Source organism: Amborella trichopoda, chromosome 7, assembly GCF_054954075.1.
Source record: "Amborella trichopoda isolate Santa Cruz 75 chromosome 7, AtrichopodaSantaCruz75HAP2 v2.0, whole genome shotgun sequence".
In the NCBI taxonomy this organism is placed as follows: domain Eukaryota; kingdom Viridiplantae; phylum Streptophyta; class Magnoliopsida; order Amborellales; family Amborellaceae; genus Amborella; species Amborella trichopoda.
Genome location: NC_142342.1, coordinates 39,962,665 through 40,034,753, shown reverse-complemented (window position 1 = coordinate 40,034,753; position 72,089 = coordinate 39,962,665). Strand labels below are relative to the sequence as shown.

The window sequence follows — 72,089 nt, the reverse complement described above, 5'->3', positions numbered from 1 at the left end:
TAGCTAGAAGACACATGCATGAAACCCAATGAATCTATGCAAGTTATTCATCTTATTCATCTTAGGAAGTGAACAGAAAGAAAGCACCAAAACTGGAGGAGCTCATCACTACAATAAAAGCAGAAGAGGAGAGGAAAAATTCAAGGCAACTACTGACAACAACTCCAAGAGAAGTCATGCATATGGTAAAATATCCACATTCTTTTAAATTTAAGAAAGGAAATGGAAGAAATAATTTTGAGAAAAAAAAAAATTTCAAAATGAGAGATTTTAGAAATAAAGGAGCAAGGAGCGAGACTCGAACTTGCTTTATTTGCAAGAAGGTGGGCCGCATAGCTAATAGTTGTCGGTTCAACAAATCTGGAGGGACCAACAAGGAATTGGCATGTGTGGCTTTTGAGTCTATGCTGGCTGACCCAAGAGAACTTCTTGGTGTTTTGACTTGGGGGCTATGGCCCATATCACAAACACCAAGAATGGTTTCCGTTCTTCGATTCCTATGGGGCCAGGACAGCAACATAACATATTTACTTGAGAGGAAATCATAAGACTGATGTACTTGGAGTTGGAGATTTCGAGCTGAAAATGAAGAGTGGGAGCACCTTGATCATAACGCAAGCACTTTATGCTCCTGATATGAGGAAGTGTTTGGTTTTGGTTCCTAAGATGTCTGTGGCTAGATTTATAACCACTTTCATTAGGGAGAAAGTGGTGGTTAAGAAGGGAAAAGATGTGATCATGACTGGACGACTTATAAATGGGCTATTTACTATTGAAATAAAAGAGGACATTGCTTATGTCTCGTCCCCTAATGAATTAGATGCTACCCTGTGGTATATGAGGTTAAGACACATTAATGTCAAATGAATGGAAAGATTGAAAAAGGACGGGATTCTTCAAAATTGTAAGAGAGATTTATCGAAAGTGTGCGAGTCATGTGTGCAAGGAAAATTAATAAGAAAAAATACCACCAGGGCAAAAAGAGCTATTAGCGTATTAAAAATAATTCATAGTGACATATGGACCTATGAATGTGACCACAAAAAGTGAAAAAAGATATTTTATCTCTTTTATAGATGACTACTCGTGATTTGGCCATGTGTATACAAAATCAGAAGCCTTAAAAAAATTCAAAGAATATAAGGCCAACGTAGAGAATCAAACCAACCTGAAAATCAAAGTTCCAACCTGAAAATCAAAGTTCATCTGACATTTTCAAAGAACTTTATGTTGAAAATGGAATTATCCATCAATATACTATCAATATACTATGCCTTATACTCCCAAACAAAATGGTGTAGCTGAGAGACGGAATAGGACCTTAGTTGAAATAGTAAGAAGTATGACGGGGCATGCAATTCTTTCTTTAGACTGTTGGGAAGAAGCCGTGTTGACGGCATGCTACATCCTTAATCGGACTCCCACAAAAGCTGCCCCACTTACTTCTCACAAAATTTTCACAGGTCGTACTCCCTCCCTTGAACACTTGAGAGTTTAGGGTTGCTCAGCCCATGTCCTTTTCCCATATCAAAATAGAACCAAATTGCAACACAAAACTATCAAAACCATTTTCATTGGTTACTCAGTTCATGGTAAGGGGTATCGATTCTACAACCTTGAAACTGGAGCGGTTAATGAAAACCGCGATGCTCACTTATTCGAAGAAGAGTTCCTTGAAGTAAGGGTGAGTAGAAAACAAGCTGATTTTTATGAGGATGCCAAAAATAAGGATGTGATTCGAGACCCTGAACCTAAAACTTTTAAACCAACCCTACCTTAACCTGAAGTCCCTAAAGAAAGTGAACTTTTACTTGAACCAAGACGAAGTAACCGAGTCTATAGAACACCCCTATACCTAAAACGATTTGTCTACTTTGGGGAACATTTTGATAGGGTTGGGGAAGATCCAAATTCAGAACCTAAAACTTACCGTGAAGCCTGGACCTGTCCTGAAAGGGAATACTGAGTAGAAGCCATGAAAGATGAGTATGCTTCCATTAACCAAAACCATGTATGGGAATTAGTACCTCTACCTCAAAAGCGTAAGGTCATTGGTTGTAAGTGGATTTTCAAGAAAAAGTAGAACTTTGAAGGGAAAATAGAAAAAATACAAAGCTAGGTTGGTTGCAAAGGGCTTCACCTAGAAAAAAAAGATAGATTATGAGAAAATCTTTTTCCCTGTTGCCAAATTTCCATCCATCCGAATCTTTATAGCTATAGCAACCCATTTTGACTTTGAGGTTCATCAAATGGATGTCAAAACAACATTTCTAAATAGGGATTTAAAATAAGAAATTTACATGACCGAACCTGAGGGATTTGAGGAGAAAGGGAAAGAGAACCTAGTATGCAAACTTAATAAATCTCCTTAATGACCTGAAACAAGCATCGCAACAATGGTACATAATATTCCAATAGACCCTCGCTCTTGCTGGGTTCTCTACAAATAATGATGATTATTGCATATATCAAAAGGCCAGTGGAAGTGATGTGATATTTATATCGTTATATGTGGATGATATGTTAATAGTTAGTAGCTCAATTGCTCTAGTAGTATAAACGAAAATTTCCCTTGCACAACACTTCGATATAAGGGATTTTGGAGAAGCTTCATATGTGTTGGGCATCAAGATAATAAGAAACATGAGAGAGAAGACTATCCAACTTTCCCAGACAACCTACTATAAGAGAATACTAAAATTTTTTGATATGAGTATGTGTAAGCCCATGTCGACCCCAATTGGCAAAAATGTGAAGCTTAGTAATATAATGTATCCTACCAAAGACATGGATATAAGAGGTATGGAGAGAATGTCATACAGGAGCGCAGTTGGGTCCCTTAAGTACACGATGACGGGAACAAGGCCTGACTTATCGTTCGTCATGAGTCTGGTGAACCGTTTCCAAAGCAATCTAAGAGATGAGCATTGGAAAGCAGTTAAAAGAATTCTCAGATATTTAAAGGGGGTCATGAACTTTACACTCACATATAAACGAGGAACTAAAATAGCAATAGAGAGATATTCAGATGCAAGATATTTCGCGGATCCAGATGATGCGAAGTCTACATCTGGGTATGTGTTTATGCTTGAAGGGGGTACAGTTTCTTGGAAGTCCAAGAAATAAGATATTGCGGCTTTGTCCACCATGGAATCCGAGTATGTAGCATGCTGTCTAGCAGCCAAGGAGGCCGTGTGGATTAAAAAGTTTTTTAATCAACTTAATTTTCATCATGTACGTTGTGAAGCAGTACAAATTTTCTACGACAACACGGCGGCTATTTGTATTTCTAAGGAGCCTCGGTTTCACGAGAATTCCAAGCATATCAAGCTATACTTCTATCACCAAAAAAATAAGGTGAGATTGAAAGAGATCGAGATCAGCTACATATCTACATATTTGATGATTGCAGACTCTCTGACTAAGGAAGTTGTCCCTAATGTTTTTGTAAGACATGTGAGAGAAATGGGGATGAGAGAAAGTGAGGAAGAGAGAATGCAAAGCCTTCAAAGGCCAAGTGGGAGATATTGGGTTTATGTGGCCTTTAAAGGCCTTATGAGTATGTAATGAAAAACATTTATTATAGTAGAACATAAACTCAATGGGAGTGTAGACCATCGTGGACCATACTAAGCAAATGATGTTTGTTGATACTAGACTGTGCCTGACGATCTAAGCCAGTCGGTTGGAAAATCCAAAGTACCTGGGCATAAAGAATAAATCAAGAAAGGTTTTGGCTTAGCCCTTAACGAGGTCGAAGCTTATACTTGGATGAGTGAGCCGATAGACTGTGTGACTCTTGTGTGTGATGGTAGGCCTACAGAGACGGGGGTCAAATACTCATCCATATTCCATCACATGGCATGCATATCGATAGATCGTTCGGGAAAGCTAGTTATCCACCTTTGGGTGAGGCGTATGCATGTGCGAGAGAGATACCCCTATGTACCACAGAGCTGTGGTCGCATCAGGTCGTGGTGACCTTGACTCGTCTCTAGGGGAAGACTTGTAATCCACAGACTGGGATTGCGACCCCTCGGCTCATTGGCCAGGCTTTGGTGACCTGCTAATGAGCCTTGCTTGGACTGTAGGTCATGGAGAACACTGGGTCGGTTTGATAAAGCAAGTGTGGCATGTAGTCCACAGTTGAAGGTGGAGTACCCTGTAATCGTTGATAGAATTCCTGAACCATGTGGATCCACTTCCCATCATATTAATTTAATTGTATTCATTTTATTATATAAATTAATTTAGATTTATTATTTGAATTTTTATGAATCTTTTAATATTTTATTTATGATTTTTGGAATTATAAAAATGAAGTTATTGATTTTACAAATGATATAAAATTCAAATAATGTTTAAATACTATTTTAAAATATTTATAAAATTTTCATGATGGCCCATAGTGTACATGGGCCCATCATGTGGCAAATGGGTGGAGGCCCACATATGCCACATATGGGTGGCACGCCCCACCCATTGCTTCCTTTGTTATTACTTTGATATCAAGTTTTGTAATTTTTAGAAAGTCCATCTTATAAGCATACGGTCAAATATTGTTTGCGAAATATTGACCATATCTTATATTGATTATTGATAGAATATCTTGACTTGATATTTCTTGGTATATTCTTATGGAATATATGAGATGGATAATGCAATTTTATGGAATGTATGATATTTTTAATAGATTTAATTTATTTAAATATATTGATGAGAAAATGTTTTAAGGAAAGGGGGATAATGGTTCATACACATTCTATAATGTGTATGACCCATTTATAGAATGGATGGCTCAGATCTCTCACCCCACAAGTCACCTTAATCAGCGGTCCATATTCAATTTCAAAAAGAGGCAAACTATGGGAGACCCTAAAAAAACCCTAGACTTAAATTTCATTATAAATAGGGGTGCTCTCCCCCATCTCAACACACCTCTCTCTCTCCCATAAACTCTCTCTCTCTCCTCCTTAGGGGCCACGCCCCTCTCTCTCCTCTCAAGTTTTCTCTATCTAACCCTTTCTCTCTCCTAAGACCCATAGGGGGCATGCCCCAACCCTAGGTCTCCTTCTGTCTTTCTCGTGACCTAAAAATACTAAGGGTTGGGAAAATTAGAGTTTGAGCCTAATTATTTTAGAGTTAGGGTTTTGTAAAGATTTAAGAGTGGTTACCTAGTTTGGCCGAAATTAGCTTTTCCGGTTTGAGATTGAAGCTAGACTGCTGATCCCACACCATTGGATGTGGTGAGCCGGTATGGGGTGTAATAAGCCCAATTGAAGGAATATCCGGCATCTTCTCTTTTATTTACTTTGCTCTTTTATTTTATATTCTCAAGTATAATATTGAGTTATAAAAATGACATCAAGTGGTTGAGCTTTGTCTTTATTGTTGTCCTGTTTTATTTTGATATATTTATTTATTGTTAAATATCATCTCTAAGAGATTTTTTTGCCAAAATAAAAAAGGGTGATTATTATCATTTAAAAAAAAAAAAAAATTTGTATTCCCCTAGGAAATATCACATAAATCTTTCTTTCAAATAAATCTTGCTCAGAAGAGTATAAAATTTTTCGTTGAATCATAAAATGGGTTCAAATAGCTCTACATAATCGAAACCAACAACTTCGAATGACAAACATAACAAGTTCTGATTTCACTGCAATTTTCAATGGTGCAACAATCCTCAGAAACTGCAGCGAAAATTCAAACGCTATTGAAGGGCAGTTCAATGACAGAGGGGAACTTCGAAGGTCAATGGATCATATGGAAATATCAATCTCTGAGATTTGAGTTTAAATATGTGTAATTTCTCAAAACAATTATTCACTGCGGGTATTCGAAAATTCATGTCTTTGTCCTCCAAACCATCAAGGTCTGGGGATAAACTTAGGTAATTCAGAGGTTATCAACTCAGCACAGGTCATGTGACCCATGAACAAATTGCAATGATCATGGAATCAAGTTCAGTAACTTAAGTGTTTCATGTAGAGTGACTTAGAATGTGTTTCATACCCTGACTTCACTTTAAGAATAATTTTTTGAAGGCGGCTGCATTTGAATAAGACATTATTTAAACTTTTTCCATTATTTTCGATGACCCTACCATAATAATGGTTTTGTAAAGCGCGGGCTTTTGGTGCAACACACACCTAATCAAATGCGGTCTCCATAAAAAATGCTTCGCAGATATGAGTTCTGGATCTAAACTTCATAGGTGGATAATCTTGATCAACATTTAAAAAGCCAGTTCAGATTGCCGAATTGGGCACAAGACGAATTTGAGTCAGCCAAGCCGACTTCGGCAGCGTCAAAAATAAAAAATAAAAAATAAAAAAGGAAAAGGATAAAAGCTATAGAAAAGTCATAAAATGATAAAACAAAAACTAATATTTGATTTGAAACAATAGAAGATGTAAATCAAAATCAAATATCAAAATAAATAAAAAAATTATTTTGAGAAGAAAATGGCAAAAAAAAGCACGAGCATGAATATTTGTGTTTTTTATTTGAAAATGTCGTTGGGATTTTGTAATAGAAATTTTTTGGAACAAACTTTAATGAATTTGGTGAAACAAAAAGGCGAGAAACCAAATATTTTTTTATTTTGGGTTAAAATAATGCTCGAGATTTTGACAGTAGATCTCTTCCAACAAGGGCTTTGATGTATTAGGTTTTATAAAGTTTTACTGACACCCTATTCCCAGAAAGTTGGCAGCTCCTTCCCTTATCCGGGATTAATGTCAGAAGAAAAATACCAAAATACTTCTAATACCAGTTGAATTCCCGTAAGAATTAGAACATGTTTTGGAGGTTATATCTAAAATAAAAACACCCCTAGTACTAGTCAAATTCTCGTAGGAGTTGGAAAATATTTCAGAAGTTAAACATAATGACAATGGATGTCCGAGATCTCGAGGCACGAGTGGAGCTCGCTTCCTTCGAAGTGTTGATTATCCTTACCCAAAATAATTCCGAGATGCAATAGAGTTTCTGGTGAACACGCCCTCAGAATACAGCCAAATCGGAAAAGTCTTTCTAAGAAATTGAGTTGCATTCGCTTAAAATCACAAGAAGAACTTACTGATACAAGAGCTAAATTTGACAGCAAAAATAGAGTTGAAAGCGCAAGTCGCTCTCCTAGTTTCGAATTCTTGTTTCTCTTTAGTGCCTCACCTCAAAACACTACCAAGTCCTTGATTTTCTTCTATGAGTTCGTTATCTCTCTTAATGCATCACCTCAATCACTACGAACATCCTGATTTTATTGTGAGTTCACTGTTTTTCTTAAAGCCTCACTGACCTTTTTGGTACCTGTATTTTTCTCTCTTGATTCATGTTACAAAGCCCTTTTATACGAGTTAAATAATATTTTAAAGCCACGATATGTAGTAAGTTGAGAGGGTGTAAGAGTTAGAGGGTGTAAGAGAAAAGCATGCAGAGAGAGAGAGTTGCCGAGTGTGAAGAAGGGCGTGAAAAGAGAGTTTTTCACGAGTTAATGTTAAATAATAATAATAAAGTTAAAAAAAAAAGAGTAATAATTTCATAAAATCCTTATATAGTAATATGATGCAACAATCTTAAAAAACCATCTTATAGTGATTCAAATTGAGAAAGAATTGTCAAGTTACATAGGACCACCGTCGGGAAGAGAAAGGTAATGCAAGCATGAGGCTTGCAACTTGCAACATTCAATACTGTATGAATAGACTGAAAAAGAAACAAGGTTAGAAGGTGGTGATCCAATGGCATTACATAATCATAGTGGATCAGCAAGAAAATAAAACAAAAAATGGTTTTGAAACTCATGCTTTTAAAATAAATTAACATGATCAAATAAAAATCACAATATGCTCTGCTAGAGGGGTCAAACACGAACAGCTTAGAATGAATTTTAAGTTGATTCATTGCGATTTGAGAGAGAAATTCAAAGAAAGCATAGCTAAAATTCATGAGATTTCCATGAAAAATCTAGCAAAAACTGATATTTGATGAGCATAAATTTTTTTTGGAACAAAAATGGATCAATTTATGTTTAAATGGAACAAGTTGTGGGATTCAAATATATTTGGATCAAAATATTTGATCTCAAAAATGACAAAAAAAATGGTTGCAATGCAAATTTTCAAGTTTTTTTATTTTTAATGAAAAACGATACAATGAGACCATTACTTTTGGTATAAAGTGGTCACAATTAATCTTTACTATTAGATGTGAAATTAAATGGTTATATTTATTCCATTGACCATTCACAAATTTGAAAAGAAATTTTTTCAAATTTTGAAACACACCAAAGCTATCAAATGTCAGATAAGAGGGTTATAAAAAATTGTGACCTTCTTATATCCTTTAGGTAATATAGGGTACTGGCAGACCCACCCGATTCTACACGAAATTAATTCGGCACCCAACCCCTGCCCTCTACAATCCCAAGAGAACCGTTCATGTCGGGCGAGTTTAAGAGAAACTTTTAGTTTTCAAAATACTGATATCGATGGATACAATCATGAATCTAAAAAATATTATTATAAATTTTAAAAATAATTTATTTTAAACTTGATTTCTATATCATTTTTTTTTAAAATAATTTATTTTAAACTTGATTTCTATATCATTTTTTTAAACTTGATTTCTTTCTTTTTTTTTATGAGCTTCAAATTCATGGATCTCGAGCACTGACTCCAAATATGTTTTTTAGATCCAAAATTTTATAAGCAAACGCTTTGGAGTGACTCCATTGATCTTTTATCTTTTTAAAATTCCACACTCAATTAGACCAAGGGCCACGTCATCATACAAATTGATGTACGAAATGACGTTACATTCAACATCGCTGTTCAACCGTCTATTTGACGGCCACGATGCTTGTGACTACTGTTTTCCTATAATCATGACCATTATTTCGTGCTTTATTCCATTTTAGTGAGACAAGCTAGGAAATGAAAGTGGAAGACGTTTTGATAGGGTTTCAGCGATATCAAACTAAACTAAGTAAAGCCTCACTTCAAAACTCACAAAAAAAATTGGAGTTTTTTTTTTTTGGGTAAATTAGTGGGGGAGAAAGTCCCTACCCAATTTTCATCAATAGATAAGAAATCGAAAGTTTACAACTCATTACCGTAAAACCCTAGAACAGAGCAGCTGTACCAATCATGAGTTAAAGCAAGGCAAATGAAATCCATCGGATGAGAATACCAAATAGTAGCTTTTTGATAAGATGTAGCCATCTTTGTAAAAATATCAGCCGCCATATTGGCTTCACGAAAGATGTGGGAAATGGACCACCACACTTAAAGAGACATTGTCGACAATTTACCGTCACCGTTCGTAACTTTCATGGAGGTCACTAGCAGTCATGAATAACATTAACGAGCAATGTTGAGTTGCTTTCAATCTAAATAGGGTAGCACTGTAGCTGATTAACAAGGATTAATCCTTCTTTCAAAGTACAAAATTCTACATAATTATTAGAGGCGATTCCAACTACAAGAAAGCACCATTAGAATTCCTAATAACACCACCCACTTGCTTGGCCTGGGTTATGCATGGAAGCCCCATCAATGTTTATCTTGAAGTGATCAGGGCTAAGAAATGACCATGCTACCGAAAATTGTAGTTGAAACATCAAATTGATCATCTTGGGCTAGAGCATTATAGTACTGAAAAAAAACTAGGACGTCAACTCTTAAATTTAGTGTATTTTGTAACTCATTATCTAGACTATTTATTTTTAAAAATAAGTGTTCACAGATCCAAAAGATTTGCCATTTTTTGAACTTCCAATCTCATAGTCGGTATTGGAATTTAATTTTAGAGACATCATGAAGATTTTTTATGCCTAAAGTTCTTTTCATATGGAGATGCGAGTTGATACTCTTCATGGTTTTCATTAAACCTAGGCCCTATAGAAACTGCTTCTAATAAAAATAGAAAAAAATAGAAATAGAAAAAAAAAGATGAAGTTTCTATAAGGCCTACTCTTTATGAAAACAAAATAAAGTTTCGTCTCAAATCCACATCTGAAAAGCATTTTGCTTATTGAAAATCTTCATCATAGTTCTAAAATCAATTTATAACACACAATAAAATTTGAAATTAAAAAAATGGTACAAATCTTGTGGATTTATTAATATTATTTTAGAAAGAAATAGATAGTCTAGATGATTTGTTGCAATATACATTATTTTTAATTTTTTTTTTTATTTTTTTATTTTTTTAAGACTATAATATTCAAGTTGAGATGATCAATTTAAAAGTTTTCAACACTTTAATCGTAATATTTGATGAATGATGAGGTCAGCCTTTACTTATTTTGGTAGGCTTGCAGCCCCATCCACCCATTTTAAAAAAAGAATACCTTCGAGAGAGGGCGGGGAAGGACCGGCCTCGGTAGCCGCTGTAAACCAGCTGGGAGCTACTTGGCATCAGTTGAGAGAGAGAGAGAGAGAGAGAGAGAGGAAGAAGAGAAGAGAGAGAGAGAGAAAGAGGAAGAAGAGAAGAGAGAGAGAGAGAGATATGGATTGGTTGCTTGGTAGGAAGGGGCCATCAGGCTTCTCTTATTCTTCAACAGCAGAGCAAGTAACAGAGGGCATCGATGCTACTGGTCTTACTGCCATTGTTACAGGTGGCCCTTTTACTTCTTTTTCTCTCATGGGTTCTTTACCTGCTTGTCTTTCTGAATTTTTTGGCTTTTCGCCTCTTCTGCTTATCTGCTTATCTGAGTATTAATTCCTCTGCAAATTTACATTTTTGTAGTTTTAAATTTCTTCTCTCTCTGTTGGTGGTTCTTGATTTCCTCTCTTTCTCTCCCTCTCTCTCCTTCTCTCCAATTTCTTGTGAAAAATCATAAAAAGCATTTGCATCCTACAAAAACTGAACCACAGTTATTGGGTTTCTCGCTTTTGTCGATATCCTAAGACCCATATTTTTCATTTTCTCTCTAAACTTCTGAAATGCATGGAGGTTTCCTGAATTCCATTGTATTATAATGAATTCTTGTTACAAACGAATCTCTTGCATAAATCCAGTATTGTTTAGTTTCACTCATCAATTTTGGAGGGAAAATTTGTGATTGATGCAGCTTAATATCTATGATTTTGTATATTTTAGTTGCCTAGATAATTATTCATGGCTCTAAAATCTTTCTCAATTGAACTATTTTTGTGTTCCTGTTAAATTGGTAGAGAAAAAAAAAAAGCAGCTATGTTTTCTTAATATTCTGCTTTTAAAAAATCCTCAAGTGCAGTTGGATTATTACATACATGACCCATCTAATATCCAGTCTCAGTGTACTGCATTACAAAGCACATGATAGCACTGCTGAATCATCACGGAAAGCGTCAACGACCGCCTTAACATTATAAACCTTGCATTGGTTCTTCACACAAAATTATTAGGATGGTTGTGAATTTATTTTGGGTGACATGTGTGTAAATACTGGCCTTGACCCTTATGAAGGAAGAATCATTAGTGCCCTAATTGTGGGGATTGAGATGCCGAAATTTAAAAATCTAGATCCCTTTCCAAGGCGCTGGGGCGAAATTCTGGAGCAGGATTGCCACCTATGTTGGGTGATCCCGGCAACTATGAAGCGATCCAAATGTCATGATCAAGGATTGTCTTGGGTGGGAGGCGTTGAAAGAATAGTGGGATTTCCTCATTTTGTAGGCTTCACTATCTATTCTTCATAAAAGTTGAGATTGGTAGGAAGATACAGAAGTAGGGTGGATTATGAATGATCTCTGTTAAATCACTCTTTTATTAATTTTTGGTTGGGTGCCTGAACATCTCCAAGACATCTGATTAGGGTGTTCTGATCCCTCATGGGATGCTAACCTTTCGCTAGATAGCAAAGATTGACAAGATGTTGACTGAAGGATCATTTTAGAATTGGGGTTAGCATTTTCCCAACTTAGTATTTTAACACACGAAACACCAAAGAAACTACGGATCATTTGTTTATACACTAGAAATTAACACAAAGGGATGTCATTTTTTATATCAATAAAAATGATCTAGAGCTTCTTTCTAGATATATTTGATGACTTACGTGTGATGCTGGCTGTGGTAGCAGCTTACTTAGTTACTTGCCTGTTTCCTTGCAAGAGGTATGTTCTTAGGAAAATGTGGCCTTCTGTAATATTTTAGGGAATATATCTAAGAGTAAGTCAAATTTTTGATAGAAAGAAACTATCTAAAACTAAAAAGAGCCAGTGAAGGGAAAAGGTACAAACCCAGTAGAATTTGTCTTATCCTTTGCCATCTCTTTTTTAACCTATTTCACGAATCATATTATTTAATTCTTATATTGATCTCTTTTCTACTTGTAGGTGCTTCAAGTGGTATAGGTATTGAGACTTCTCGTGTACTTGCTTTGAGAAGAGCAAATGTAATCTTGGCTGTCAGGAATGTGGCTGCTGGTCAGGAAGTTAAAGAAACAATAATTAAGCAGAATCCTTCAGCAAAACTTGATGTTATGGAGTTAAATCTTAGTTCTATGGCATCCGTGAGGAAGTTCGCATCTGAATTCAACTCCATGGATCTTCCTCTAAACATTCTAGTGTAAGGAAATGCAATACAAATGGGGCTATATTTTCCATGAACATATTTTATGACTATATCTTTCTGGTGGTTTTAACTGTTAAAAAAGTTGAACTTCAACTGAGACTCAATCTGAGCCAAAAGGTTAGTTGACTAGGCAGGTTTTTCATTTTTCGAAAAAAATAATGAAGATTCAGAACATTGGAAGAATAGCAGTTCCCCTCTCTCTCTCTCTCTCTCTCTCTCTCTCTCTCTCTCTCTCTCTCTACTCTGAGTGAGCAAGAGTTGGAGAAATGCTCCAGCTTAAAAGTAAAAAAAAGGCAAAACTCACATTTGTTAGTAAGACTGAGAGAGTCTGATTGTCAACTCATTGAGGTTATTTAAAACTTGGGAAAACCCAACGTCTACACTTTTACAACTCAAAAGACCACCATGTCGAGTAGAATCGGCTTCTAACCTGATTTTTTATTCATGCTTGTAAAATAAAATGGCTTTTTCAAACTAAATACCATTTCTTGTTTCATTAAATTGGAAGAATGGAATTGATCATCTCTTCTTCTTTACTGGAAGTAATAATGCAGGGGTTATGGGAACACCATTCCAGCTTTCTGAGGATGGAATAGAACTGCAATTCGCCACGAATCACATAGGTGTGAAGATCTTGGATTATCCTTCTGCATGCCTGTAGATGCTGCTGCCCTTTTAAGTTACTAATCCATCTCACTTATTGGACATGGTAGGGAAAGTGCACCATACCCCAACATGGTTGGACATATTGGAGTATGGTCCATATACGGACACTTGGTTGCGAGTTGATCCCCAACCATTCATTCGAGGGAATGGATGGTGAATATGGAGTATTGTATACAATAGGCATAATTTATTCGACCATGGTATACTTTCTCAATGTGATTACCCGATTCACTATGTTGTTTATATTGACAATTGACAACTCACTTTTTTTTTTTATGAAGTGTGATAATTTGAGCCAATCTCCAAGAGTATTTCATGACTCTATATTTGGTCTTTTATTCAGCCTTTGAAATCAATCTTTTCTGAAAAACGAAGTATGGATTTTAAAAATGTGACAAGCTTATCTTTTATTCTTCTTTCTTGCAATGATGATATAATGTGCTATTATACTTTGAGTAAGCATGTATTGTAATATTATATTAGGTAAAATGATGTAGGTAGGAGTGGGCTTGCTAACTATCATTTTCTTGTAGGTCATTTCCTCCTGACGAATCTTTTATTGGAGAACATGAAAACTACGGCAAGGAAATGCAAAACAGAAGGAAGAATAGTGAATGTTTCTTCTGATGGTCATAAATTGACATATCGGGAAGGAATCTGGTTTGATCAAATCAATGATAAGTCAGGGTATTATTTTGCAATTTTCTTGACCAAAGATGTTTAGATGAACATTTAGAAATTTGGCTTCGTTCTTCGGGTAGGGTTCAAACTAAAATATTGAGGTCAGATTTTTTTTCAAAACAGTTTTGTTGAAAAAATATTAATGATAAATGGGAAATGATTGAATCTTTGTTGGGTTTCTGTCTGGGTCTACTGTACCTCGTAAACAATTGTAATTTCAATTTTCAACCAATTTTGTTATGGAAAAGTATACAAAGAGACCATTTACTTGTAGCACGAGGGGATCACAATGTCCTTCAGATTTCAATATTGATTGGTTTTGAGCATGTCATTGACTAGACTCAGAGTTCAAAAATAAATTTGTGGAACTTCATGACACACCCCAAGCCATCCAATTTGATATCTATTGTCTAGAGGTAATTGCGACCTCTTTGTAAGAAAGATAAATGGTCTCGTAGTACTCAATCCCTTTTGTTATAGTTATCTCACGTTTGTTCAAGTGATCAATGAATTGTAACAGGTAAGTTAATCGTTTATTTTCCATCATCAGTGAATGATTCCTTTCACTTGGCCTGCTTTGCCTAGTGTATATCAATGAATTGTGAACTGTTAGAAAAAAATAAATCCAAACCTGGCATCTTAGTCCCATGCCCTAAGCCCCTAACTGATTTGGCCAAAGTAACAAGTTCATTAATTATGGATTTCTCTATTTGCCCACCCATTGCCATTTCTATCAGGCCCGAAATCTCTGTATAACTGAAATCTGCCAGAATACTTGCACTTGGATATCTGATGTTGTCAAATTAGATTGTTCTCCCCATCGTAAGCTCATTTCTCTCTCCTGTTATTGTACATCACGAGATCCTTTCTCAGAAACCTTTTATTGGGTATTCTAAAAGTGAGCTTTTTGCCACTTTTCTTATTTCCGTAATTATCTTTTTCTCAACCTGCAGGTATAGTTTTATTTTCGCGTATGGCCAGTCAAAGCTTGCTAACATACTGCATGCTAATGAGCTTGCAAGGAGATTAGTGGTATCTTCTTAACTCACACACAGAGGATTAGTCTGCAAAGTGTTTTTAGTTCAAATTTTCAAATTGTTTTCTAATTGTTAATTAACTTTCATCCATTAATCTTTAAATCTATCTGTCGACTAACTTTGGATGACTTGTTATGCAAATCTGACACAAATTTCATATTTACCAAAAAGAGGACCGCTTTCTAATTATTCTTAAATACAAAAATGCTTCTTTGACATCAGCTTCCTGTTTCTAGGATCCTGCTGACATAATTTGTACACTGATTTTTATTTATTTTTTTCTGTTTGAGCAGGAAGAAGGGATAGACTTAACTGCAAACTCAGTGCATCCAGGAGCCATAGTAACTAATCTTTTGCGCCATCACAGCTTTCTAAATGGTGAGGTATTCCTTAATAGGATCTAGTTTTATGTTGTCAATTGTTACATCCGAAGAAAACAATTTAAATTGGAATTTAGTTTCAATTTTTTTTACAAGATTGCATTTGCAGTCTCATTCAAGAGATAAGAGTATATCTTCACCTTATAGTTTTCTTTTTCACATTCATATATTTAGTGAAAAATTAACTTTTGGTAGGATTTTTGTCCTTGGATACTGAATAAGACAATGACATTGAATGGTGATAGATCAGAAAGGGTACCAGTGGATCATGGTTGAAGCTAGTAAGAGAAGTGGGCAAGAATGATATGTAAACGTTGCTAAAATGGTATTTGGGATTGATCTATATTATAATTGCTCAATTCTGAAGTGAATTCTTGATGATATACCTCATACAAGTATGGTAGGCTACATCATATAAAGAATGTCCCATTATGGTTAGCATCTGTTAGTTGTTGATCATTGGCGTATGGGTTTCCTTTTGGTTTCTCTATTCTCATGTTAACATAGAGATTGGCATGTGCCAGTTGAGCTTTTCAACATATATGTGCATAAACATATGCAAACATACAACATATATACATATGCATACGCATGCAAACTTCTTACACATACATCTGTGTATTGTTTATACATATGGATACATGGATATGTTTGTCTAAATAAGGATGCTGTGGTACATGCAAAGTCCACTCATGCATTCATTGTAGACCTGCATATATGTCAATGTAGAACTCCTTACACATACTGATATACATGCAATTGTATGCAAACATACATATGTATGTTTATGTGTTCATATTTTCATATTTTCATATTATATTATTATCTGTGTTTTTTACACATATATAAACGCAATAATAGGGGTATTTTTATCCAAAAATATGACAAATGCTCCCCTCAACTCATACTTCATAATATAGTTGAGCTATAGACTGTGAAAGCCACTATGAATCTGGGATTGGAAATCTCAATATTTATTTAAAATAGAATTTCTCAAATTGGAAATTGATGATACAACATGATGGTTGTTTCTCCAAGGTTAAGTTTTTAAATGGCTCGAGCCCAAAGTGATAAGAAACTGAAATTAGTTATTCAAATTCGCTTCCTTCTTCAACATGGGCCCTTAGATGAAAGAGAATATTAATAAATGGTGAAATTTTATTAAGATAGCACATAGTTTTTGTTTTTTGTTCGTATTTTGTTTGTTCGTTTTTTTTTTGGTTCTTTTTTTTTTTTTTCCTTTGGGTTAGCATTGCAGCATAGCAGTCCAATCTTTGTGTTACTTGGAAATGGAATTAATACATTCTAATCTACTTTTCAACAGAGATTTGTTTCTTCTTTTATGCATAAATCAATTCAATATAGATGTGCATCTTAGTCACTCTCTCATAGACACATAAGAGTATACATGGTATTGGAACTTAGATTGAAATAATGTATGCACTCAATATTAATCCTCGGAAATCCTACTTTTAATTCAATCCGTAGTCGTTGATATTGTGGGTTCATTCTGTAGGTATCGTGAATATGTTCGGCAAGTATGTTCTGAAAAATATACAGCAGGTAAGAGATAATACTGTTAATGACTTCTTTTCTTTTCAAGCTATACACATCCATATCTCATCGAATTCTCTCTCTCTCTCTCTCTCTCTCTCTCTCTCTCTCTCTTAGGGAGCAGCAACCACATGCTATGTTGCATTGCATCCGCAAGTCCAGGGTGTCACTGGAAAATATTTTGCAGACAGTAATTTGGCGAAACCAAGCTCACAAGCCATGAATCAGGAGTTGGCCAAGAAATTATGGGATTTCTCAATGGGCCTGATCTGTTGCTGCATCTCTTAATTCGTAAATGAATTGATGCTTTTCAAGGATGAGCTTGGGTACTACATCTTCCAGTTCAGGAATTTGCTGGCTTTCTGAAATATTTTGAAGCAATCAAATTGTGGAGTTCAATTAAGAACAGGGAAAATATGGGGGTGTACATAGGATTTCACAAAAGATATGGTTTTTTCATGTTATTTTTACTTAATTGCATAAAAGAAGAAATTCTATGATGTTCTGATAATCTCGATAGTTTTTTAAATGGCTATTCTAAACTAAGAGTTTTCAACCATTGAGAAAATAATCCAAGCATTCAGCCTTCAAGTCCTAGGTGAAATGTACATTTTTCCTTTCTCCCTGTTGTTAAGGAGGTCAATTTTTGTTTTCTATTTGATAAAAAGAAAAAATCCCAATTCAATTGCTCCTGGAGTTGGTTAAGTTATGCTTGTGGGTTATCTATAATATTCGAAGTGGAAAAGTATACAAAGAGACTATTTACTTTTGGTATAAAGAGATCACAATCGTTCTTGTCGGTTGGATTTCAAATTAGGTGGTTGTGTTGTTGACTAAACTCAAAATTTAAAAAGAAACTTCCTGAATTTTATGACAACACAACCATCTAATTTGACATTTGATTGATAGATGAACTTGTGACACAAAGATAAATGATCTCATAGTATATAATCCCATTTGAATTTGGCTGACAAGAAGCAAACTAGTATAGAGCTATCTAACTGCTTTAAAATTGGTTGCATTGCAAACAATTAAAATGTGATGTATTCCTACTAGACTAGTTCAACAAACAATTTCTAAAATTCTAAGTTGCATGATATGAGAACCCATGCCAAAAAGTCTTTGGTTCTCTTTTAACATGAGCAGCTTAGTGGGAAAGAGATATTTTCTAGCCATACAAGCTACTCGAGAATCACATGGTACAGCCCACAAGCTTGAACCACATTTTATATCAAAACATTAAAAAAATTAAAAAAAAATTGAATCAAACTTGACATAATCTTGTAACTTCACTTGGTTGGTTGTCAAATAAATAGTTCAGCAATTCACATGATTTTGTGATTGTGGTGTTTATACTTAAGGGAGTAATTTAATGTCACAATGTCATTGTAATATAATAAAACCACAATTCTATAAATTGTAGGGGTAGCAATAGACTTGGACCCAACTCGGGACCCGGCAAGTATACCTATTGGATTTGGTGCTATCCAAAATCACCCTCATAAGGAAATCTCATATTTTGTGGGATTAAGATTGATATTGATAAGTTTTCGAAAGAAAATAGAAATCCAAAAGGATTAGGACTCTTGGATATATTTTTTGGTTTTAATATTTGTAACATCGATAGGAAGTTTTTTATTTGGTGTGGATTCCTAACCTTATATATATGGGCTGAAATTGCAGAGGATAGGTGTGTCTTATTTGGGTCATTATATAAGAATGGTTGTTCCTTTAAAGAGAGAGGGAGACACAGTCTCCTGTGCATACGATGCAATTCCTCTTAGAGAATAAAACTTCCTATGAAGAAAAACATTTGATGGTGTCTCATGAATTTTTCAGAAGATTGAAAAGCTTGTTTGAGAAGTGGTTCTCATAGAGATTTTGGGTTGTTTTTTCTTTTAGTTAGAGAGAAACTTAGTTTTTCGTTGCTCTCGTGTGTTTATTTGGTGTTGTCAGTAATGGTTGTCAGAAGTAAAAAAAAGAAAATGATAATGGTTTAAAACGGTTTGCTCAACTTGGGTTTTTGTTAAGGTTTAGAGAGGTAACTCTATGTCCCAAAATCTTTGATGTAACTTTCATTGGTATATTTGATTTCTGTTTGCCGTGCTCGTGGATGTAGCCTTTCTAGGATAAACCACATAAATCTTTGTGTTCTTGTGGTATGTGTCATGTTTTGTTTCTTATACTTTATTTGTCAAAAATCAACCCATCGGGTTTAGAGCTTCCGCGCACAACAAGTGGTATCAGAGCTTGATTTAGGATTTTCGATATGGCAATAAAGATTTCGAATGCAAAGTTCAAGGAGGAGAAATTGATGGCAAACACTATTTTTCAACAATAATTTTGATTTGGGGTTTTCGGTATGACACTAAGGATTTCGAATGCAAGGTTTGAGGTGGAGAAATTGATGGCAAACACTATTTTTTAGCAAGAATGCTGATTTTGGGTTTTCGGTATGACAATAGAGATTTCGAATGCAAAGTTCGAAGTGGAGAAATTTTATGGCAAACATTATTTTTAGCAAGATGATGAAAAAATTTATTTGGCAAAAGATAAAGAATTTATGAAGTTATCCAATGGATGTTGGCATGGTAAGCAGATGATTTTGATATCAATGTGGAGATTATTGGATTTGGTGTTATCCAAAATTACCCACATAAGAAAATCCCATATTATGTGGGATTGAGATTGATATTGATAAGTTTCCTAAAGGAAATAGAAATCTCAAAAGATTAAGACTTTTGGATATATCTCTTGGTTTTGAGATTTATGATATCAATATGAAGTTTTCTATTTGGTATAGATTCCTCACCTTATATATATGGGATGAAAGTGCAGAGAATTTGGCGTCCCATTTGAGACATCATATGGGAATGGTGGTTCCTCTAAAGAGAGATGGGAGACATAGTCTCTTGTGCATAAGATGTAATTTCCACTTAGAGAAGAGAGATTTTTCTCCTGAAGATTGAGATATTTGTTTTTTGTATTCTCATAATTATTTTGGGTTGTTTTCTCTTTTAATATGAGATAGTTATTTTCTCATTGCCTTCATGTCTATATCTAGTGTTGTCGATAATGGTCGCCAGAAGTAAAGAGAAGGGAGAGTGATTTAAAAGAGTTTGCTCGACTGTGTTTTTTGTCGAGGTTTGTTCTAAAATCTTTGATGTAACTTTTATTGGTATAGTGGATTTCAGTTTGTCGTGTCCGTGAATATAGCCCTTCTGGGGTGAACCACGTAAATATTTGTGTTCTTGTATATGTGTGTCATGTTTTATTTCTTGTTACTTTATTTGCCAAAAAAATCAACCCTGTCAGGTTTAGAGCTTCCATGTACAACAATTCCTGACACGGGTCTGGGTATGGGTCCGGGTCCTGTTGGACGCATAAACTGTTGGAAATAAAATACTTCAAGCCCTATACGTTTGGGTGTATTAAGAATCATTTACAATAAATATTCGTAGTCAGCTTTATCTATTAAACAATAAATCAGATGGCTTGAAATCTAGTGGTTGTTGATTGTGACATTGTTGTCAATTATATGAATATATAATAGTAAAAAAGGACAAAAAAAAAAAAAACTCATAGTAATGGTGGCAATGGACCCAACTAGACCCGAGACTCGACGTTATAGACCTGAGACCCGACAAGTACGGGTATGGGTCCAACTTATGGAACTGACTGGTCGGGTCCGGGTCCAAAACCTAGACACGAATACATTTGGGTCCGAATGCGGGTCGAGTTGGACCCGACCCATATCCAACCCAATGCCACCCCTAGGCAATTGTAAGATCCCAAATTTTGCACACACACTATCTTTGTCCCAATAATTAGCCCCAAAAAAATAAAATTCAATTTGCACCCTATATGGTCAAAATGAGTGCTCTCCAATAATGAATCTCGACCATCCATTTGGTGAATTTAAATATTTAGACCATTATGAATTCAAAATATTTTTTTATCAAGGTCGTTAACCTAATAATAAACAAAGGAATCTAAAAAGTTTGGAAAGAAAAAAATCTTTCCAATGCCTAGATCTAAACATCTCACTAAAATGAATGGCCTATATTAATTGAGTTAAAAAGACACTTTTTATAGTGTGTTTTTTAATTATGTTTTTTATAAAATATTCATTGGAATGAGAATGTATATATTTAAAAAACGAGAAATGATCCTAGAGGACCCTCTTCCATCCATGTGTGTAGGACCCCAAAGGATCACCATTAAATTTGGCATGGATCTATAAAAAAGTCGAGTCCGACACCCATGTGATAACTTTTGTAGAAATCCTTGCCAACTTTAATAGTGATCCTTTAGAGTCCTACACATATGAGTAGGGGAGGGTCCTATAGGATCAGTACTCTTAAAAAATAGGGTTAAACAAATGCCTTAACATAGTTTTTTAATGTTGTTTCATTATATTATAAAACAATGGTTTCATTAATGTAATTTTTATATTTGTAAGGTCATTTTGTCGTAAAAAAAAAATTGGCGTATGAAATTCTAAGTTCACCATTTATCCTGATTTTCAATTTAGACCGATCCAAACCCAATTTGATTTGCTAATCTAGCAATGTGGCATGGATATGTGGGTAAACAATCCGCCTTACTAATCTGAGTTTTCAAACACTAGTAAGAAGTGAGATGTGAGAAAACAAAAACAAACTTTGAACGAAGTATATACGAAATAAATGAATTTTGAACTTACAACATGTTTGGTACGCGTGATCATACTTTTCAATAAATATTTTAATATGAAAAACTTTTTCATGTGATTAGGTATTAGACTTTTTCACATAAGTGATCTCAATGTATTTTGTCACAACAATTGACAATCAATTAATGTGAAAATACTTTCAAACCTAATCATATGATAAAATGCTTTCATGTAAAAAAAATATTTTTTGTGGAAATATTTTCACACGTATTAAACTGCCTAAAATTAGTAAAAAATGAAAAAACTTTGACGAGAGAGAGGATAGTTGGTTGCCCATGTTTACGTTAAACGTATTTCATAACTACTCAGCAAACTTTTGGCTATTTGAGAAATTTATAGAAGAATATTATTTTATTTTTTGATTGTTTAATGTATTTTATATTTTAAACTCAAGTTTGAGAGCTTTGAATTTTAATTTCACTAAACGAAGCTTAGGAAGTGCATCATTTTCACTACATGCACATGTAAAAAAATATAAAAAAATAATCTAAAAAGTTCAAGGAGCATCCCTTAATAGAGTATTTTGGTTATTTTTATTATTTAAAAATATCCCTTAATGGGGTATTTTTGTTTTTTTTTATTATAAAATTATTTTATGAGGGCGTGACAGTTAGAAATATGGACCCTCCAAATTTAAGGTTAATTAGACGTGTAGAGTCGATGTATAAAAAAAATATATATATATATAAAAGAAACAAGTTTATATAAGGTTGCAACTTTAAAATGTAGAATCAAAGATGCACCTCAAAAATTCATCAGAAAAGATTCGTTTTAATATTGAAAAACCCTCTAATTGATCATCTCTACATCAAGATGTATGAATATACAAAAGAAAGAAATATTTTGAGTCTTAAACATAGTGCCTCTTGGAACATATTATCTAGAATGTCCATTTTCAAGATTTTCATATGTTACTACTTGATTTTAACCAATTTTAAAGTTTAAAGTGTTATAATTAGATATGAAAATAGATTTTCAGATAATCCTAATAATTTTTTAAACCAAAATTACGGTAAGATTTGAAGGTGCACCTTGAATTGGAATATTTAAGGTTGCATCCCTAGAGAAACCGCACCCAATATAAAATATTATGCTCTTAAAAGTAAGACCTTGAGCATAAAATATGAAATATCAGAGTTTGTTTTTAAATTTCAAAATAAAATGAGTTTTGTTTTAAATATTTTTTTCCTAAAGTAAAACACACTTTCAAATAGTGTCAAGAAATGTGGTTTCAATACTATAAATTTGTGTGACATCCTTAAAATATATTTCCATCTTTCATTATAAAATTTAAAGCTTAAAAATAGTGTAGATCGATTGGATCTATGAAAACTTGAAAATATTAAAAATCGACTATCCAAATATAGGTTATAAGATGCACTATTTTCAAAACTTGACATCAATTTTTTTTTTTTTTTTTAATGTCCATATATCTTGATGTCAAGATAAACAAATTGAAAATATTTCAACATCAAAATAACGAGAGAAATTTTTGAGATGAGCTCTAATTTGATTATTTAGAGGCTCGGCTTTGTCCCTAATGTATACGTATGGAATCTTATGTGTATATATGCCATTATTGTTTTTCACGACATATGGTTTTAGAAAAGGGCTTGAAAGTGAAGGCTACTGCATATACTAGCATCATTGAGCATATCAAATTTCTTGAAATAATTTATGTTAGAGAGAGAAAGCCATCTATCAGAAATAGAGAGAGAGAGAGAGAGAGTTTTTAGCATGAATTTACGAGTAAGCCAAAAAAAGTGTACTGAAAGTTTGGTAATTTTAGAAATTCCGCGTCATTTGACAGTAACAGATTTGAATGGACTCCGAAAAATGAGAGAGAGAGAGAGAGGGAAGAGAGAGAAAGTTCTGAGACTGGGAAGAGAGAGAAAGACCAGGAATGCTGAATGCACGATGTTAGGTAGAGAGAGAAGCCAGGAAGATTTGTTTGTCGAGAGAGAGAAAGACAGAAACTGAATGCACGATGTTAGAGAGAGAAGCCAGGAAGATTGGTTTGTCACTTTGTCTTGTTTGTATCTATGAAGATTCGGAATGCATACTGAAGATTCCAAATGCATAAAACATTTAGAGAGAGAGAGAGAGAGAGAGAGAGCCGTTATAGCATTCGAAAGAAAACTTCCTGCGTACTTTTACAGAGAGAGAGAGATGGATTGGTTGCTTGGTAGGAAGGGGCCATCAGGTTTCTCATATTCTTCCACAGCAGAGCAAGTTACAGAGGGAATTGATGCTACTGGTCTCACTGCCATTGTTACAGGTGCCTTTTTACTTCTCTCTCTCTAGATACCTTAACTCCTTTACTTTTTGAGCAATTGGGGTTCTCTTCTGTTCATTGGAATTTTAATTCATCTGCAATAAATTACACATTATTTGTCCTTATTTTTGTCTTGTCACGATTTTGTGAAATCTCATAATGAAAAAGGGGTTCTGTATGTCTAATGCCTCTGTTTCCCATTTCCTCTATAAACTCAGAAACTAATTTTGACTTAGTGGAATTCTTCATTGGATCCCTGAAAAAATTAGGTCATTCCAGTGTGTCTGACTGTGGACCTATGCGGATGAATATCTATGAATTTTGTTACTTGAGTTACTTTTGATTCATAATTTTTTCATTCGGAGAATTTTTTTTTGGTAAATTGATTCAAAAGAAAAGAAGTTATTTTTCCTATTTCATCTTATGTATTTCTTTTCCGGAATCTGTTAGTCTCCGAAACTCATCATATATCTTCTGATTTTATCATTGAAAAAGTCATAGTTGCTTTGCTCAAATTTTGACACATCAATGATTCAAAACTCCTCTGAGACTCCCGAGTTACTCGGACTCATCTCCTTGCCGCGCCGTGTACTTGGTGCAACTCGGGCCGCTTAAAAAAATTTAAAAAACTGTAAAAAAATATATATAAATATGGATTCAACGTATAAAAATTATATATCTAATTTGAATGTTTTTTACAATGATTTGTTAATTTTTCTTGTCATATGCCCTATTTTTATATTTTTTTTATTTTTTGGATTTTTCTAAAATGCCTCCAACCATAAATCAATTTTTCTTAGTCGAAGTTTATATATTTTTGGGTAGTATACAAAATATTCGCTTTTTATAAAACATTTCAAAAATACCCAAATTATTTAATATCTACATCCATACCCTTTTTTGTCATGGTTTATTTTATTACTTTTTACCCAAAGTGCCTTTCATGGACTTGATAGGGCTGTGAAGAGTCCAAGGACCTTCCATGCTCGTGTAGGCTGGCCTCTTGAGCCACACAGTCCTAAAAGTACCATTACCATCCTAGTCCTAATAAGACCATGACAGTCCGTGATCCACATGGACAACTATCACTGTCCTAATAGGACCGTGATGGTCTTTTATGGAATTATGGGGTTAAATTGGAACTAAAGGATGGTCAGAGTCCTATTAGGACCATGATGGTCCATTCAATAAAGTCCTTGGACTATCATGTCATCATAGTCCTAATTGGATTGTGTCCTTTTAGCACCGTGGGGATCAAGTGTCCTAAAACATTATATTTAAAGAATTTGGGCATTTTTCGAATTTTTAGAAACAAGTCGGATATTTTTTATAATTACCCTATATTTTTGTGGCTTTTTGGACTTTTTATACGGCCGATATGCACACACATGTATACATGCATGTATATCTCATTTCCTTGCCGAACCGAGTGCTCAAGTGAAATTCGGGCCACTTAAAAATTTTAAAAAATGATAAAAACATATAAAAATGTGGATTCAATGTATAAAATTATATATGTATTCCAATTTCAGAAACCTTAAGATGGCTTGAAAATTGAAAATCCATGTTCAACCCTAATTATGGAATTTTAAAAAAATAATGGATTCAAGCTTATCTATAAATACCTAAAAATCTTGAAAATAGATGGTCTAAATAACTTGTTACAAGATGCACTATTTTTAGAACTTGAATTTTTTTCTTTTTATCGATATATCTCGAGGTTGAAAGGATCAATTGGAAGGTTTTCCAACTTCTTAACACTCTTTTCTACTGATTTTTGGTATAAACTTGATCACTATAGTATAACATTGCAACCTTATATAAAATTAGGAGGTGCGAGTTGATTCAAGTAGAAAGCTCAAAAAGGGTAAGGGGTAGGCCTAAAAAGACTTAGCTGGAAGTAGTGCGAAAATATATGAGGACTTATAGCCTTACTGAGGATGTGGCCCTTGATAGAGCATAATAGCGGACCAAGATTCTTGTAGTCGACCCCAAATAGTTGAGAAAATACTCTAATGATGTATAAAGTAGATGGGTGTATTTATTAAAAAAAATCATTTACTTCTTTCTTAAAAAAATATTTTAATAAATAACTCAATCATTAAGTAAGGGCAGTGTTTCAAAAAGTGCTAGGCGACACCTAGGCGGTCGGGGGGGGTCCAAGCAGCCCAGCGCTTAGGCGGGCGACCAGAACCTGGGTGGCCCAGTAAAATTTTTTTTTTTTGGGTTTTTCTCTCTCAAAAAAAAAAAGACTCAAAATGACCCAAAAATGGCCTCAACGAGCGGTATTTCTGCCCTTGGGGGGGGCGCAGGCCCTGGGCGGCTGCTCAAGGATAGCTGCCTAATTTAGGCTGGTGCCCGGGGATACCCGCCTAATTTGGCGGCCTAGGCCTGAGCGATGCGCCCAAGCCTTTTGGACCGCCTAGGCGGCCAGCCCAAGCACTGGGCGGTCCGCTTTTTGAAACACTAAAGGTAAATTTTAATTTTTATAAAAATACAATGATATTTTGAAAGCTAACTTCTTGGAGCTTTATTTGTATAATACCATTGTCATTTAATAAAAATTTTAACTTTACCTTTTATGAAAATGAAAAATATGCCATCTGCCTTTCAATAATATTTATACAAATACCCTTACTTGATGGCCATAATACCACAAAAATAACTTTTTAAAAAAACGAAACTACATAGTTAGTACATCCACCATTCACAACTCATTCTAACATTTGTATTTTGAAGATTTGTAAATTGTATATTATCTCCTCTCTCTCTCTCTCTATATATATATATATATATATATATATATAGCTTTTCTCGACTTTTTATGTTACCTTTGGTTTTGTTTCACTATTACATTGTTTATTTTATCTTTAAACAATTTTTTTGTAATTTTTAGGCCCATTGGGCCCTGTATACTACTCAGTTGAGTCCACTTGGACTCAGTCGAGTTACTTACCTTGGGTCAGGGCTGAGTCCGAGGCCTGAGGCAAGTTGAACATTGGGACAAAGTACCACTTTAACATCATAAACCATTGTTAGTAACTACTGGGTACAAAATTATTATCACAAATTTTGAATTATTTTGGTTGGGATTGGTATAGATACTGGTATCATAGTTGAGTGAGAGATTGTAATTCAATATAGAACAGTGTTTGGTGTTTAAACTTGCAATTAATGAAGGTAAAGTTTCTACAGTTTTTGGTGTTTAATCTTGGGTTCATGAATAATGTTTCTCATTATCGAATCTCACCATCTTATAGCCCATCTGAAGGTCTCTCCGTGAACCCACGTTTTAACTCCCTGCTTTTACCATTCCTATTCTAAATTCATTAAACTGCAGATGTTATTTCCAGAATAATGTGCTCATATTCAGTTCGGTGAACAGAATGGCGACTTTGAATGGGTCATATGAATATTAAATTGTTTATGTGGCTCTTAATTTTATTTAGTTTCTTTCTGAGGTCAGGTCATTGTTTCTCTAATGATTGTCAAGTAGAAGTAACAGATTGGTGAAATTTGAGGAGGTTCTCATTATTTCATGTGGTAGTCTTGCTATTGAGAAGCTCTTCCTTTTATACAAACGGTCTCTTCCCAACTATATTTGACTGCCTTGTAAATTAGTTGATTATCCTCCTGTGCTCTTTATCTTTTGCTAATACATCGAAGTTATCAAATATCTCTCCCAAGATACTACCCACCGATCATTGTTACCCCTCTCTATTGGAAGGGGACAATCACTCATTTCTGAAGGTCTAGTGAAATCCATTTCATTTCTGTAGATTGCTCCCCTAACACTATTATCACATCCGATCTTACTTGCAAATTAGCACAAAACTGTTCATGATCTCTGCCCTGAAAACCCCTCCCCCATCATACTATTCTTTATTGAACATACTGGAAGCTACAACCAGTAGGTTGAAACTTCTTGAAAACTTGAGGATCTATGTAAAAACCTACAAGACTCCACTATTTTCAGTCCATGGGAAACCGTAAATTACAGATGTTTAATACATAAGTAAAAACCTGCAAGACTTCACTATTTTCCGTCCATGGGAAACCATAAATTACAGATGTTTAATACATGAGTTTTGGATTCTTTATAATCACACGAATTGTCCACAAGGAATTATGAAGCTTTGCAATCCTAAAAGGTAACTGAAACCAAACTTTGCACAAACTAGAAATGAAGGATCCAGCCTTCTATAGCATGATTTCTTCATCTATGGAGATGATTCTCATATCCTTTCCAAGAATTTCCTTCCATATCGTCTTATTATAAGAAGTCCTCTAGTGGTATGCATAGCAAATAGGATTGAAGTAGAACTGATGCAAGTGGAATATGTCCTTACCAAATGGTATTGCCTACTATCCCTACATCATTTTGACAACCTCAAATGCCTGTCAAATTTCCATGATCCACACACTGCTTTGATCCATCTCAAATGGCTCTTGTGGCATTAGTCGTGGGAGCCATGAAATCCCCATGATGTTCGACTCTTAAAGGTTCTATAACAATATTGACTTGGAGCAATGTGTTCGCCTGGGTAAAGTTTTATAGTTAATCACATTTTTCAGCCAATATTTGAATTAAGGATGATTTACTCAGTGATAACAGTTTTGTTTATCAAATAATAATCTCAAATTACAAACTTGTTACATACTAGATGAACATCTTGTCCAACGTAACTAGGTGTGCTATGTGATTCAGATGCCAACACCTACTTATGGACTCATGCATGAATATGTGTACCACATTTATTATACCATAGAAATTTCATTATGGCTCACAACGGGTGACCTGAGTACCTTAGCTTGCAAGCTATGATGTAATGTCACTTGGATTGAAAAAGCATTAATTAATAGCATTGGCTCGTGAGTTTGAGAAACTTGCCCATGCCCTGCACAAACTGGCTAGAAAGAGATGGCTAGCATTTGGAAAATAGTTATCATCTTCTTATATGCTATACGTGAACTAGCATGACTCACACGTTTTATATCAGTAAGAATGATTTTGAGCTTTTCTAGTTCCATTTGGTGGTGTTGGTGATTGTGATGATGATGCCAGCTATTTTTTATAGTTGGCAATCAGAATTTTTTATTGAAGGGTTGCATATGCTTAGGACGACGTGCTTTTTAGTTCTTTTATGGAGTATTGACACAGAAATACTAGAATCTTCAGATGTGTGACTACTAACCAATGAGATGCGTCAGGATGGGATTAGGAGTTAAGGACAATTCAGGCTTCATCCAAGGAGCTCCATAGCATCAAAATGGAAGTCATAGAGAACAGCATCCTACTTCCATTCTTCTTCTTGTTCTGCACGTTTCTGCGTTGTAATTCCTAATGTTTGTACTACATGTGATGAATGCTATACTTTGCCATTGAGTAGTGATCCATAATAAAGGAAAGCTCATAATACTATTTTTTAAACATTACATTCCTCTTTCCTGTGTGTGCTTGTAATTATTCAATTTAGAGATCTAGTCATCTTCAAATATGCACGTTTGAAATCCTATTGTTTTAAGCAAGCCAAATAATCTGGTTTCACTAAATGGGAACAAACACAATAGAAAAAAAGGGAAATACTGGAACAAAGTACACAAACCCAATGAACTTTCGCTGATTATGTGATCAAATTTTCCTTTAACCCACCATGTTAATGATATGAAATTCTCATTTTGCTCGTTGTAGGTGCTTCAAGTGGTATAGGTATTGAGACTGCCCGTGTTCTTGCACTGAGAGGAGCACAAGTAATCATCGCAGTCAGGAATGTGGCTGCTGGTCAGGAGGTTAAAGAAGGGATAATTAAGGAAAACACTTCAGCAAAGCTTGATGTTATGGAGTTAGATCTTAGTTCCATGGCATCTGTAAGGAAGTTTGCATCGGAATTCATTTCGTTGGATCTTCCTCTTAATATTCTCATGTAAGAAAATAGAATGACTGGTAGGCATTATAAATTTCTATGCAAATATTCTCATGAGCTATGTTCTTGCAAGGACATTGCATAGTTCTAATACTTGAACTCAAACCAATCTAAAACTAAGTGGACTCAGAATATCTAATTTGAAAACATCAAATAACAAAGATATAAAAAATTCATAAAGTTTGGTGAAGTTTCTCTCTCTCTCTCTCTAGTGAAGAAGTCTCTCTCACACACATTCTTAGACCCATCTATTTTCTAGCCCCCACCGCTGTGTGTATATGTAAACCAGAGTTATAAATGGGCAGTAGCTGAGGAAATGAAAGAGAATTTAAGAATGGGTGCGGTTTGTATAGAGCCGAGGTGCTAAACAATCAAAGTAGAGCACACCTTCAAATAGTGTCGAGAAATGTGGTTTCAACACTGGAAATCTTTGTGATAGCCTTAAAATATATTTTCATCTCTAATTAGAAAAAGTTAAAGCTTCAAAAATAGTGTAGATCGAGCAGATCTATGAAAACTTGAAAAATCTTGAAAATTGACGGTCCAAAAATGCAATACAAGATGCACGATTTCCAGAACATGAAATTCACTTATTTTCTCATGTCCATGCATCTTGATGTCAAGATGATCAATTTGAAGATATTTGGGCCTCCAAACAACCTCTCTTCTAGTGAAATTTTTTAGGTGGGCTCTAATTTGATTGTTTAAGCCTTGGCTCTATATAAACTTAAACCTTTAAGAAATGGGCTAAACTCACCTTTCTCAGTAATTTTGGAAAATGAAATAAGGACTTATGTTATAATTTTCTATGAAAAATGATTTTAAGAAATGGGCTAAACTTACTTGCTTGGTAGGGGTGTTATAATTTCCTATGCAAATATTCTCATGAGCTATGTACTTTTAAGGACATTTCAAAGTTCTAATAGTTGAAGTCCAACCCATCTAAATCTTATTGGACTCAGAATTTTTAATTTGAAAGCATCAAATAACAAAGATATGAAAAAAACATAAAGTTTGGTGAACTCTCTCTCTCTCTCTCTCTCTCTCTCTCACACACATACATATACAGAGTTGGAGGTAGAAAATAGGGAGATCTAAAAATGTGTGTGTGTGAAAGAGAATTTAAGAATGGGTGGTAAATTTTAAAAAAATGAATCAAGGACTCTGGTGAGTTGAACTTAAAACTTCGGTAAACAAAGTTTTATATTTTTTCGACTTGCAAGGCCGTCGACACAGGGCCACTCGACTCATAATAAGGTTTGGTTCAATATTCATGGCTGCAGTACCTATTTATCACTGATTACCTATTCTCCTCAGTAGGTTAACATTCTTTAGGCAGTAACAATGCAGGGATTATGGCAACACCATTCATGCTTTCCCAGGATGGAATAGAACTGCAATTTGCCACCAATCACTTAGGTATGCCTCGCAGGTTAATTTAGTGATGTTTATTGATGCTACTGCTAGAGAAGGAATACAAGTTAATATATAAATCTAAATTTCTGGAACTTGATAGATCCTTATCCATTATGTTGTCTTTACTTCGCTTTGATATTTGCCAATTTCTTAATATAATTGGATATTTGGAGCCAATCCACAGGAGTTTTACATGTTGCTATCTTTGAGTCTTTTTAATTCATCACCATCATCATAACGTTTTCCCAAATATTTGGGGTCCTCAAATCTTTTTAATTGAGATTTTAAAATAATTTATTCTTGAACATTCTCATGAATAATGGAAATATACGAAAATGTTACATGTTTTTTGGTTGGCAACATATGAAAACTTGTCTTTTTATTTTTATTTCTTTTTGCTTTCTTAAGTAGCTCTCTCTCTCTCTCTCTCTCTCTCTCTCTCTCTCTCTCTCTCTCTCTCTCTCTCTCTCTCTCTCTCTCTCTCTCTCTCTCTCTCTCTCTCTCTCTCTCTCTCTCTCTCTCTCTCATTAAAAGTAATTTTTACTCCCATTGTAGGCCATTTCCTTTTGACAAACCTTCTGTTGGAGACCATGAAAAATACTGCTAGGAAATGCAAAACTGAAGGAAGAATTGTGAATGTTTCATCTTATGCTCACACATTTTCTTATCAAGAGGGAATCCGGTTTGAACATATCAATGACAGTTCAAGGTATTCTTTTGCATATCACGATTTTATTGACCTGAGAAGTACATATGACATTGAAAAGTTTTGGTTTTAAGTAAAATTTTGGGCTGGGATGAAACTTACTTTATTTGGTTTGACTTGATCCTTTTTCTTAGAAACCTTTTTACCTGGTTTTTGGAAAGTGAGCATGTTGCTAGCAGTAGAAGGAAGAGTGAGCTTTTTGCATATTCGTCTTTCTCTTCTTTTTTTTTTTTTTTTGCCTTACATTTTTTTTCATTTTCTCAACTTGCAGGTACACTCGTTGGGGAGCATATGGCCAATCAAAGCTTGCAAATATACTCCATGCAAATGAGCTGGCTAAGCATTTACAGGTTTAACTACCCTCCCTCCCTCTCTCTCTCTCTCTCTCTCTCTCTCTCTCTCTCTCTCTTGCCTGTATTTAGTCTGGAAGTCCTAAGTCGAGCACAATCTTTGAAATAACTTTTTGCTCAAGTTTTCTTCTACCATATTTTGCTTAAGAAGATTGACTTTCACCTGTAAGTGAAATAGTTCTCTTTGATTTTGTTGCACACATGTCCCTTCATGTTGATGTTATTTATTCAATTGAAACTTTCTGTTTTCTTTCTTATTATTAAAAGGAAGTTATTAGTTTATCAAAACTGCAAATAAAACAAACCCAAACCCAATATCTTGTTATGTCTTAATACACTAGCCTTTTTCCCCTGTTATGCTTTGTATGACCCACTTATATAACCATTCAGTCATCAGATTCTCTAATTTGCCTCTCTCTCTGTGAGCAGGAAGAAGGGGTGGAAGTAACTGCAAATTCGCTACATCCAGGATCCATTGTGACAAATCTTTTGCGCTATCACAGCTTTGTAAATGGTGAGTTGTTCTCCCATAGTATTTGTGACTAGGAAAGATATATTTTACCTTGTTTTGTCATTGATGAGTTAAAGTCAGTTACTGAATTGTTTGCTTGAGCATACTTTCGCTATCATTTAAAATAAGGGGAAGTTTACCATAATCCACTGTAGTTTTGTGTACGGTTCTCCAAATGGGCATCCTTTGACATTTATTGATGATGGACGGCATAGATCAACAATAATGGGCCCCTGAGGGATATTTCCCTTAATATAATTAATTGTTCGTCGTTCTTCATCTGGTTCTTCATCTGGCATTAATTGATGCTTCTTTGGAGTATAGTCTTTTATACTCCTTCGGGGAATTATATATTTTTCTTCACCTATGTTTGGAATATAAGAGATGACATTGTAATCTATGTTTCATAAATGTAGCTCATGATCAACCTTTGGTAGAATTATTGTTTTCTCATATAGTAAAAATTGTGGGTTTAATTTATCAATATTTAAGGGATAGGAATGGGTCATTGTTGGTGTTGTGCAGACCCAGTTCAACACTTGTTAAGAGGTGCGAGTTAGTTCAAATAGAAAGCTAAAAAAAGATAAGGGATAGGCTCAAAAGGACATGGTTAGAACTAGTGTAAAAAGATATGGGGACTTATGGCCTCACTGAGGGCATGACTCTTAATCATTGTCCAAAAAAGCGGACCGCCCAGCGCTTAGGTGGCCAAACTAGGTGGCAGTCCCTGGGCAGCCGCCTGGGCGGCCGCCCAACTCCCAGCCCTGGGTGGCCGCCCAAGGCCTGCGCCCTACCTAAGGGCAAAAATGAGTTTTTTTTTATTCTATCGAGTTTTTTTTAAAAAAATAAAAGCTTTTAAGGATGGGTTTTAGGTTCATTTGAAACTTAAACCCACAAGAACCATTTTAGAGAGAAAGAAACATCGATTTGGTGATTTTCATTGGATCGAAGTGTTTCTCAAAGTTACGAAAAATTGATTCAAACATCACCTAGGTAGATTAGATTTAGTTTTGGAGTGTTTTAATCCTATTAGAGAGTGTTTTGGATATTTTAGCATTAGAAAACATCTCAGAGGTGGGAATTTTGGAGTTCGAGCGATCATAGTAAGTGCAAAACTTCATTTTTTAGATTGCTTGTTTTATTTTGAAAGGTCTACTTCATGATCTAGTCGAAGTGGAGATTCGGGTTGGAAATATGGATATAACCCGAATCCAAATGACAAAAATTGCATTAGATGCAATTATTGTGAAAAAGATACAAAAAGGGATATAAACCTGTTTAAGAAACATCTTGTCGGTATTAAGGGGGATCTGGCCCTTTGTAAAAATGTTATTGAAGCTATCAGAGAGGAGATTAAGCAATATATGAGTTCTGTAAAACAAAAACATGAACAAAATCCTTGTCATTTGAATAGATCTATTCTTGGTTCTTCTAAGAGAAGTGATCCAGGTTAGAAGTATTGTCATAATCCGAAACCCAACGATAAAAATTATATAAGGTGTAAGTTTTGTGGAAAAGATACCAATGGGGGTATTAACCGATTCAAGAAACTTCTTGCCGGTGTTAAAGGGAATGTTGCTTATTGTAAAAAAGTTCTTGAAGCTATTGGGGATGAGATTTGACAATTGTAAATTTAAAAAAACCAGAAAGGATGAAAATGAGCCTTATTCTATGGAAATATTTTTTCTAGGTTCTTCTAGAAGTGGTGATCCGCATTGGAAGAATGGTTACAACTCGAATCCAAATGACAAAAATCATATTAAATGTAATTATTGTTGAAATGATACTAATAGGGGTATATATTGGTTCAAAAAACACCTTACCAGTATTAAGGGGGATGTTGCCTCATGTAAAAATGTTTCTGAGGCTACCAGAGAGGAGATTATACAATATTTGAATTCAGGGAAGCACAAAAAGATAGAAAAGGGTAGAGCAGCCAAGACTCCTAGGATCTCATCTGCATATAGTAAGAGGGAAGAAGAAGAAGAGGAGGAGGAAAGTACAGATTCAGAAGAAACAGAGGAGGATGATTGTTATATTGAAGAGAGAGATGACTCTGATGATGATGGTATCGAATTTGATGCATATGATGAGGCTTACCCTATTCCTTCTGATGATGATGATGATGACTAAAGAATAAGAGTTGAAGACGCTTGAGTGCTTGACTCTTGGTGTTGAGTGTTGACTATTGTGTCCTAGACTGTATGTTTTTGAGATCAAGGAAGCACAAAAAGCTAGAAAAGGGTGAGTAGCCAAGACTCTTAGGGCCTCATCTGCACATAGTAAGAGGGAGGAAGAAGAAGAGGAGGAGGAAGATGCAGATTCAGATTCAGAAGAAACAGAGGAGAACGATCGTTATATTAAAGAGAGAGATGACTCTGATGATGATGGCATCGAATCTCATATGATGCGGCTTACCCTATTCCTTCTGATGATGATGATGATGACTGAAGAATAAGAATTGAAGACGCTTGAGTGCTTGACTCTTGGTGTTGAGTGTTGACTGTTGACTGTTGTGTCCTAGACTGTATATTTTTTAGTTCAAAGAAGCACAAGGGTAGAACAGCCAAGACTCTTAGGGCCTCATCTGCCAATAGTAAGAGGGAGGAAGAAGAAGAGGAGGAAGATGCAGATTCAGAAGAAACAGAGGAGGACGATCGTTATATTGAAGAGAGAGATGACTCTGATGATGATGGCATCGAATTTGATGCATATGATAAGGCTTACCCTATTCCTTCTGATGATGATGATGATGATGATGACTGAAGAATAAGAGTTGACGCTTGAGTGTTGACTCTTGGTGTTGAGTGTTGACTATTGTGTCCTAAACTGTATATTTTTTTAATTTCTGTATATTTTTATTTTTCTTATTTTTAGTTTCTACTTTCTAGTTTTTACTAACTTTTGTGTGTGCTTGTATGGTTTTAACTGTTTTAGCATTATATGAAAGTATGGATTACGATCATCTCTTCTCAACTTCTATCTTCTTTTTTTCAACTGGGCCACCTATGTTTTGGGCACCTGCCTAGGCGCTGGGCGGCTTGGACCCCCCACAGATGCCTGGGTGCTGCCTAGCGTTTTTTGAAACACTGCTCTTAACAGAGCAGAATGGCGGACAAGGATTCGTGTAGCCGATCCTAATTAGTTGAGAAAAGACTCAGACGATGATGATGAGGAATGGGTCATTGAAAAAAGTGAAAAGGTTTGTTGCTTCTGCGAGAGCATACTATGCATTTGCTTGCTCAAGCTTGTAGCTCTTTTTGTCTTTTCGAGGAGTATTCGCCTAGAACCTCAAGAACATGGTTGGACAATTCCCGAGTTGTTATACAATATGCTCCATGGGAGCATGCTATACTCTCTCTGAAAATAATCTACAAAATAAGGGGCTAGCTAGATTGATTTGTAAATGTTTCAACTGATTCTTGTATGGATTCATCAGTATAATAATTTATGAAGCCTCTCAAGGTGTGACATTAAATGGCATTTGATGTAGGGATCAGCAAGGAACAAGCCAAAGACAAGCAAAATTCAACGAAACCTAGGGTTTCTTCCCCATACCCCAAACTAGGTTTCCAAATGCCTAAGCTTTTCTTTATTTTTCAATTTCTAAAAATCATGTGGAATGCCCCTTCACGGCTGCACACACCTCTTATATATTATAATTCAATGTTTCAAGTACAAAAAATGTCCAAATAAATAACATACTAACCCAAGTATCCTAACTTAAAATTCGTAATGATAATTTTACCCCTATCAACAATACCCTTGAACAATATTTGTGAACAGTAATTGTGAATAGTACTCATGAAGTAAATAAACAGAACAAAAACCCTAGAATCCCTAAAATCTAAAAAATCCCTAAAACTAAAACTATAATATACATCCCTTGAAATTGAATAAAAAATTAAAAATAAGAATAATATTGCCTTCCATCGGTATCTCCCATGCAAACAGTACTCGTGAGCAGTCATTGTGAATAGTATTGATGAAGTATATAAACAAAATAAAAACCCTAGAATCCCTTAAAACTAGAAAACCCTAAAACTAAAACTATAATATACATCCTTCGAAATCGAATAAATAATTAAAAATAAAAATAATTTTTCCCTCCATCAACATTTCCCATACAAATCGATCGAGATGAAAATCTCATTCATGGCTAGCACCCATTGATAGCCATTGTTACACAAGTTGTCCTTGGTGCACCTATGTTAGTGTTTGCACCCTTGGTGTACCTATGTTTGTGTTCACATATAGATTGGCATATGCCAGTGTAGATTTCCACAGTTTATATAGTTCTATATTATGCCGATACATGGGCACACACATTCCTTTGAGAATCTGGCTTGGGTGTAGATTTGTTAGTTAATGAGTTTTGATTACATCCCAAGTTCAGTTTCTAGATCTGAATTACACAAGAAACAGAGAAAAAGTTTATATAAATTTGCAACTTTGTACTATTGAAATAAGGTGCACCTCATAAATCTTATAGAAGAGAGTATTACGATGTTGAAGAACCCTCCAATTGAGCATCTTGACCTTGAGATATATGGACATAAAGAAAAAAAAAGAATTCTAAGTCCAAAAAATAGTGCATTTTGTAACAAGTTATGGACCGTTTGTTTTCAAGATTTTCAAGTGTTCATTGATCTACTCGATTTGTACCATTTTTTTAAGTTTTAAATTCTATAACTAGGTCAAAATAGATTTTCAAGCCATCATGAGGTTTCTGACACCATAACAACATCTCTAAACAACGTTTAGAGGTGCGCTTACTTCTACGGTGTAAGGAGGCAACCTTATACAAAACCTCACCCAAAAAAGAGATACTCATGTTTCTTTAGCAGGGAAGCTGGGTATAAAACCACATCCACAATGCTACAAAAGGAATTACCTTCAATTGAGTTGTTGACTCTTACCAAGTATATTATCAGGAAAAGTTGTTCATGAGTCAGTGGGTGCAAGAGCCGAGGACTCACCAACGTCCATCTTTAAGATGGATGTTTTAAAAAACTCACAGGGCATATACGGTATAGAATTGTTTTTTGAAAAAATCTCATTTTAAATATCAAAAACTTTATTTTTTTTAATGTTCGTGATTATCTTAACCTAGATCATGAATCCCTAAAATTTTAGATTAAAACTTAATTTTTAATATGGTTTAATGAGAGGGCCACATATATACAGTATGAGTCGAGTGACTCAGAGAAACCCGATCCATATTATAATCCAATTGACCAGGGGAGAGCAATAGTTGATTAGGTCATCACCCGTCCCTTGAAATGATTGACCTAATGGAGAGAGAGTGGGACCCATCAGCATAGTTTATGACCCAGTGGCAGGGCTTAATCTCATTTCATCACTCTTTATTTCATCAGATGATGATGAGTTTACGGACCATGGATTGTCTGTATTCTATTGGATTGTAGCATAATTTTATGTATACACACATACACGCATGCAAACATATGTAGTGACAAGTGTACATATTTATATGCCCCATGTGGATATATGCATATGCATACATTCGAATCTGTATTCTACTCATGCTTGTGTGCATATCTACACATGAATATGTAATGTGCACCTATATGCATATATGTAGTTGTACCAACATAATTAATGATCGAGGGCCCTTTATTTTTAATTATAATGGTACCTCTAAATTGTTTGACTTGATCTTTTGCACAGCATCGAGAATTTTTCCATACTAATGTGGGATGGTATAGCATCTACATGATGGGACTCTTGAAGAGTGCACAAGCACGCTTCGATGATTCAGATTGAATCTCGTATCATCCAATGGCTGAAAAGGAGTTTCGTATTTATTTATTTTTTAATTAAAAATGAGATTTATATGGAATTTAGGATATAGATGCATTTTATATGGCGCTTGAATTAAAAATAATAAAAAATATTTTGAATAAAATAAACCTAACCAAAATACCTATAAAACAATCTAATGATTTTTGGTCAATTTTTTTGTCAAAATATTTTTTTATTATCTGTATTTGATGCGCCATATAAAAATATATTTAGATTTCAAATTTCAAATAAATATTATTTTTAAATAAAAATAAAATTAAAATATGAAAATATTTTGTGGCCGTTGGATGTGGCCATGTTTAATGTGAACCATTGAAAGGGTGGTGCACTCTTCCACTGTCCACATCACGTTGGCAGGCGACTTTTCCTATTACTTTATCTCTCTTTGATTTATATTATGGGATCATGAATTGATCTTTTGCGTAAGAGAGAGCATACCTAGTAGGTTGCGTTATGACATTTTGGTTCTTCTGTGATGCAGCTATCGTTCTTAGATTTGGCAAACTCGTTTTGAAAAATGCACAACAGGTAAGAGATAGGCCCTGTAAATATCTGTTGCATTTCTTTTGAGCACGTATGTCCATCTCTCGCTCTCTCTGCAGGTAAACATCTATCCTCTTTCATGCAAACTCATGCATCTTTCTCATGACATCTCATACTCTCTCTCCTTTGTGTTTGTTGTAGGGAGCAGCAACAACATGTTATGTTGCATTGCATCCACAAGTTAAAGGGGTCACTGGAAAGTATTTTTCAGATAGTAATTTTGAAAAACCAAGCAACCTGGCCACAAACACAGAGTTGACCAAGAAATTGTGGGACTTCTCTATGGGCCTTATCAATTGATGCTTTCCGAAGCTGAATTTAAACATTTTAGATATTCTGCATCCGCAGTTGGCTAGATTTGTTTGGGTCATATGCAGTAAGCATTTGTTTGTTAAATACCAGTAGTTTGGTTCAATCAAGTACAGTGAGATCATAATTAACAAAAAAGAATATAATTGTGCAGTAAGCATGTAGTTTCTCTCTCTTGTGTGTGTGTTTGTTTTTTTGTTTTTCGATCAGTTATATATGTTTTATTTTTTTAGGATGCCTTGGTTACTACTATGACCAATACAATAGTTAACAAGTTTAATTTGAAGGGTATAGCTTCATTGCTAAACAAAGAGACTAGAAAAGCAGCTACACAAATTCTTGCAAAATTAAATCAAGCTTTGACATTAAGAAATAGAGGAAGAACACAACAAAGAAGCCAATTCTTAGAATTACAGTGGGCAAACCTCAAAATAGAGGGAGATCAATGTCACAAGGACATAAGGTTATTTACCAGTATTGCAAGAAACCTAATATATACAAAAGGATTGTCATGTTTTAAAAAATAAGCAAAAGACCAAGAGCAAATATAATCATGCCGAAGTAAGTCATATATCTAATGGCGAAGGTGTCACTTTTAGCGTTGTGCAGCATTGTCTACTGAATACACTTGGGTTTTGGACTCTTGCACTGCATTTCATATTTGCCTAGAAAGATTATGTTTTCATCATTGTGAATAATGGTTTAATATGTCTCAATGATGACCGTGCTTGCAAAAATTTGGTAATGTTGCTATTAAGCAATCAGATAGAAAGAAACATACATTGATAAATGCGCGACATGTGCCTCAATTAAAGAAATATCTCATTTCGACAGGTCCATCAATTAAAGAAAAATCTCATTTCGACATAATTAGATGACTCTAACTTCACAATGGTTTTTGAAAATGAATCATGGAAGATTTCAAGGGGTTTCATGACAATATTAAATAGGCAAAAGAATGGGAGTTTTTACATTCTTCGTGCCACGACTCAAAGGACTGACTCTCCAGAAAAGATATTTGCCCCATCTAGTAAGCAATGAGAGCATATAGGTTAGCATAACCATTTGGGTCATCTCAATGAGTATCGAATGAAAGTACTGCAAAATCAAAAACAATTTCCTATTTTCTATGCATTCCATTCTTGATTTGGTGATCATTGTGTCATATATAAGCGTAGCGTTAGCATCAAAAGAAATGAATATCATAGAAAAGATAAAGTGTCTTAATATTCTAAGAAATAAATGAATGTCATAAAAAAGGTAAAGTGTCATAATATTGATATATTAGGGGGTTTATGCACTTGGGGTTACTCATGTCACTCCCCCTCCCTACGTTGCTTAGAGTTATTAATGTCCTCTCCCTCTCCCTCTCCCTCTCCCTCTGCCTCTCCCTCTCTCGCTCGTTTTGCAGATGTACTTATGTTTTTTTGCTAATCCCAATGATAATTTGCTTACTCTCTTCCTTTTGCTATTTGTGTATTGCACTATGTTTCCTGGTTTCTGTGCGACCAAGCTCACATATGGCCTCTTAATAAATCTATTTTTGATATGGATTTTAAGACTTAACTTTAAGGACATGTTCATGAATATGAAAAAATAAATAAATTCTAAAAATTAAAAATAATAATTCTAATAAGTAAACATTTGGACTGTTAGTTTCCAACTTTTTTTAGATGAAATACCTACTTGCATCCATCTTTAAGATGGATGCTTTACATTTTCTAGACCGCATATGTAGAAATGCGATCCAACCCGCATGAAACAATTTTCTTTTACATAATACCACCTCTCTTCTCAATATACTTTACCAAATATAAATTACAGGTGTACCTAATCTCAACTTATACTATTTTGCACTCAGCTCGCAAACCCCCCTGTTCCGTTCTCTCTCTCTCTCTCTCTCTCTCTCTCTCTCTCTCTCTAACCCCGTCCTTTCCTATTCTCACTGAAATGTCCTCTTAAAAAGATTTGCAGTCTGTAAGTAAATCTTAAGCTCCCCCATTGCCGCCTTACAAAGAATAAAACCTATAAAATCACCATGTCATGCTCTCCAATCCATTAAGCTGACTCAACTATGTAGCTATACCTACGAATTTAATGAAAAAAAAAAAGAGAGAGCATCTCAAGTTGAACCAGCAGGGCCCAAATAGTTGCGATAAAGATATTCTGATGATGACCTCGCAACATAAAAAAAAAGAAAAAAAAGAGAGCATCTCACGTTGAACAAGCAGGTCCCAAATAGTTGCAATAAGGATTTGATGATGATGACGACGATGATCTCACATTTAGCCACTTGTCATAAAACTATTGCCCACATAATTCTAATCCAAATGGGCTTAAAATGAGTAAGTCGTCCCATTTAGACTGCAGATTGTTCCCTCCATATCCTCAACATCGCCTTTTGCCGCCAATCCCAACGACCCTATGTGCGTATGTTTGGAAGAGAGAGAAAGAGAGAGAGAGAGAGAGAGAGACAGACAGACAGAGATGATAGATTTTTAAAATCGAATCATAAGTATACCTCAGGTAGTAAACATTGAAGTCAACAGTTCATGCATGCCCCAACCCAAAAGTTCATATCTGGATACTGTGTTCACTGAATATCAACGAGAAGTAGAAATGCTAGAAAATCGGGTTTCATTTTCTTTCTTTCTTTTCCATTTCTTCCAATTTATAGAGAAATTGGATAAGCTTACAAAAGGCCACCTTTTACACTACAACTTCTAAGAACCCATTGTCAACCCCAGGACTCAAAAATCCAGATCCTAAAATTCATGTTCCAACCTCCTGTACAATGTGGCCTCTAATGCCCCCCCAAAAAAAAAGAAAAAATAAATAAATAGAAAAATGGAAAAAAAAAAAAAAAAAATGAAGTGGCACCCATCAAATTCATACCTCCTCCAACTAACTCTTTCATTTCCTTGTGTGACATAAATATACAGTTTTTTTTTGTCCCACTCCAACTGTTGAAACTTTCCACATCTCTCTCAATTTGAACATAATTTGGAGCCCTGTCCATAGCCCTGCAACATAGCAGTTCAACCACACTCAAATAAGAGCAAAACTCAAGGGCCATCTCCTTTTTCCAGAACCAAAGAAAAAGAAAAAAGACAGAGAAGTTAAAGACTTTCTACTCGAAGAATAATTGCAGTTTTCAGAAGGGTTTGTTAAGCTTGCTCATAGCAACGTGAAATTCATTATCATGCCCCTCTCCCCATAATAAGCAACTTCGTGGAGAGCACCATATCATTTATCGAACGAAGAATATGGGGATAAAGGGTGAGTATTTAGTAACTCACATGAGGCAGTAAATGTTAAAGCATCTAAACAATAACAAGTTCCCTTTTTAACAAATCATTTTGCAATACAAAATAGCTGCATTAGGTGTCAAAAAAATCTAGAGCACAACGTCAAACTTAAAACATCTTGTGAACATATAAAGAATCAAGAAACTTTTCCTAGATGTCTCGATAGCCGTAAACCACCCAAAATGACAAATTAGTCAACCATCTACTTTTTTCCATTATATATTAGTGTCATTATTAATGAATGAAGTTAGAACAGTGACATAAGTGTAGTTTAGTTTGAGATTCACATACTCCATAAAGAAATATTTACAGCCATGGTCAAAGGGTAAATGAGTACTTTAGTCACTCACCATATAGATAAAAGGCAATTCCTGGGAGAGAGTTACACCCCCTGCAAAATTTCAATTTTCATAAACCTAGTCAATCAACTGATTGTAAATGGCATGAACACTCGACTTGTAAACACAAGAATGAAAAGGAAAAAGGGCGAGTATACCATAACCCATAGGATACACTCGTAGTGTATTTACTCTATGGTACACCAAGAGCCCACTAAGTGTACCGTACGCAACATGCCATTGGTATGGTACTTTCTCCCAAAAAACAAAGATATATACGATAATCCAATAATCCCAATACATGGGAAGTGATAGATCGGATGGTCACGGAGAGAGGGTGGCCACCAGAGCTGGTCATGACCCCCCAACCGTGGCACCGACTCTCCAACATAAGACATCAGTTCACTAGACAGTGAAAAGCCCCAAGGGACTGTTTTCATAGCCCATTTATATTGAGTATGTTTCCTAAAAACAAAATCCTTCACTTCTAAGTAACTAGCACAATCACAACAGTAAAACGAAAGAGAGTGCACTTACCATAGAGAAAGAGGGAGCTCCAATGGCTAGTAAAGGGAAAATGCCAGACTTGAGCCCACCCCCCCAAAACAAAGCGCCCCAATCTTATTTCAAATCCTTCCACTTTGGACCCTTATTGTACAAATCCATTTTGTTAGTTACTAAAACAACAAAAGAAAAGAACAAGAAAATGCCCAACCTCACGGCCTAAGACCCAAAGCTCTTGAAAACCCCTCTCCTCAAAACTCCACAGAGCCCCAATCAGGGCCCATTAGATCGACCTGGTAAAGGTGATCCTGACCGTTGATCTACAGAGGGATTAGGGCTTGTTGGGTTCCTCAAGAGCTGCTGAGATACATGCTGAGCCAAAGCAGCCTGACCCGTATATTGAACCGACCTAGGTGGGAATGCATTTCCAAAGACTGGTGAGCAATCGGGCCTAAATAAGTCAGGGTTTGGGTCATGATAGGAGGTCCCATTGAGATAGAGGTTGTTTGGCGATCTAGGAAGACTTCCATAGCCTTCATGCATGTAGTTGGAGGTTGTTTGCTTGATGTGGTGGAAAGGGATGGCACCATTGCCGCCAGTGAGGGGAGTGGAGGAGCCTGATGTGGCGATAGGGCTCGATATGGGTGAGGGAGACATCCGACCGCTTATGTGGTGGGGGGATCGTGATTGGAGGAGAGGGCTCCCGGTTGGTGAGACTGGTAATGATACATTTCGAGGCATTTGGTTGTCACTGCAATAAAGAATGAAGGAGTTAAGAGTCACTCTCTCTCTCTCTCTCTCTCTCTCTCTCTCTCTCAAGAATACAACAACAACAAAAAGCACATAACTATTGAGGTAAACGTACAAACCAAATACCTAATGGTTAAGACACAACTCTCCCTTCCACTAAGCCAAAATGGTGTATAAAAGGTGAGCATAAATTGTACTTAAGATCAATTCATTAGACATGCATTGTTTAAATGAGATACATTGCATACTTATTTAAAATGATTGTCTGAAAAGAACAAAAAACATATATGGTTATTTTTTGTTTTTTTGGGAATAAAACCATACACGGTTAATTAATTTATCCTTTTTGAGTGGTAATTAATTAATTCAGACTCAGTTATCCACTTGTTCTTTTCATTTAAGAATTTGTTTCACGCTTTTATTCCTTCCGACAAAGGCAGCTTCTGAAAAGAGGAAAATTATTAGCAGAAAAAATAGAGATGAACATAAAGGATGTGACCAACCTGGATTGTTGATAAGGTTTTGCCCCTCTAGGCTGCTGGATGACCATGCCTTCCATGTCCAATGAGGAAAGGTTTCTTGCATGCCCAACACCCTGCGCAGAACATTAAGGATAAGTTCAATAACATATTTTGTTTCAATGAGCTGAAGGTAAGAATTGTTTCATTATCACATACATACAGTATGTATGAACAAACAGTGGTTAAAAACCAGAACTCCGGCTCAGGTATTCAATCTAAATAGTGTTTGAAACAAATCAGGTATTCAAATTACCCAAGAAAAAAACAATCAGGCATTTCAAGCATGTTAGATACACAATGAACCCAACAACATGATACTCGCAGCAAGTGGGTACACAGACACAAGTGATTGGATGGGAAGGGGTAGCAAGGCTACAAGGTAACCCAATTCTCATGCAGCTGTGCTCACGGTCTTGGCTCCCTCTATCTCCCCCCTCCGCCAAACAACAACTACAAGAAGAAAAACAAAAAAAGAAAACAAAAGAAGGAAACACCAACAAGAAAAGTTTGCCTCTTTCTCTATCCCTTTGTCTCTCCCATCACTCGTTGCTCGCTTTATCCGCACACCAAAAACAAGTTTTCCTGTCTCTCTATCCATCTCTCCTGCCAGCCCAAGCCCCTCCTGGCAGGTACAGAATTAAGGGGGCTAGAGTGGGTGAAAGAGACAAAGGGGAGCAGGACCTGGTAGGAGAGACAAAAGGGAAGGAGAGAAGAGGAGAGGTGAACCTGGTTTTCTTTTAGAGGGAGGGAGATTTTATGAGCCCAATGCCAAGTCGGCAACGGAAGAGTTATAGAGGAAAGTATTACCTATATATGTAGAAACACACGCACAGAAATTCCATATAGAACAAAAAACCAAACACTCATATAGGAAAGCGTAATCTATTGCTAGGTGCTATCAAATTCTGAACTGTGTATACGGAAAACCATGAGGAGGGCCCAATTCAACATTGTTTCTGTGCCTCATGGGAAGTGCATTACACAGGCAAACCATGAAATCCTTAACATTCCTCAATGAAAGAAACGTTGAAGCTGGGAAGCAAAGTTTCATGTAGCCATTTCACGCAGATGAACATTTTGTATATCAAAATTGCAATAAAGGAAATCAAGTAATAAAACTTATACACGATTATAGAAACAAACAAAAATTACATGGAAGCCTAAGAAAAAAGGAACCTGTACAATTACATCCTATGAATGGTATAAACATAGCAAGTAATCAACCATCCATTTTCAGGATGGTTGCTTGAGATGAATCAGAGTACAAACAATGGACACTCAACAGGAACTATAGTTAGTCTCCAGCAACCATCTTGAGAAGATGGAGGATACGAGCTGTGTATCATACACAGTAAACAGGATAAGTATGCTATACTTTCCCTTTGGAGAAAAAATTTGTACTTCTTACCGGGGATCTCATTCCATTCGGGACACCACTAGCTGGATCTGAAGGGTCGTGGTTGACAGTGGGTTTAGCCAAAGGAGCAGCATTTTTTACAAATGGGTGCTCAAGAAGCTGGGCAGCAGTGGGACGATCTGCAGGATTTCGTTGTAAACAACACCTTACAAAATCCTTGCCCTCCTCTGAGAGCAAATCGGGTATGGTTGGAATTTCCTTACTGTTACCGATCTTAAACATAGCGGCAACCTAGAGGTCAAAAGCATCTTTGATATTAGTACAGCGAGCAATAAAAACATAACCAAAAGAAACAGATCAAATAAATTCCACATTGAACTTATAATTAACATGAGGTAGAGAAGAAAGTACATATTCTTGAAGCATTTTTAACTTATCTACATTCAAAAGACGAGATATTTAGAATGGGTGTCCATTGAAGGGATGGAAGTTGGGCACAGAGAGAAGGACCCACCAGAAAAATAAATGATCACAATGTTGGTCCCACTCTATTCATCACCATCTATCACTTCAACGGACAGCAATGACCCAGTGGCCCACAATCTTTTCATACTGGGTTATAGTTTCTCCAACTATAATTAAGACTCTCAAGATCAAGAGAAACAACCTACTAGATATATGATCAGGCATGAAATTAAGATGCAAGTTCCAAAACCTAATCACTGACCCCTTCATACTGGTTCCAGGGTGGTTTTGTTGTAGCCATCTCCAAAACAGTACATCCAAGACTCCATATATCAACAGCAAGGTTACATCCATTTGCATTTCTTATGACCTGAAACAGTAATGCATATAAGAAGCCACACCTAGTCACAGGGAAAATGTAAATGGAAAATCTTTTTGAACAAGTTTATAACCTCAGGCGCCATCCAGTATGGGCTTCCCTTGAATGACAAAGGACATGAATATCCAGTAATCTGCAATAAGAAAATAGACCACAAATTATGGTATGCCCCAAAACATAGTTCCAACAAAAATTGAAGAGGTCGAAGGATCCATGACACATAGGAAAACCAAAACGTGATTTGAAAACTCAGAAGTGGAAGGAATGATCTTAAATTAAACTTTACATAAGAATGTCTGGTAAGTACAATACAAAAACTTGTTCCCATTGCGGTGATCGGCAAAAGACTAAGTCTCTGTTTGGACATACTAATATTCATATAAAAGAAGTAAACTGCCTAAACGATCCTGAAAATATGGAAAGAACATGGTCATATCAAAGAAGTTCCCTTTTGGGGAATAAAGAAAATAAATTTCTTCTTTTTTTCCTTTTTATTTTTTCTTAGGGGGGGGTGGGATTTACAACTCAACCGCTCAACATAGGCTGCATTTCGAGAAACCCCAGCCTTATATCAGTTGCAAACAAATCCTTACCCTTTTCTTCTCGACAAACTTCTCACAAGCTCTATTTTTATTTCCTGGAGAAAAATTACCCCTGACAAAAAAACTCCCATCAAATATTTTCTGTATCACTCAATATCAACCCTCACATCTTTATATATTCTTTTTCCTGCCCTTCCTTCATGCTATTCTACATTTGAAGACGGAAAGTTCCATTAGTCTCACTATTTTGACTATCATGGTTCACCAGGAAGAACCAAAACAAGAATAGCATGCCAAGCATCAATCATTTCTGGTGTTCCCCCTTTGAAGTTTGAGGCCCTATGCATCGGCATTGTAATGTCTGCAACTGAACCAGTCCAAATGAACTCACAATTGCTAGCTGATCCAAGAACTGAATCAGATCCCAAAACCTTCACACCCCATCTCCCTGTTATTTAGACCACTATCGATTCACGTATTGGTATCAATAACTTTGACAGCTCAACCAAAGTGGGATATAATGGTGTGGCAATTGCACGATTTTCTGATCACATAAGCATACAAACATGCCAACGCGATTCCGTTTTCTTTCTATTCCTTCCCATTTCCCTATCTAGTTTCTTGGTCTTCCTCCTAGGAAACCTTTATCTCACTTTCACCCATCAAAAAAGAAACCCAGTTAAACATATCATTAAGTGAGAGAGCAAGTGGGAGATCAAGAAATAGGCCAAGGCCACAAGGAAGTCACTCAGTCTTTTCCTATTGCAAAGTGGTGGTGATGCTCTGAAAACCATCATCACCCACAATGGGAACAGGAGAATTCAAAATCACCTGAAGAGACAAGAGTAACAGTTAAGAAGAGATCAATAGGCCAGGCCACCTTGTTATTAACATTGCATCAACACTTCATCTCAGAGAGACTTCAGGATAGAAGATTGCCCCCCAATGAGAGATCAAAACCCAAAAAACTTAATTGAGTATTTCACAGAAAATGAAAAGATCAACACTCATTAAAGTTTCTTAAAGAGAAAAGGGGGAATCATTTCTGCTACAAAATATATAATAAACCCTAAAATGTAAAACCGCAATAGAAAACCAGACCCAGCTGCTTTTCTTCAACATATCTTCAGAGTTTCCATTAAAACTCAGGAGTAACGCATGCCTATTTATCGGTAATTTGAAACTGTAGAAGATTGCCTGCCCGAAAGGTTCCAGAGAAAAACTAATGATCCCTTACAGTTGTAAATTTTGCGAACAAGAAAAGCAAAAGCAAGGACAATTATTTTCTCATAGAAATTATCAAAAACCTAATCTGTAAACCCCGAAATCTTAAAAGCTATGATTTGAGAAACTATCATATAATAATCCTGAATTATTATCAAAAACCTAATCTGTAAACCCCAAAATCTTAAAAGCTATGAATTGAGAAACTATAATCTAATAATCCAAAACCACGAGAGCCAAAATCCACACACACACACAGAGGAGAGAGAGAGAGAGAGAGAGAGAGAGAGAGAGAGAGTTTAGATTAGGTATGTTGGAAGATTTTGGTCCTAGAAAATTAAAGCCAGGTCTGTGGGTGGAGAAAAAGTAAAAGAGAAGGGGTTTTGTACGATAGCATAGAAAGGGCTGCAGGTTTCTTGAAGGTCACCTAATTTTGGTAAGAGGGATGTAATTTCCCCCTTCTCTTTTGTAGAGATACGGTTGTTTCAGCAACCTTCAGAGAACAAAGACAGTAACAAAAAGGTATTCTCCCCTGGGAATAGTGGAAGTTCTTCTCTTGTTTTTGATAAATCCAATATCTATGATGGCATCAAATAAAATATTTTGTAGATGGGGTAGTGGAAAGAAAATTTAATGGAAGACCAAGTTATGCGCAGACACATGCTCACATGTATGCCAAAGGCTTCCAAGCTTTAGAGACATTTGAGACAATCAGGTCAACCTGCATATTTAGAACTAATTACTATGACCCTGACAACTTATCAATGAACCACTAGCATCAATACCAATATCTCAGGTTTGGATTATAAACTTGATATGCTGGCGCATGGTAACATAACTTGATTTCGAACAATTACCTACTTCCTACCCTGACCCTTCCTAAGTGACCATGACTGTATTTAAGTGTATCGCTAATATGTTGAAAATCTAAAGCTTAATAAAACCCATAACAAATGCTAGCCCAAGATATATGTCTCTCATGCTGATATTCAGTCACATACAGAACCCCTCCACAACCAAAGCTCACATATAAAAAACCCCCACAACCAAAGCTCACTTTCAAATTAAGGGAAAAGACAGACATCAATCACCTGACATGACCAAACATGCATTTTTTTCTTGAAGTACTTAAATTGATGAATAAGGAAGGAGGTCCACGAGGAGCACTAGAATGGATAAATCCCCTACCTCAGCCCCCCATCTAACACTCTCAACTTAAATACCCCTCAACTTCTTACATTAAACGCAACCCTCACTATCACTAGGTTTCCCCTTCCCATGATTTTCATTTTCACAGGCCCTTTAGTGGGACCAGGTCAATTAATATAAGCCACGCCCCTGCTGCCAGATTGACCAAAAGCTATTTGTCGTGCGTAGTGTAAAGCTGGATCCCATCAAGGAAACAAGAAATTAGATGATCTACAGGTCCATGGATTGCGAAAAATCCCTCTAGCTCCTCTGTGGAGGAAGATTTATTACACAGGCAACAATGTGAGAAAAAGGAATTTTTTGGCAAACTTTTAATTCATTATTCCTGTCCCTGAACTGACAAGGGAAACAAAGGAGTTTAATGCAACACCTTTCCAGGGAAGAACATATACTTCACAAGTTTAGAGATATAAATTTGATGATGAGCTGAGCAATATGCTTGGTTAAAAATTACAATCCGGAACCACTTATAAATCAAGCAAGAGTCCAAAGAAACTTCTATAAGCAAATCATGATGAACCAAAACCAAAAGACGCTTCATAAACTTCAATGAGCAAATTCTCTTGAGAAAGCAATAATCATCTATGCAGATAATGCCATGAATATTAGGGTATATAGACACCATATGAAAATATCATTTGAAACATCATACATGTTTTGCCATCCCAAAATCTGCCAGCTTCACACGACCATTAGGATCCACAAGTATATTTGCCCCTTTAATGTCCCTGCAGAGAAAATATAGCTCAATGATACAAAATTAAAAGTAACTAATGAAAACTTAAAGGACGCAGCACATAACAAGAACACAGAAAGCTCTGCATCAACAAATAATACATATTTAGTATTGATGATGATACCATAAGTATATTCACCTATGGACAGTATTTTTATTGTGCAAATATGCCAAGCCTGAAAGGATTTGTTGAGTATAGCTGCGGATCACAGGTTCCCCAAACTGGCCATACTCTTGAAGAAGTTTATGAATAGAACCACCAGAAACATACTCAAGGTAAATGTAGAGCTTATCATCTTTCTGCTCAGAAAACAGATATATAACATCAACACATTGAAGCAAGAAAAAAGAAACAAACAGTTCTAAGCATACCACAATGTTGCAATTCCTAGAAGAAATTTTTCTAATACATTTTCCAATAATGATGCAAAGGGAAATGAATGCAGCAGAATGTACTAGCCTTACAATTCAAAAAAGAGTATGTACTAGCCCTTTTAATCGAACAGAAAAATCAAAGTTACACAACCATTAACAGTTCAAATGAAATGGAGCATCATCCCCACCATTCATTTGACACAAAATCAACATCATCAGATAGAACTCACAATTTAGAAAATCAAATTGTGCAGCTGTTAGTACCCTAAAAGCACATGCCATTTTCTTCTTTTTTGATAGTTAACCTTTTAAAAGCACATGTTATGTCGATATATTTGTGATTCAACCATTTCAAAAGTAGTACTTGCTAGTTGCTACCAACTTGCCCCCAAAAAAAAAAACAAGGAGAAAAATAATATGATTATGTTATGACATTATAAAGATAACTAAATTTATGACTAGTTTGTAATTTGGAAAAGAAAAAAAAATAAGACCCGTCCCAAGAAATTGTGAATATTCATATTACTATGAAACATGTGAAAGTCAAGGCATACTCTACTGATGGATTATTTCTGATGTTATAAACATTCAACATAACATCCCTTGGACCGCAACAGTCAATGGGTAAAATTGCTGACTAGTTGCTCTGAAGTGGCTATGCCTGAGGAGCAAATTAATGGAACTAAATCATTCATCATGGGATAAAACTTTTCACAAATAAGAAGTTTGCAAAAGTGTTAATTGCTATAGTTCCCATAAAATCTTTGTAAATAAATATTCTTCCTAGTGCTCCACATTCTTTTTTATCATCAATGAAAATTTTTATTACCAAAATAAAATCGCATAGGAACTCAAAAATATAAAACAAAGGTCAAGCTATTTCAAGACATCTCAAGATTCCAACAGCGAGGTGTCAACATAAAGTGCCTCTTGAAGGACCTTTAATAAATGACGGAATCAGTCTCCTGGTCAGCTCCCTAAGAATGTACACAAAGGTTAAATTCTTAGTGTCACATTGTTTCAAAAAATGGCTCACCTAGGCGGGCCAGGGCGATGAAGCCCTTCTGGGCGCTGGGTCCCCACCTAGCCCTTGGGGATGCCCAGGGACTGCACCTGCCCAGGGGCGAAAATGCCCCTTGTGGAGGGGTATTTTCATCTTTGTCCCTCCAATAGGGAGGGGGGGGGTTTTAGGTTCACATGTGACCTAAACCCCTTTTGTGACGTTTTTAGAGTGAAAAAAACTACAAAAAAAAACCACATTTCTCTTAGAAATTTTGGACAACTTGAAGAAAAAAAAATCTTGGGCCGCCCAAAAATTTAGGCAGCCGCCTACGTGCCGTCCAGCATTGTTTGGAACATTAGTGTCACAAATGTCAAAGATCTCACCAAATATTATAGCTATCATCCACAAAATAGAGGACACCATGTGACCATCTTACGACATTCAAACAACCACCCCTCCACTACTAATTGATCCCCTATTTGGAAAAGTCTAGAATCACATATACCCAATGGGCTCTCATTGCTCTGAAGTTTCCTAAATATCCTACTAGTTCCCAAATTGCCCCGTAAACAACCATCAAACGTTAGCTTGATAATGCACTTCCTCAGAGCAACCCAAACTGTCCTGGGTTGACAATGATGGACCTGACAAGGCCAAATCTTCTGACCATCAACCAGGTCAATGGCCCTGAAACCTTGGAATTCAGGTCAAACTGTCAAAGCAAAGCCCAGGCTATCACCATATTCCTAGTCCCCTCCTTGAGGAACAACTTGTGCACCCTTTGACCTCTGAAAATACAACCATTTCACTCTTTCCAAATACACCACATAGTGGATAAAACACTCAAATCGCCAGAACTCCCCGCCCCTAGGCAGGATTGCCACAGAGACACCACACCATTAGGTCCTCCACAGAAGTTGGGGTCATCCATTGCGTGCCAAAGAGGGTAATAACATAGGCACGTGTGGCCATAGCACAGCTACAATGAATAAGGAGGTGGCTTGCCGTTCCCTCAGCTTGTCATAAATTAGCAATCTGCATACCTTAAGGCAGTCAATCATCAAAATACTACGCATGCAAACCATCCAAAAGCTAAACCCCCACAAGGGGCCTGGACCCTTCAAACATCATTCAGATGAGATTTTGAACAAACCTAGGGATCAATGTATTATGAACAAATACATCCTTAAATAAACATGAGAAAATTAAGTCAAAACTAATCTGTCATTTTGTATGCTACCAACTTGGCATTCATAATTAACTCATCAGTTATCATGTCCCAGCTCAAATATTCAAGAGAGATCATTTTGAATATATTAATAAACTAACTAGGCAGCGGCATGAATGTAACACTGGATACAAGAACATCATAATCACGAAATACTATCTACTCTGGGAGTATGTGTCAGTGTCTCACTCATTTGTTCTTTTTCATGAATATTGATCTAAAGATGAACTGTAAATTCAAAATTCCTACATTGAGATTTATAAAGCATCTCAGTTCTAGAATCTATAGACTATAAGGTGCAATAATCAAACCATGAAAACTGGACTTCTAGTGTACAGTTGTGTACAATAAAATAAATATCTTAAACACTCTCAAATTCCATGCCATCCATCAACAAAGTAAAATGATAAATAAGAAGTAACAAGAAAGACAAAAGATGATCATGCGTGTTTGGAGAATCAATAAATGCACTACATTGCAAAAGATCTGCAATTATATAAAGGGGATTATCATAGATCATAGAAAAAGCAAGAAGGCATACTGTTTCAGAACCAAAATATTGCACTATGTTCTGATGCCGCAAGCGACTGAGAAGAGCAATTTCCTGCGAGTATTGGTACAAGTCAAACAAAGAAAAAAATGAATAAAGAAATCATATCCATATAAGGCAATGAAAATAATAATTACACTGAAATTTTCGAGAACTGAAAACCCATATAACTAGCTTCAAAAGAAGATAGACAATGATTCAAGGAGCCACCTGTGCTAGCTGTTTAACACTTTCCTTTGACTTTGAATCATCTGAGAATAGCGTGACTTCTTTCATTGCACACATTTCACCACTCTCACTGCAAATCAAAAACTAAGGTAAGGCCAGCACCACGCACAAAAGAAAGAGCATCCATAAATGTTTCATGAGTACATGCTTACGAAAATATTAAACTAGCAAAAAAGAAAAAAAGGTTTACACAAAGTAAGAAACCAAGTGTCAATGTTTTGTTGTTTATTTCTAATTTCAATGAATCACCAATGTAAAAGAAGCGCATGCCAATCAGAAAGGTGTACCACTCCAACTGCTTCATCACAGATTACAGAAGTAAAAGAACATCTTTTGAAAAATATCATATAACCTAAAGTTTTGAGTAAAAGACCAAAGGTAACAAGGTTAATAAAAACCGCAGGGGTCATTTATGCATTCACAGTTTAACATTTCACAATAACCAATATCTGATAAACTCGAAGTAAGATCAAGATAACTATAAGCAAATGACTATGGAAAGCCATGGCCCCCCAGGTTATCACCAACCAATGAAACATGGAAAGAGAGTAGGACAACCAGAAAAGATCATAACCCCTAAAGTGTGACGGTTATCCATTGTACACTGGAATATAGTATACCTTTCCTTAGATCAAATAGAGGTAAGAGCTTCCTACAATAATATAACACAGTTGAGATGCTTACTTGTTGAAACCAAGATAAACATGCCCGAATGTGCCCCTTCCAAGCAACTTCCCTTTCTTCCACCTTGAACCAGGACTCGGAGGATTCTCAGCTTTTCCAGGGCTTCGTGGAAGCGGAGATGAACCAGCAGCCATCGAGCTTGATGGGGAAAAAGGAGAAGGAGTTGATATTGTCAAAGGGGGCAAAGGTAAACGATGGCATTGGTGTTTTCCCTCTTCAGGCCAACTGCTTGGTGATTCAGGCCCTGCACCTCCAGCTCGTGGATGGAGAGGGGTGACAGCACCACTGTGTACCCTTGAGCTTGGACCAGGGCTAGTCATCCTAGGGCTTGGTATCGGTGAACACTCTGGACTACCCCTACTGTGCTGACAAAATAATTGCCCTGATATATCTCCTCCCATTGAATTATGCCCTGAATTTTGACCAGAACCAGGGCTCGAGCAATGACCCGATCCAAAAGGACCTGCATCTGGGTAAGGTTTTGTTGCCCAAAACCCACGATTTGGATGCTGTTCAGAGCCAAACACTCTCATTGGACTTCTAGATGGGCTTGATAATGAACTGTCAGGAGCACTTGCAAATGCACCATAGTGGGGAATCTGTAAGTTTGGCGGGTGCTCAAGTGTGGTAAAGGGTCCTCGCTTTGGTGATGTTGAGAGACTTTGGTTGTTGGGCAGTTGGGTAGACGGCTTCAGCATCTCTCTTGAGTTCTTTGGGCTGAGCATAGGGGAGTGACTTGAATGTAGGGCACTTAAGAAAGAGACTCTAAATGTTAAAGCAGTTCAAGCATTTGAATCAAGAAAGAGAAAAATTATAAAATAGAAGTCCCTGCTTTCTTTGCTGAAACAACGGAAAGCAACTGGAATAGAAATTCAAATAAAACAAAGAATCAAACCACCAAATGAGAATACCCTCAAATGGCATGACCTTGCCTTTTAAAGCCACACAACAGTCAAATGCATTCCGATCCTTACAGAGATTGAAAGCAACATGAATTTGGGGGAGGGAAAAAAAAAAAAGGACAGAAACATTATCAAAAGGAATTTAGCACTCTTCAATGATATGCGGTTGGCCATTTAAACATCGTGCAACTCAAAAAGGCATTGACATCATTTCAAGGGGTGCTCCCATCCACATTCCTACTCTGCGTTCTCAGTTAAGATAACGGGTTAGAGGCGTCTTATTTTCATTTTGTCCAGACGGTTTGAAAAGTTCTGAAAGACATCTTAAAATTTAAGTTGAAAAAACCAAAGGGTCCTTAGCTAAGTGAGATTTTACTTTTGCTTCTTGGAAAATGAAAAGCTAAAGAAACATAAAATCAATTCATAAGGAAATCCGACAGAAGTGTAACATAACAGAAAGAAACCATGGATCCAAAGGAGTATGAAAAAGCATAATGAACAGTGTCAGCACTGTTCAAAAAAATGATCCACAGTGGAGAGGGAGTGGACCCACCAGGCCACCGCCACCAGAAAATGAGATGACCCAAAATGGTCTCTCTCTCTCTCTCTCTCGCATGCACACAGAGGAAGAAAGCATAGAACGAAAGGAGTATGAAAAGGTATAATCAATGCCGTTAGCACTGTTCAACGAAATGATGCACGATGATGGAGAGGGGGGAGTGGACCCACAAGTACCAGACAATGAGATGATCCAAAATGGTCTCTCTCTCTCTCTCTCTCTCATGTATATATGAATATCCCAAAGGACCATGGATTCCAATCATGAATTATGTATATGAAGATTCCAAAGGACCATGATTTTCCATAATACATGATAGGCATAGCATACTTCAAGCTATGTATCAAAATCCAATCAAATAACAACTGGATGTACCTGAAACATGGATCCAAAGGAGTATGAAAAAGCATAATGAACCGTGTCAGCACTGTTCAAAAAAATGATCCACAAAGGAGAGGGAGTGGACCCACAAGCACCAGACAATGAGATGATCCAAAATGCTCTCTCTCTCTCTCTCTCTCTCTCTCTCTCTCTCTCCTGTGTATATACGAAGATCCCAAAGGACCATGGGTTCCCATAATGAATTATATATATGAAGATTCCTGATTTTCCATAATACATGATAGGCATAGTACTTCAAGATATGTATCAAAATCCAATCAAACAACAACTTGATGTACCTTGAGTTGATGGGACTGGTCGCAATAGTCCTGCCGCCAAATTCAGGGTCAAGAACCTTGGGACTGAGATGACCAAATCCAATATGATGGTGGGGATCCACCCCATCTTCACTATCAACAGAGCAATCACTGGAAATGGATGCAGTCCCTATACCACCATCAACATCTGAAGCATCAGGCCTATTCAAAATCCTCTCAGGCAGAGGAAGAGGCAAGCAAGAGATGGTCTTTCCACATTTGCTACGAACTGATTGTGAAACACTGATTCCTGATTCTGTGCGACTTATTAATGAAGATTTCACAGAAGGAAGTGGAAGTGGCTGAGCATGTGGCCTCTCTGCAAAACTTTGACACCTAGATACTTGTGTTGAAGGGGATGGAGACCTCGATTGAGCTCGGGATCCAGAGCCCCTTTCTGAAGTTGTGTCAATACTACGCCTACGAGAGCCTCTGCTAGATCTGAAACTTCCCTTTTCATCAGATGGAGTCCTCAATTTACGAAAAAGCAAAGAATCAAATAAATCCTTGCTTGATTTCTTCTTAACCTCTTTGGAAGAAGATCTGCCCCACCATGAAGGCATACTGAAATTATCCAACTAAATATATTTTCTTAATGTTAACACACAAGTTACCATACAAATGATGCCTCAGTAGTTTCCTTCACCACAAGCTCCTTTGGTCAACCACCAAAGTCCAATTTTCTCTCTATCTCTTTAATTAAGTCAATTCTAGTCCACAACCCCATAGAAATATCATCACATACACCAATCATGCCAAGATTACAGAGCAAGAAGGACTAGACATTAATGCCAGCTCTTCCCAAACATATGTACATGCTGGTCACATGGACAGACGCCACTAAAAAGTGGGAGTTCCAAGTAGGAAGTCTGCTCATCATGGAACAGTTTATAACCGAGATTCTATCCAGTTGTTGATAAGAAAAATTGCAATGGATTGACCTGCAAGTCGACATTGCAAAAACATTTCAAAAAGTTGATGAATACTGATAATAAATCATAAATAAACAGCACATGGTATTGACCAAAAGAATGTAGTTTCTGCATATACAGCATGTAGTATGGCCAGAAGAATGTAGTTTCTGCATACATTCAAGAAGACACTTCTGGAATACGCAATAACACAAACAGCATATTTGCATGCTGGATTTAAAAAGTCCCATTCATAAGATAAGGATGAAATAATTATTTTTGATACTCGAAGTGCCATCAAGTTAGCCGGAAAAACATCTGCAAAACACAACAACCAACAAGCCACAGTTTCTTTCCTATGGGATAGAACCAACTGCCAACAAGAAAAAAAATATATATGGCAGAATCACAGAATCAACAAATGCCATCTCCCAATGATGATGATGATGATGATGATGATGACGATGACGATGATGAAAGCCACAACTCCAATGATAATGATGATCAATACATAATCAAATCAGACACAGTGGTAGTTGGCTTCCCTAATTTGGTGGTTCCTAGAGAGGGGTGGTCAAGGGTTTTAGGATTTTAAAGTTCAATTAGGCGCTGATGAGCACATTGAACTACCCATGTGGCTGACAGCCCTCACAGCCCAGGCACAAGTAACAATGCAATTATATCTTATTTGATGAGAAGTTACAATATAAAATCAATAGATAACGTCATTGAATTATAACAACTAAGACAATGATAATGATGACAAACACATAAACAAAAAAAGACTGATTCAAGAGAGGAAGGAGAAAACAGACAGGACTTATTCTATAAACATTGCACAGACTAATCCTTAAAGCTCAAATTGGAAAAAACGGCTCATTTGGAAAAAAAAAAGGGCACAAAGCATTGTCCAATTCTATCACTTCTTGATTCAGCCAAAAAAATATATATTTAAATAAAAAACTCATGAATTCAAGACTTGAGAATCAGAACCCTATGAGTCAGAAATCAGTGAGCACCATTATCAATTATAAGAAGAGAATAAAGTACATCTAAAAATAAGGGTCCTAAACAATTTTCCCCTGGAAATTCACTAATAAATTCACGACTAGAATCCGTATTTTCTCAGGTACAACGATAATCAAGCTACAATAAATTACACACATGTCATGGTTTTGCAAATTTATTTACAAACATTATGAAGTTCAGAATTCCACACTGATAAAAATCTTTGCTGACAAACTTTCACAATGCATCAAATTTAAACACCTCTCAATTGGTCAGTTACTGCATCAAATCTATTCTGCTTAGAAACAAAACAGAATCACCTCAACTTAAATATATAATATATGAACCCTAAATCATAGATGAAATCAGTATTTTATCAGGTTCATAACTACAACCAAATTCCTAGATATTGCATAGAACTAAAATCATTGTAACATAAGAAAATGTCAGTTTTGAGTCACCTCAAGTGTAAATTGGAGAAAAGCATAATCAGCTAAAAACAACACATAAAATGTAAAACCATGGATGGAATCAGTATTTTATCAGGTTCATAACTACAACCAGTTCCTAGATATTAAATAGAGCTATAATCATTGTAACGTAAGAAAATGTCAGTTTTGAGTCACCTCAAATGTAAATTGGAAAAAAGCATCTGCTAAAACAACACATAAAATGTAATACATTCTAATTAATTTTTTCATGGGTTTCTGCACCTTAGTCACAAATCAGAACATGATAGCAAGTTCAAAACCCTCGTTAGTAAAGCATCCCTACTGCATCCGAAATTCAACAGCACAAATCATAGACGCTCTCTCTCTCTCTCTCTCTCTCTCTCTCTCTCTCTCTCTCTCTCTCTCTCTCTCTCTCTCTCTCTCTCTCTCTCTCTCTCTCACACACACACACACACAGAGATCAAATCTCTGGCCTGATACGCACCCATGACCGAAATTCAATGGGCCCATAGCCCAGAACCTCTATCTCTATAGTACATAGTTCTAGATCGGATCTCCACCATACCCCACCAAAATGCAAAACAAACTCAATCCTCCCAACAACCCTAGCTCTCTTCACACACAAAACCATCGCCCGAAACCCTAGTTTCTCCACACAGCACAAAAACACAGCTTACAAAACCCTAGAACTTCTCTCCTCCAGGATTTGGGGAAATTCAAAGCAAAACAATCTGCCCATAAACAACAATACGAGAGAAAAATTCAAGAAATCAATAGCGAATTCGAACTCACCTCTGATCTTGTTGGAAATCCGAGAGATTTGAAGAATCACGGCGGAGGAAGCGCAGGTGAGAGCCTAACCAGTAAGCTTCACCGCTTCCATTACAAGGCAAGACGGAGTGAAGCGAGTGAAGAGAGAGGCTTGAGAGACACAAATGTGGTGTTAGAACGAGAGATGCCGTCCTAAAGTAACAAGGAAGTTATTTTTCAAGTTTACTTATTACACAAGAGTAAGACAATTCAACAGAGAGATTATTAGGAGATGAAATATTATTACATAGAAATATAAATTATTAAAAGAGAGAATCGCAAGTAAAGTAATAGAGGGAGTGAGAAGGGGAAAAAATTTCGAATAGAAATTAAAAAAAGCAACGGAGGATAGAGAGAGATTACTGCACCACACAATACCGCCGTAGGGTTGGCAACGGATCTGGGTTCGGCCAGCTGGACCCGGACCCGGACCCGGACTTAAAATATAGTGTGGGACCTGGACTTGGAACCAATTGAAGGCAGAAAATATTACTGGACCCGAACTTGGACCCAACCGGACCCGAATGGTGACCCGTATCTGAACTCGGACCCAAATAGTATTCGGATCCAAGATTTGGACATGTACCCAACATGCTGGGTCCAATTTTTAGACCTATACCTGAATTCGGATCGAGTCTATCCCTCGGGTCCTATATCCGGTCAGGGTCTATTGCCACCCTTAGACAATAGATAGTTTCTTTGTGTATTTTTACTATAGTTAAAACATGTGAAGCTACCGGTTGAATTAGTTATATGGATTTTAAAATAAAATAATGTTATAAAATATATTGTATTGCAAAAGAACAACGGTTGACAATTCTTCGACAATCAAACTGGTTAAAAATGGGTAGTAGGACTAGACAAAACATTGATTATAGCCAATTTTCGATCAAACTTAATTTTTGTTTTAACCCGGCCAAAGTACCGACAGTGGTCCAACCAATTGGACTCATCGGTCTAATTCAGTCTCGATAATTATGTTTTAAAAAAAACATTAGATCTGAAATTTTAACATCCACTTCTTAATTATTTAAAAAATAAATAAATTTTAAGAGTTAAAGACTCTAGATTGTCATTAAATAGACAAAATCACGTTATATTATTGAGCACGTATACAACGTACTAGGAGGTCACATTTAAAATTTGGGATCCTTATATTACTCCAAAATTTTCTTTTTTCTTTTTTTTTTTTACGTATAATCTTTAGCATGGGTTATAATAGAAAAAGATTATAAGGAGAGATCCTAAAACATGAGAAACTCATTGGTCTCCTTCGCAACACGACACGTGACTAGCTTCACACGTGCCTATCCATGATGTAGCACGCCAAGGTTTTGGACAGTGTTATGAGGATCATACCGGTCAGTAAATGGTTAGTTCAGTCAAAATTAATCGGATGGTTGGTTGAACCGTTTTAACTATATTTTAAAAACATTACATAAATAAATAATAGTTTAAAAAATATAAAATATTATAAAAAAAGTTATTTATTTTTTTGGTCAATCGAAATAGTCGAAATCGGCCATTTGGATCGACCAATATTTGTTAAACATTAATTTTAACTAGTTTTTTATCAAAACCAGCTTTTTAATTTAAACGAGACAAATCAAGAGATATGACCTGTCCGACCGCAAGCCCAGTCCGTTTCGATTTTCAATTTGTTATGAAATTTCACGAGCGGGTCCCTTGAATGGGTGCTTGTTTTCATGGCCCCAAGTAATACGTGAGAAAAATGCTTTCTTTTGTATTTACATGAAGTTTTATTAGTTGATTATTGTAAAGTTTGATTTTTAGGCCTGAGCGACAAGGATGTGATTAGATGGTGCGTTAGGGGTCTTTGGTTTGGAAAAACAAGTGTTTGGGTCGGTACGGGCTCTTGGCTGGTTGGCTCTTAAGGGGATAAGGTTGGAGACCGGAAGAAGTTTGAATCTCAACTATTTCTTCGGCTATGACAAAGTTTCGGTGCCGGTTTTTTTCATCTATTATTATTGATCAACAAAATAATAGTTTATACATATATATATATACATGGAAGAGACTACAAAATGTTTATGGGTGAAAATGAATAGTATTTTCATTCATAAGCCCCACACTGTTCAATTTTTTTGGACAGCGTGGATTAAAGATTGTCACGGACATCCGTGATCGTGATAGTCAGATCGGCCCAGAATCAACCTGGGACGTTGGGCTTCATATATTGATATGAGCCAGTGGACTAATCTCATATTTTCACTATATATATATATATATATATATATATATATATATATATATATATATATAAGAAGGTACTACAAAACGCCTATTGGCGAAAATGAGCAGTGATTTTGCCTATCTTTATCATCGTCCAAAGTTCATCACATGGTCACGATTGTCAAGTAGTGTTTCATTTTTCATATTTTTTTTAAAAAATGGCAATTTTCTGAAATTTAGAGCACCTGTACATCTTAGTGAGGAGGACTTAATAAAAATATGAAAAAATTATTTCATAATACAAAATTACCAAAATACCCCTATAATTTTTCAGGGATATTTTGGTCAATTTATATTTTACGAATTATTATTTTTATTAGATTCTCCTATTTTTGATGAATACACGTTCTAAAATTTCAAATCATTCCAATTTGTAGAAAAAAAATAAAAAATTAAACACTACCAAACTACTTTGACCGTGCGATGAACTTTACACAATGATGAGCATAGGCGAAATCACTGTTCATTTTCGCCTATAAGCGTTGTGTAGTGTTTATATATATATGTATATAGCAATGATACAATGCAACGGTTGTATCATGGTATGATGCAACGACACTTCTAGAAAACCATGTTTGTGGTATTTGTATGACTTCAAATTTTTCACACACACTCTCTTCATCTCAATCAATCCCCCTAAAAAAACAAGTTCAATTTGAATCCTAGATATGGTCAAAATGAATCCCCTTCCTAAAACAAATCTAGACCTTTCATTTTGTGAATTTTAAGATCTTAGCCTTTATAAACTCAAAATCATTTTTTTTTTTTTTTAACATTGTTCATCTAATGATAATAAAGCCATCCAAAAAAATTGGAAATGAAAAAAGTCCTTCCAAAGCATAGATCGAAGCACCTCACCAAAATGAATGCCCTATGTTAATTGAGCTAAAAAAATACTTTTTAAGTTGTGTTTTCAATTTTTTCTTTTTTTTTTATTGTTCATTAAAATGAAAAGAGTGTATATTTCAAATTTTGGATTAAACAAATCGCCATAAGATGGTTTTTTAAGGTTGTTGCATCATATTACTATACAACGGTTGCATGAAATCATTGCTTATATATATATATTTCAAATTTTGGATTAAACAAATCGCCATAAGATAGTTTTTTAAGGTTGTTGCAAGATAGTTTTTTAAGGTTGTTGCATCATATTACTATACAACGGTTGCATGAAATCATTGTTTATATATATATATATATATATATATATATATATATTTATTTATTTATTTATTGGGAAAATTTTATATAGAGCTGAAGCTCTAAACAATCAAATTCGAGCCTACCTCAAAAAATTCACTAGAAGAGATTGTTTTGATACCCAAATATCCTCAAATTGATCAACTTCACATCAAGATGCATGGACATAAGAAAAAAAATAGATTTGAATTTTTGAAAATAGAATATTTTGTAATACATTTTTTTACTGTCAATTTTCAAGATTTTCAAGTTTTTATAAATCACTCGATCTACACAATTTTTTATAAATCACTTGAATTTTCATTTTTTTTTCTATAAATTCAAATCACTTGAAAATTAAACGTACATTCTACTCATCAATGTGCACCTAATAAAAATATATAAAAATAATAATTCGTAAAATATAAATTGATGAAAATACCCCCAAAAGGTTTCAAGGGTATTTTGGTTAATTTATATTTTTTGAATTACTGTTTTAATAGTTTTATAGATTCTAATATTTTTTAATAATAGATACTCAAAATTTCAAGTGATTTGGATTTATAAAAAAAAAATTAAAATTCAAATACTAAATGAGGTCATGACCATTAGATTGGGCCCAGATTCAATCTGGGCCATTGGCTGACATGATTTTTTCCGTATATATATATATATATATATATAGATATATATAGATATATATATATATATAGAGAGAGAGAGGAAGATATTATAAAACGATTATAGGCGAAAATGAACAGTGATTTCGCCTACCCTCATCACCGTCCAAAGTTCATCGTACGTTTACGATTTGTCTAATAGTGTTTTATTTTTCATCTTTCATTTTTTTTTTCTACTAATCGGAATGATCTGAAATTTGGAGCGTGTGTTCATAAAAAATACGTGAATCTAGGAAAAATATAAAAAAAAAATTACATGAAACAAATTGACCAAAATACCCCCAAAATGTTTCACACCTAGTTTGATCCTTTTTTGTGAATTATTATTTTTATATTTTTATTAGATGTGCCTCACTAATATGTATACACTTTCAAAATTTCATATCATTCCAAATTGTAAAAAAAAATGAAAAATAAAACATTATCGGACAATCATGATAGTGCAATAAAACTTTGGACGGTGATGAGGGTAGGCGAAATCACTATTCATTTTCGCCTATAGGCATAGGAAAGACTTTTCCATATATATATATATGAAGATATTACAAAAAGCCTTTAGGCAAAAATTAAACAGTGATTTCGCCTACCCTCATCGCCATCCAAACTTCATTGCACGGCATAGTTATCCAGTAGTGTTTCAATTTTTATTTTTATTTACTAATCGGAATGATCTGAAATTCGGAACGTGTACATCTTAATGAGGCGCACCTGATAAAAATATGAAAAAAATGATTTGAAAAAAATAAATTGACTAAAATATCCCCATAAAATTTTGAAGGTATTTTGGCCAATTTTTATTTTGTGAATTATTTTTTTCATATTTTTTATTAGGTGTGCCTTATTAAGATGTACACACTACCCAAATTTCAAGTAATTTGGATTCGTAAAAAACATTGAAAATTGAAACACTACCGGACAACTGTGACTAAACAATGAAGTTTGGACGGTGATGAGGGTAGGTGAAATCACTGTTCATTTTCACCTATAGATGTTGGAAAGAGTTTTCCTATATATATCAAAGAAGAGTTGAGGTTAACCTACTAGCTTAACATCTACAATGTTAGTCCAATAGTCCAGATTGAAACTGGGCCGATCTAACAGTCACGACCTCATTTTGTATTTAAATTTTAATATTTTTTTATAAATTTAAATCAAATGAACTTTTAAGCATCCATTATTCTCATCAAGGTGCACTTAATAAAAATATTTAAACAATAGTTTGTAAAAATAAATTGACCAGAATACCCTTAAAAACTTTTATAGGCATTTTGATCAATTTATTTTTTGATATTTTAGTAGATTATCCTATTTTTAAAGAATACATACTCAAACTTTCAAGTAATTTATATTTATATAAAATAAATTAAAAATTAAATACAAAATACAATCGTAACAATTGGATCAACCAAGATTTAATTTGGGCCGTTAATCTAACATTGTAATGGTTAGCGAGTGGATTAACCTCAGTTTTTTTATATATGCACATATATGGAAAAGTCTTTCTAACACCTATAGGCGAAAATAAATAGTGATTTTACCTATCTTCATCACCATCTAAATTTCATCATACGATTACGATTGTTTGATAGTGTTTTATTTTTCATTTTTTTTCTACAAATCAAAATGACTTAAAATTTGGAGAGTATTTACATCTTACTTAGGCGCATGTAATAAAAATATAAAAAAATTATCCACAAAAAATATATTGACCAAAATACCCCTAAAATATTTCAAGGGTATTTTGGTCAATGATTTTCATGTAAAATATTTTTTTTATATTTTTAAAAGATTCCCCTATTTTTAATGAATACACTCTCTAAATTTTAGGTAATTCTGATTTGTAAAAAAAATAAAAAATAAAATACTACCGAAAAATCGTGACCGTACGTTGAACTTTGGATGGTGATGGATGTAGGTGAAATCACTGTTTATTTTCGCCTATAAGCGTTGCGTAGTGTTTTTCGGTTATGTTCAATTTTGGATGATGATGGGGGTAGGTGAAATCACTGTTTATTTTCGCCTATAGGTGTGGCATAGTATTTTCTTATATATATATATATATATATATATATATATATATATATAGGAAAAAGATCTTGTCAGCCCAAGGGCGTACCGCTACAGTAAACGACAACGGTCCAGATTGAATCTGGGTCGATTTGACGATCCCGAATATCCTGTAGTTTTTGAATTTTAATTTTTTTTTCTACAAATCGGATTGATATGAAATTTGGAGCATGTGTACATAAAAAATAGGCGAATCTTTGAAAAAAAAAAAAAAAAAAAAAACATCTTTGAGAAAAAAAAAAATTTTTTTACATGAAAAAATTGACCAAAATACCACTGTAAAGTTTTAGCGGTATTTTGGTCAATTTTTTTTACGGATTATTTTTTTTATATATTTTTATTAGGTGAGCTGTGATAAGAATATACACCTAAAATTTCAAGTGATTTGGAATTATAAAAAAAAATTAAAATTCAAACAAGAAAAGAAGTCATGACCGTCAAATCGGCATAAATTCAATCTGGGCCATTGAAGTTTACTGTAGAGGTGCTAGTGGGTGTACAGAATCCACTTCTATATATATATATATATATATATCGACTATCAAACTACTATTTGGTACTATTTGTCATTTTAAGTGGAGCTCCAAAAGTGACGACACAAACAAGTTGCTGTATTCAACGCACAGTGGAGGAAATAATGATACTAAACTTGTTCGGTAGTCTATCTAAATTGGCCCTAAACAAGTTCAAATCTAAATTAAGATACATGCACTTGCTTTTGGTACAAAAGTAAGAAATATAGGGTATGTTTGGACGAACTTGATTTCACATATAATTCACTAGTTACAGTAAACATTGTGGGGAAATTAACGTAAAATAATATGTATTAAAAGGTAATGATCCTATGAGACATTTCCACACTAATGTGTGCAGGACCTCAAAGGATTACCATTAAATTTAGCACAGATCTCTAGAAAAGTTATCACATGGATGTAAGACTTGATTTTTTTAGAGGTCTGTGCCAAATTTAATGGTGATCCGTTGAGGTCATACACATATGGGTGTGGGAGGATCTCATAGGATCATTACTCTTTTTTAAATTAAAAATAAGTCCAATATTTTATATTCTGAACTAAGATCCCTTGCTTCGTCAATTTTTTATTTTTGCCCAAAACGTGAAGTATCAGACCTTAGGTCGATATTTTTCTGGCCAGTCAATCTGTCTCATAGAGTACTTGAACTATTTCTCTATAATAATGTTGATTCCCTTAATCACGTTTCGATCCTTTTGGTTTTTTTTGTTTTTTTTGAGTCAAGGACTTGAAATGCTAGGGCAACAAGAATGTGGTTTAGCACTCTAAATGCCAAACTCATCGGCAAAAAACTTACCAAAGGTGAGTTTGACACTTGAAGTGTTACACAGACTTATCATAGAGAAGTTGTTTTAGTACATCAAGTATATGACCGAATTCTCAAAAAAAATGTTCTCACACTTCAAATTCCAAACCAATGGTGTTTTAGACGATCATCAAAAATAACAAAAGGGTTCCCAGCATAAAACTATAGCTAGCAAAGGCCCCACCAGCTCAACCCTGAAAAACTAGGACATCGACCACAAAATTGGCCTGATGCTTGGGCTAGGGCAAAGGCACCCCGGGCTTGGACCCAACCTGGCCAGTGCTTTCCTCAAATTTTTTTTCCTTTTTTTTATTATGCCAATTAGGTCCAACCAGGATCGGCCTTGCCCTAGGGCCCCTTCGGCATCGTTCGACCTAGGCCAGGCAAGCCTAGTATGTTGTCAGCCCTACATAAGATATTAAATTATTGTGATTATTTTCTAATTTCAAGAAAAATGTTTTTTTTACTTAATTACCCACATTTTATTAGAAAAATTTATTTGTTGTTTGGTAGTGTCTCTTATAAATATATTTTAGAAAAATTATAAAAAAAACACCCAAGAAATGAACAATTTAACATCTTCATTTGTTCCTTTTTATTTAATCTCAAAATGCACATCAAAGTACACATAACAACGAGTTAGGAATAGTTAGTGCGTTAGGTGTGTTTTCATAAACGGATGAACTGTTAAATTAATTGATATTCTAGGTGTTTTTTTGATAAATCTTACTATTTGTTTTTAATAAATTTTTGTTGGATTTCCCATAAGCCACTCTCTTTCCACGAGATGTTTTCACTTTATGCAATATAACTTTGTCCAGCTTTGTCCAAGGCTTTTTCTTTGGGGTAACCTAAGCTCTCTCGCAAGCATTCCCCTTGTCACATTACCCACATACTTAATCGCAATGAATTGATAGGCAACAAAATCAGTGGTTGTTGGGTTTTGATCCAATAAATAGAATGAAAAAAAAAGTCAATAATTATGGAGTGACTCAAAGAATTAAAGCAGAAAATTTATTTTGGATTTGGGAGAGTACCAGTAAAAAAAAAAAAAAAAAAAAATGTAATAATATGGGTATAAGGCCAACGTTCTAAACTATAAAAATAGGGTTCTCCTTCAAATAGTGCCGAAATGTTGGTTTAGTATCAGAAATCTTTATGATGGTCTAAATATTAATTATCATATGTAATTATAAAATTTAAAGTTCAAAAATAGCTTAGATTGAACATATATATAAATACTTGAAAATTTTGAAAATTGACGGTCTAAATAATACATTATTTCTAACATTTGAAATCGATTGCTTTGCATGTCTATACATCTTGAAATCAAGATGATGAATTTTAGGGTTTATTCAGCGTAGAAACGCACTTGCTTATTTTTAACTACTAAAACTCATTTCACAAACTAAAACACATATTGTTTTTTTTTTTTCTTTTTTTTTTTGCCTAGAAAATCCTATAATACAATTTTTTTTATAAAAAATTGACTATAGTATATTTATTTTAAGGATGGGTTTCTATGAGTCGCTCCTATGTACATATGCAGCCCCACCTAAAATCCATTTTAAAGATGGATTTTTTATCTTTTTTTTTTTTTTGTAGATTCATCATCTAGATAGTGATTATAAATATAACAGAAAATTAAAAAATTTAAAATAAAAATGTATTTTGGTGTTTTTCGGTATATAGCATTTATAGAGGGTGCACTATGTATGACGTCCGTCTCTGTGATTTTATGAGTCAGCGGGCTCTTCCTTTTATGTGTTTTTAAGAGAGTTCGGTCCGCTGTGACTCAGGCAACTCTCTTCTTTTCGTGAATCACGCTTTCCAAAGCACTTCTCTTTTGAAAAGGGGTGCATATTTTATAGAGCCGAGGCTCTAAACAATCAAAATAAAGTGTTGTTTCAAATAGTATCGAGAAATGTAGTTTTTGTAGGGTTCTCGTAAACCCTTTAGCTTGCGGAAACGAGAATTTCAAAGACCGAAATCTCACTCAAGATTGTGTACATGATTGACTAAATGAGAAATAGATGAATACAACTATAAATCGAGTACGAGAAATAAAGCAAATATAAAAAGCATACTACACCAATATACGATTTACGTGGTTCACCCTGTAGGGCTACATCCACAGCCTCGGCAACTAGAAATCCACTATCATAATGAAGATTACAATTTTGAGTTATAAGAGATAATAACTATCTCTAAACATTGGTAAAAAACCATCACCGATATTCCATTCTAAACCCGCTCTCCCGAGCGAGCAACTCCATCGATCAATCTCTTTTCTACCGCAATACCGTTACCAGAAAGATAACCACGAGAGCAATATAGAGATTTTTTCTCTCTAGAAATTAAAGTTAACAAACTCAAAACTCATAGGAATACCGAATCTCTCTCGTAGGCCATGCCTCTCTTTTGGAGACCCATCTCCATATTAGAAATCCATTCCCATAACCCCTAAAGGGGTGACGCTAAAAAAGATGGGTATTATGTCCTCCTTCACTCTCTTATAAAGATATATTTTTCTTGCTTACCAATAAAGTCAATTTTTTATTTTCCATAATGCCCTAATCTTTAGAAAAAAAAAAGAAAGGGTATGGTGATTCAGCTATCACCAAACCCAATAGTTTCAATATTGGAAATCTTTGTGATAGCCTTAAAACATATATTCATATTTAATTATAAAATTTAAAGCTTCAAAAATAGTATAGATCAAGCACATCTATGAAAACTTGAAAATCTTAAAAATTGACAATCATAAAATGCATTACAAGATGCACTATTTCCAAAACTTTAAATCTATTTTTTTTCTCATGTCCAAGCATCTTGATATCGCGATGATCAATTTGATGATATTTGGGCATCAAAACAACTTATTCTAATGAAATTTTTGTGGTGGGCTCTAATTTGATTGTTTAGAGCCTCGGCTCTATATAAACTTTTTCCTTAAAAAAAAAAGTCTTTTTAGGAAAATCGTGGTTCAAACGGAGTACTCCTAACAATATATATATATATATATATATATATATATATATATATATATATATATGTGTGTGTGTGTGTAGTTTGTACAGAGCATAGGCTCTAAACAATCAAATTAGAGCCCACCTTCAAATAGTATCGAGAAATATGGTTTCAATACCGGAAATCTTTTTGATAGCCTTAAAATATATTTTCATCGTTATTTATAAAGTTCAATGCTTCAAAAATAATGTAGATCGAGAGATCTATGAAAACTTGAAATTTGATGGTCCAAAAGTGCGTTACAAAATATACTATTTTCGAAACTTGAAATCCATTTTTTTTATCATGTCCATACATCTTGATATCGAGATAATGAATTTGAGGATATTTGGGCATCAAAACAATATCTTCTAGTGAAATTTTTAAGGTAGGCTCGAATTTGATTGTTTAGAGCCTCGACTCTATATAAACTTTTCCCTATATATATATATATATATATATATATATATATATATATATATATATATATATATATATATATCAAGAGGAAAAGTTCGGTTTTCTTTTTTTGTCCCTGATTAGGGTTTTTGTTGCGAAAGCTAAGGTTTAAGGATTTAGGATTTTCTCTGATCCAGTCATATTTTGAAGGTATTAATAGGAGAAATTAGGACTTTGATGCTAGTCGTGTTAAATAAACATTTCCATTCTGGGAGGCTTTGCAGTTTTTAGGAGGCTTTATATGACCACTGTGGATGGCAGTAGATAAAACAAGATTAAGACATGATTAATTCCTAATTTATGGACCCAATGTGAAATTAATTGTAAATTATTTAAACCATAATTTATTTAATGATAGATCTTACATAACAAGCAATATGGTTTCAATTACATGGAGTTAACCAGTCTCTCATAAATCGAAACCTTTGTGTAGCTTCTAGCCTTGGCTTGGTTCCAACAATGCATAGTTTCCTATAGTGCTTCTTAGAGTGGAATGGTCCACACAGATAGTATATATAAGTTACAGTAATGGTCATTCCCCACACTCCTAAGAATAGCTAGGGCACCATGAAAATTACTTCTAATGGTTACTTCATGGTAAGTTTAAAAAGAGGGAAATTGTAGATAAGGAGATTCCCAAATGCTGTGACCTCAAAACCATAGGGTCCCAACCTAGTTATTTCCGTATACTTGACCTAAAGCCTAGCCTTTGAACCTGCCTAATAGCTTAATACAGTCGTCTTAGACACTCCTGAGCACAACAAAATACTGAAAACTACTATGTGCACCAACATGACATTCAAAAACTTGAAAACCGATATCTTGTAATTTTAACACCATAGACTCCTCATAACTCACCCAAATTGGGCTATATTTAGTTCTAGATAACACTATAACCTTTTCA

The 72,089-nt window shown here is 35.2% G+C and overlaps 3 protein-coding genes across 14 annotated transcripts; 2 read left to right on the top strand and 1 right to left on the bottom strand.

Annotated features, from left to right (window-relative positions):
• Positions 1 to 10,384: 10,384 nt before the first annotated feature.
• Positions 10,385 to 17,396, top strand: LOC18422853 (short-chain dehydrogenase TIC 32, chloroplastic). Of its 5 annotated transcripts, none has more exons than XM_088871290.1 (8): positions 10,385 to 10,624; positions 12,330 to 12,561; positions 13,111 to 13,190; positions 13,767 to 13,920; positions 14,874 to 14,943; positions 15,242 to 15,329; positions 16,848 to 16,894; positions 17,003 to 17,396. In XM_088871290.1, exons 1-8 carry the CDS (start codon positions 10,516 to 10,518, stop codon positions 17,171 to 17,173), a joined length of 951 nt encoding a protein of 316 aa, XP_088727416.1. In that variant the 5' UTR covers positions 10,385 to 10,515; the 3' UTR covers positions 17,174 to 17,396. The 5 variants fall into 5 exon arrangements, with proteins under 5 accessions (XP_088727416.1, XP_088727415.1, XP_088727414.1 ...); XM_088871289.1 differs by having other exon boundaries at positions 14,874 to 14,946; positions 15,245 to 15,329; XM_088871288.1 differs by having other exon boundaries at positions 14,868 to 14,943.
• Positions 17,397 to 23,505: 6,109 nt separating this feature from the next.
• LOC18422851 (short-chain dehydrogenase TIC 32, chloroplastic) lies at positions 23,506 to 39,632 on the top strand. 6 transcript variants are annotated; one of them, XM_088871284.1, is made up of 9 exons: positions 23,506 to 23,877; positions 29,567 to 29,798; positions 31,138 to 31,217; positions 31,770 to 31,923; positions 32,192 to 32,270; positions 32,700 to 32,791; positions 34,615 to 34,620; positions 39,102 to 39,135; positions 39,292 to 39,632. In XM_088871284.1, exons 1-9 carry the CDS (start codon positions 23,655 to 23,657, stop codon positions 39,448 to 39,450), a joined length of 1,059 nt encoding a protein of 352 aa, XP_088727410.1. In that variant the 5' UTR covers positions 23,506 to 23,654; the 3' UTR covers positions 39,451 to 39,632. The 6 variants fall into 6 exon arrangements, with proteins under 6 accessions (XP_088727410.1, XP_006827577.2, XP_088727412.1 ...); XM_006827514.4 differs by lacking the exon at positions 34,615 to 34,620 and having other exon boundaries at positions 32,700 to 32,784; positions 39,089 to 39,135; XM_088871286.1 differs by lacking the exon at positions 34,615 to 34,620 and having other exon boundaries at positions 32,700 to 32,784; positions 39,089 to 39,209.
• Positions 39,633 to 42,079: 2,447 nt separating this feature from the next.
• Positions 42,080 to 60,274, bottom strand: YDA (Protein kinase superfamily protein). Of its 3 annotated transcripts, none has more exons than XM_088871281.1 (14): positions 60,183 to 60,274; positions 57,002 to 57,960; positions 54,861 to 55,625; positions 54,159 to 54,246; positions 53,940 to 54,002; positions 50,932 to 51,092; positions 50,709 to 50,784; positions 47,155 to 47,214; positions 46,965 to 47,072; positions 46,289 to 46,528; positions 44,863 to 44,954; positions 43,643 to 44,360; positions 43,118 to 43,158; positions 42,080 to 42,482 (listed from the first exon to the last, which is right to left on the bottom strand). In XM_088871281.1, the coding sequence occupies exons 2-12, from the start codon at positions 57,580 to 57,582 to the stop codon at positions 43,883 to 43,885; spliced, it is 2,712 nt and encodes a 903-aa protein (XP_088727407.1). In that variant the 5' UTR covers positions 57,583 to 57,960; positions 60,183 to 60,274; the 3' UTR covers positions 42,080 to 42,482; positions 43,118 to 43,158; positions 43,643 to 43,882. The 3 variants fall into 3 exon arrangements, with proteins under 3 accessions (XP_088727407.1, XP_006827575.1, XP_011624929.1); XM_006827512.4 differs by having other exon boundaries at positions 54,861 to 55,610; XM_011626627.3 differs by having other exon boundaries at positions 54,861 to 55,577.
• Positions 60,275 to 72,089: the final 11,815 nt, after the last annotated feature.

What these genes read in the sequence shown, in the direction of transcription:
- LOC18422853 (XM_088871287.1), top strand. Translation starts at nt 10,516, where the DNA reads ATGGATTGGTTGCTTGGTAGGAAGGGGCCATCAGGCTTCTCTTATTCT. An exon ending in ATTCGCCACGAATCACATAG is followed by an intron (nt 13,191 to 13,766) that starts GTGTGAAGATCT and finishes ATTTTCTTGTAG; the next exon opens with GTCATTTCCTCCTGACGAAT. An exon ending in CAAATCAATGATAAGTCAGG is followed by an intron (nt 13,921 to 14,867) that starts GTATTATTTTGC and finishes CTCAACCTGCAG; the next exon opens with GTATAGTTTTATTTTCGCGT.
- LOC18422851 (XM_088871282.1), top strand. Translation starts at nt 23,655, where the DNA reads ATGCATACTGAAGATTCCAAATGCATAAAACATTTAGAGAGAGAGAGA. An exon ending in CTTCCTCTTAATATTCTCAT is followed by an intron (nt 29,799 to 31,137) that starts GTAAGAAAATAG and finishes TTCTTTAGGCAG; the next exon opens with TAACAATGCAGGGATTATGG. An exon ending in CTATCACAGCTTTGTAAATG is followed by an intron (nt 32,785 to 39,088) that starts GTGAGTTGTTCT and finishes TCTGTGATGCAG; the next exon opens with CTATCGTTCTTAGATTTGGC.
- YDA (XM_088871281.1), bottom strand. Translation starts at nt 57,582, where the DNA reads ATGCCTTCATGGTGGGGCAGATCTTCTTCCAAAGAGGTTAAGAAGAAA. An exon ending in AATATTTTGGTTCTGAAACA is followed by an intron (nt 51,093 to 53,939) that starts GTATGCCTTCTT and finishes TTTTCTGAGCAG; the next exon opens with AAAGATGATAAGCTCTACAT. An exon ending in CATACTGGATGGCGCCTGAG is followed by an intron (nt 47,073 to 47,154) that starts GTTATAAACTTG and finishes TTACTGTTTCAG; the next exon opens with GTCATAAGAAATGCAAATGG.